This window comes from Tachypleus tridentatus, chromosome 13, assembly GCF_004210375.1.
Source record: "Tachypleus tridentatus isolate NWPU-2018 chromosome 13, ASM421037v1, whole genome shotgun sequence".
NCBI classification, from domain to species: Eukaryota; Metazoa; Arthropoda; class Merostomata; order Xiphosura; family Limulidae; genus Tachypleus; species Tachypleus tridentatus.
This window is the reverse complement of record NC_134837.1, coordinates 94,994,105-95,066,193: the sequence shown is the minus strand read 5'-3', so window position 1 is coordinate 95,066,193 and position 72,089 is coordinate 94,994,105. Positions and strand designations below refer to the sequence as shown.

The window sequence follows — 72,089 nt, the reverse complement described above, 5'->3', positions numbered from 1 at the left end:
TTACATTGAAATTCTTGCCCGGCATGGCCACGTGATCAGGGCACTCAACTCCTAATATGAGAGTCGTGAGCTCGAAAACCCGTTACACCAAACATCCTCGCTGTTTCAGCTGTAAGAACATTATAATGTGATGGTCAATTCCACTGTTTCTTTTAAAAGAGTAGTCCAAAAGTTGGTGGTGGGTGATGATGACTAGCTGCCTTTCATCTAGTCTTACACTTCTAAATTAGGGACGGCTAGTGCAAATAACACTCGAGTAGCTTTGCGTGAAATTCACAAAACAAACAAACAATACATTGAAATACAGACTTACAAGTTGTTTAGATGGTGATATAGATAAAAAGTATTCAACATACTCATGTAGATATAAAGTTATTTTACAATGTAAATAGAATTAAAGATATTTTACGTATAGATATGTATATTTCAGTATATTATAAATAGAGCATGAAAACTTTCTATTCATGTTTTATTTAAAAGGACGTATTACATTGGGTAAAAACATGGCAAAAAGGTGACAGAGTTTGAACGTGGCAGAATTGTCGAGCTGCAAAAGCAAGGTCTCTCTCAACGTGCCATTGCTGGTGAGAACAGGCGTAGTAAAACTGCTGTTACAAATTTCTTAAAAGGCCCTCAAGTAGTCGCCCCAAGAAAATTTCGCCGGATTTAAGCAGGAGGTTTAGACGGGTAGTCCGGCAAGACACCAGCCGACCGTCGAACCAGATCAAGACCATTACAGATGCAGAATGCAGCTCAAGAACAATAAAGTGACATCTACGAGAGAAAGGCTTTAAAAACCGTAAACTTCTTCAAAGGCCTGTGGGTGCTTTCTTCTTACATGGAACAATGGAGCTTCAGGTTACATAGGGAGGTCAAACAGCAGCTGGCTACATTGACATATTGGAGAAAGCATCTTGAAGACCCTCGCTTGTGTGGAAATGACTGTATCTTTCAGCAGGACAACGCTGCAACCACAATGCCAGCAGGACAAAGGACTTTTTCATGGCGAATAACGTGATTTTTTTTGGACCTTCAAGTGTGTTCGCCCGAAATGAACCCCATTGAAAATATTTAGGAGTGGATAGAAAGGGAAGTCTATAGAAATGGACGTCAATTCCAAACAGTGCATGATCTTCGTGAAGCCATCTTCACCACTTGTAATAACATTCTAGCCAGCCTTCTGCAAACGCTTATATCGACCATGCCAAAGCAAATGTTTGAAGTTATTCGCAATGACGGCCGTGCAACTCACTACTGAGACCTCTTGTTGGGCATTTCTTACCCTGTTTAGGATTTCTTTTGGTATGGTCTTAAACTTTGACCAGCTAGTATTTATGCTAGTTTCATAGTGTTCACATTTTCCTATTAAATGCTAAAAGTTTTTAGTTTTATTTTCCCTTTTCTTATTTTCATCTTTCGAAGCTCTACTCAAATAAATGGGTTGAGTCTAACAACGCAAAATCCATATTTTTTCTTTATGTTCATTGGCCTTACGATTTTGGCCAGCAGTGTATAACACGACTTTCCGATGCAAAATATTGATACACTAAGATCAAAGAGATTGGCATTTTGAAACGTAGATTTAAACATGTATTCATACTATTCTGTAAGCAGACAAACTAGTTAAGCGTCTATAGATTTTTATGTGATCGGACTGATGAAACAAGCGCTAGGAACTATCGTCTTCGCACACTAAATGAATTATGGAAAGTGATGTACGCTCGATAAGACATCTTCGCAATAGAGCTTTTTGCAATGGTTTTGGTTAGGTATGTTTTGAATTTCCCGCAAAAGTATAAGAGGGCTATCTGCGCTGGCCTTTCCTAATTTAGTAGTAAAATACTAGAGGTAAAGCAGCTAGTCATCACCACCCTCATCTATCTCTTGGGGTACTCTTCTACCAACATATAGTGGGATTGACAGTCGCATTATAACACTCTACTGCTGAAAGGGCAAGTGTATTTGGTAGGAGAGGGATTCGAACCTTCGAAAATCAGATTGCGAGTTAAGCACCCTAACCACTTGACCATATTTGGTCATTTTGTAATGGAAACTGCGCTGCTGGACTGTTAACAGAATGCACACTCTAGATAGAGCATGATTAGACGTGGCGACATAGACTGTAACAAAGTAGTGAGGCTCAAAAATATTTTAAGTATAAAACAGTAGACTTCTGTAGCAGCTGATATAAAGCTCCATGTATCAGTTAGCGTGTAGTTTTACCGAGAGTTATAAATTTAAATATAGTTCTACATAGTTTTACCATGATATAGATTTGAAAGTATTTAAAAGAGTAACATAGACTGAGATATATTTTATCAATAGATATAGATTGCATGCCTTTTACCTAGTGTCATATTTATTTTACTGAGTGACACAGAACCACGTACATTTTATTCAATAGTATAAAGATAAATGCAATTATCTGAGTAATGTATATATATATACAAATATTTTATTGTGTGATGTAAAATTATGTGTAATTTAAAGGAAAGCATAACTCGACAAGTATTTCAGTGAGTGCTATAAAGAAACGTTTACACATTTTCCTTTTGATAAAAGGGCGCACTATTTTTTCAGTGAATACAGATATACCAGTAATTTACAGAGCTATATAGTATAATAGCACTTCACGAGGTGTTATAAATATGAGTAAATTGTAGAGTTGTATGGAGCAAGATGTATTTTATCATGTAAAAGTCATCCATGTTTATTTTATAAGGTCATATAGATCTACAAATATGTACTTTATCGAGTAACACAGATGAAAAAGGGAAGCTAAACAGCTACCGTATTTTGTTAGAGATATAAACTGAAAGGTATGAACAGGCAATACAAAGGTAGATATATTTCTAAGTGGTACAAATTATCCAATATTTTACCGAGTTGTTTAGCCTCACAATCGTTCTATGAAATAAAACAATAACACATATTTTATGATATGATAATAATATAAAAGCATTGTAATGTGTGGTTACACATCTTTATATTTTAACTAAATTTATGCATATGTATCTTAAGTAATTTAATCCGATTAATTAGAACGCAAAAGAATGTTCACAAGTTACAATAATTTTTATTATAAATGATATAGTTGCATTGGTATTTTGGCAAGTGATATCGTTAAGTGTGTTTTGTTGTGTGATATATTTACATTAGCAAGTAATATTCTTGTACAAATGATTGTATTTTACGGAAATGGATCTAACTGTATTTTACCAAGTGATGTAGTTCTACAATAGATTTTTACCTTTAAAGATGAGTTTTAATCACTCAGTGTGTTCTTGCTTCAGATCTTCTGTTAATATCTAGAGAACTGGCAATTACACTATAAATTTAATAACTAATTCTCAACTGACCTTCAGAATGGACAATGATGAAACACTGTCTCACAACTATGCCAGAGGCATGGGAAAACTAGTGTTATCCTAGCGTGTTAGGTGGTATACTTTGCGTGGTAGAAACTAAAATAGATGATCTTGCTATGAAATTAGTCGATTCTATTGCTTAAAATATTTCTTTCCTCTCCTTTAATGGCTTAAGTAAGTTTACATACATTTTGTAGAATTGATCCTATTGGCTCGTGTCATCTTGCGTCACACTCTAATCAACAAGTATTGGTCCAAAATATATTTACATGTGAAAGCCCACGTGAAATTAATGACTGGATAAAAGAAGACAATGGCATTAGAGTTTTCGTTATAACCGCTTCTTTTATAAAAGAAATCATGTTTCAACTGTTATTCATTTCGTAAGTCCCAGATAAACTCCAGCTAGTAGCTTAGCGGTTCGTCTACGAACGTTTTATCACACACACACAAAAAACGAGTTTCGATATCCATGATAGATATAGCAATGTGCGGCTTTGTAGCTTAGCTATAAACAAATAAATATAGCTATTTGTTGCTCAATGCTCTAGCACAGATAAAACTTGAATGTCTCTTCTGATTCTAAAGCACGACACAGTTTCATGCAAAGAACACTACTGGCCAAAATCGTAAGGCCAATGAACATAAAGAAAAAATATGCTTGTTTGTTTTTTGAATTTCGCATAAAGCTACTCGAGGGCTATCTGTACTAGCCGTCCCTAATTTAGCAGCGTAAGGCTAGAGGGAAGGCAGCTAGTCATCACCACCCACCGCCAACTCTTGGGCTACTCTTTTACCAACGAATAGTGGGATTGACCGTCACATTATAACGTCCCCATGGCTGAAAGTGCGAGCATGTTTGGCGCGACGGGGATTCGAACCCGTAACCCTCGGATGAAAAAAAATATGCATGTTGGGTTGTTAGACTCAACCACTTATCTGAGTAGAGCTTCGAAAGATGAAAATAAGAAAAGGAAAAATAAAAACCTTTTTTTTAGCATTTAATAGGAAAAATGTAAACACTATGAAATTAACCTAAATACCAGCTGGTCAAAAGTTTAAGACCACACTGAAACGAAGCGTTAATCGGTAAACACGTAACGAAATTTAGTCATTTGTGTTCAAGCACTAGCGTTATCAACACCTCCCACTGGCATCTCCTGTGTTACATTGGGTATTAACATGGCAAAGGCTAAAAAGTTGACAGAGTTTGAACGGGGCAGAATTGTCGAGCTTCAAAAGCAAGGTCTCTTTCAACGTGCCATCGCTGGTGAGATTGGGCATAGTAAAACTGCTGTTGCAAATTTCTTAAAAGACCCTGAAGGATACGGAACGAAAATTTCAAGTGATCGGCCCAAGAAAATTTTGCCGGCATTGAGCAGGAGGATTTGATGGATTGTTCGGCAAGACACCAGCCGATCGTCGAACCAGATTAAGACCCTTATGGCACTTACGGGAGAAAGACTTTAAAAACCGTTAACGTCTTCAAAGGCCACGCCTCCTTCCACACCACGAAACAGCTCGGTTAAGCTTTGCTGAGAAGCACCAAACATGGGACGCAGAAAAGTGGAAGAAGGTTTTGTTCTCTGATGAGAAAAAATTTTACCTGGATGGTCCAGATGGTTTTCAACGTTACTGGCACGATAAGTATATCCCACCAGAGACATTTTCTACACGACACAGTGAAGGAGGTTCCATCATGATCTGGGGTGCTTTCTTCTTACATGGAACAATGGAGCTTCAGATTACACAGGGAGGTCAAACAGCAGCTGGCTACATTGACATATTGGAGAAAGCATCTTGAAGACCCTCGCTTGTGTGGAAATGACTGTATCTTTCAGCAGGACAACGCTGCAATCCACAATGCCAGCAGGACAAAGGACTTTTTTCATGGCGAATAACGTGATTTTTTTTGGACCTTCAAGTGTGTTCGCCCGAAATGAACCCCATTGAAAATATTTAGGAGTGGATGGAAAGGGAAGTCTATAGAAATGGACGTCAATTCCAAACAGTGAATGATCTTCGTGAAGCCATTTTCACCACTTGTAATAACATTCTAGCCAGCCTTCTGCAAACGCTTATGTCGACCATGCCAAAGCAAATGTTTGAAGTTATTCGCAATGACGGCCGTGCAACTCACTACTGAGACCTCTTGTTGGGCATTTCTTACCCTGTTTAGGATTTCTTTTTGGTATGGTCTTAAACTTTTGACCAGCTATTATTCAGGCTCATTTCAAATTGTGTTCACATTTTCCCTATTAAATGCTGATAAAGGTTTTTATTTTTATTTTCCCTTTTCTTATTTTCATCTTTCGAAGCTCTACTTAAAGAAGTGGCTGAGTCTAACAGCGCAAAATGCATATTTTTTTCGTTATGCTCATTGGCTTTAAGATTTTGGCCAGCAGTGTATATATATATATATATTTAAATCACCCAACATTTAGTTTTTGTAAATCCTACACTTACGCTGTTATTTCTACAGCAGGCACTCCATTAACGTTTAAGTTGTAATTTATTCAACTAACTTTTTTATCCAAAGGTACATTAAATTGTTATATGTCATTACAGGATCTACAAATGTGTAAAACTACATGTTTATATATTGTTTTAGTAACAACAAAAATATCTATTCCGTTTCCTTTATCTGGTGAAAAGAAATCCAGGACTTTCTAATAATAATTCTCACACATATCAAAATATAACACCATTTTTACACGATGCAATGAAACATTCACAATGTTTTATATACAAACTGACATTATTTTTGATTCCAAGACAAGTGTAGTCCACTTATTATAAACATGATAATTCGTATTATAACATTTATGTAAGATATATAATTCATAAACAACGACAGGTTACCGTTAGTTAGAAAACTAATATGATTGGTTCATTAACATGTATTCTGCTGAACAAATTGTGTTTGGTATATACCCCTAAAGATTGTAATTCATCACAAAAATATTAATTTTGGGTACATATTCAATGGTTTAGTTTAGTATCTAGCAAATAAATCAATTCTTTGTATTTCAAATAGCGTAAAATAAAACTATACGACATCGATTCTCATAGTTTAGTAACCCGAGGACCTCTTTTAATTTAAAAATTTTTCGCGGACCCCGAAACTTTTCGATGGTTTTTGATTTGAAAAAAAAAAAAAGATTCCTTGTACACCAAAACCGTATTCAAAAATTGAATGATTTATTTGTACAAATTTAATTTTACGAACAAATACTAGTTTTTATTCCATAAATCATACTTAGTAAATATTTTTATGAGATTTGGGATATAACTCGCTCACCTCCTGGGGTGCCATATCGTGTCTTGCCGTACAAGATTCACCACAATGTAATTATTACTACTCTTTAAATGATAACTACATAAATGTAATGAAATTGATTTACATCGCTTACATTTCCTTGATTTTTCTATTGAGAATTAAAATATGTGATAAGATATGTTTTTCTGTTGAAGATATCACGAGGAAGAGATATAACAATTATATCTAAGAAAGTATTCAAAAATTGAAAAAAAATTATCTTGAGATACAAGGTAATAGGTTACAACTTGAGCTTTTCAGTGAACGTTAGAAATTGAAATCAACGCTACAAAGGTATATTTGATAACCATTATTCACCTTGTTAGCCTGATATGACCTAATAGTCAGCGTATTCGGGTTGTAGGTTCATGGCTTACAACTTTTGTCGTAAAAGTCTGCTCTACACTTTGACTCCGTATAAGCACTGTAACAGTTTAGGCCAGTTGCCATTAATTGATCGTACAAGAGTTATCCAAAAGTTGATGGCGAGTGATGTTGACTAGCCTGTAACTAAGAATGACAGCCTTCGTGTAGCTTTACGAGTGATATTGACTAGCCTGTGACTAAAAACAACTGCCCTTGTGTAGTTTTGCGCGAAATCTATATAAAAAAAATAAAATTCTTAAAATCTTGCTATTTGGATACACTGGCTTTTAAGATATTGTACCAAATATACCGGTTAATTGAAATGAAGCTCTAGCTATAGTGTTTGAACAGAGCAAGATTGGCTAAAATATTTAAACTCTTGTTATTTCTACTTCCAATTATTTTAAGGCATTTAATTGGATGTATAACAAAATATTTTGCTGGACTGATTTTCCACTTTATCTAATTATTACTGACTTCAACGCCTAGTATTCCTTAAATTTTCAGAATGTAACCAACCTGTTCTTTGTTTTTTGTTTGTTTTCTCACGGAAGGTGGTATATATTTTATACCGCCTTATATAGTTTCATATAAAATGGCCATAATGGATAACGTTTTGTTAGTTGATCAGCGTAAAAAAATACATAGGCTTAATCCTAGTAAGGTAATTTACATGCAACTAAAACTGGCAGCATATTTGGACACGTGTATCCGAGTGAGAAAAAACAGGTAGAAACGTGAGTATGGGTGAGAAAATTAGGATATATATGGGTAAGAAAATCTGGGCAGAAAATATTTCTTGTACAAACAATATTTTAACAATAAGATTTTATTCATGGAAACACCTTGTCAGTTAGAGCCAGAAAACCTTGCAGAAAAAATAAAATAATATAAACAATGCTAATATAAGAACATTTAATAAATCCAGCTGTTAAAATAAGACAGAGCAACAATCCTAAAGATATTTGAACAATACTTAAAATAAATTTTACTTCTAAAACAATCAGAATTAGAAATCAATGCCTATAGTAACTGCATCTAAACATTTTACCAGGCACGGCATGGTCACGTGGTGAAGGCACTCGACTAGTAATCCCATGGTCGCGCGTTCGAATCTCCGTCGCAGCAAACATACTCGCCCTTTCAGCCATGGGGGCGTTATAATGGTACTGTCAGCCCCATTATTCGTTGGTAAAAGAATAGCCCAAGTGTTGACGATGGATGGTGATGACTAGTTCCTTTCCCTCTAGTCTTACACTGCTAAATTAGTGATGGCTAGCGTAGATTGCCATCGAGTAGCTTTGTGCGAAATTCAAAATAAAAACATTTTACCAAACATTTAAGTGCTTGAAGTGACGGGCGATCTCTCGTGCTCTGCGTTAAATTTTCTCTTCAAATGGAAATATCACTATTTACCACCACCAAACAACTCAAAACCTCAGCTACGACCTGAAGGACTGCGTTGGTATACACGTATTCACCGGTTCTATTACTGCACAGCTCTACATGGTTCAGATGATTTAAGCGATGTCAAAAAAGCGACACACGGTTGGTTCTTTTTTCAGAAGAATGAGTGTTGTGTCTGAGATACCACTGTTTTTACCTCCTCCCCAGTGGCTCAACCACAAGAGTGTCGGCTGATGGTTCTAAAATTTGAGTCTCGATATACCTGTGAGCAGAACACAAACAGCTATTGTATAGGTATGAGCTCAGCAACAATCAAACAAACAAACCTTATTTTTGAAAATCCATTAGCGCAAAGCTACACAGAGGGCTATCTTTGCTCTGCCCACCAGAGGGTATCGAAACTTGGTTTGATGAATGCCCCCCGCTAGCACAGCGGTATGTCACTGGATTTACAACGCTAAAATCAGGGGTTCGATTTCTCTCGTCGGGCTGAGCAGATAGCCCAATGTGGCTTTGCTATAAGAAAAACACACTGGTCTGATGAAGTGTCCAGCATTCTTACTTCTAAGCCACACCTGGCCATATTATGAAATGAAATTTTATATTTATATAAAAATATTCACCAAATATTTATTTGCATTTGTGATATGAATAAGTGTTTCAAAATTATTATTTCAGTCAATTTTGTGCGAGTTGTTTTTCTAACCAGGTTAGAAAAATTTTTTTTATATCGCATGTTTATAACATACAAAAAGGAATCTAAACAATACAAATCTTTTGCCAATTTAAACATGTAATTGAAAATAATATTCTTTGATTATTTTATTATAAAATATCCAACAGACAATACTTTAATCATCAGTGACCACAATCATCAATAATACATCACTTTTTTATTATAAACATTAATACATTAGCTCTTTATACCTCACACGAGTTAAAATAAATACTAATTAACATCTTACTATATTCTGACAATTAACTGAAATTAAAGAGGAAAATTTGCATTAAAGTAAATTCTTAACTGAGTCAAATTATTCATCTTGTTTATTAAAATTTTAAGAAAAAAACACGCAATACATTCTTAACGTATTGTGCAGTACGTAGCTGCAGTATTCAGCTATGAACACTTTATATTATTAGTGAGAACAAGTTTCAAAAATGCAATTCCAACCTTATTGACCACCTTCCAACAGTTTTATTATTTTGGAATGATAAATTTTGCCATATTTACATTTTGAAAAAACCTCCTCTCCATCGTCAAATTCCTAAAAAAATATATTTTTTGTCTATAGGGGTCATATGATGTAATATATCACCAGATTAGCATATTGAAAGTTGAATTGACATATAAACATATAAACATTGTGAGACAATAAAATCAGGTTCTTTGAAAAAAACTTAAAATATTATGATGTTAATTTTACAGGACACATGTAAACTTTAGCTGAAGCAGCTTAACTCATATTAAACTCTTGTGCAGATTAAAATACTTGCAAACATTCCATAATAGAATTCTCAAGCACCATTTAATGAAAAAGTAATAATTCTGCTATATAAATTTTATCTTCAAAAATAATTCAAAAACATACACAACTCATAAAGTTTTTTAGCACTTGTACCATCCTTGCAGCACCAAAAACCATCAGCAGAGACAACCTTGTAAACTAGACTTTTTTTCATTTCATACAACACAACAAAAAATGTTTTTCTTTTGTAATTCATGTGCACATGACTATATTTTTCATTCTTTGAAAACATGTTTAGATTTTCAATGGTTTGTTGTTGTTTTCACTAAAACCATAATTCTGTAGCCTTTTATTAAACGTTTTTGAGAAATTACTCATCGAGCACATTTTTCATTAGTTGGTAACTGAGCATTTTTTTAAAACTAATGCTTGGAAACACTATTACTTCAGTTATAATACTTCTAATAAAAATCACGCCCGATAGCATATTTTTTTCCTATTAATTTGTTCATTATGGAAGTCGGATCAGAACTTAGTAAAAATAATGCTTCAGAATGACCCCCGCTAGTACAGCGATATGTCTCCGGATTTACAACGCTAAAATCAGGGGTCGATTCACCTCGGTGGGCTCAGCAGATAGCCTGATGTGGCTTTGCTCTAAAAAAAGATAATACATGCTTCAGAACGATCTTTTGTCTACCATATATCACTGTTGAGAAGTCCCTTCGTTAAATACCAAAAGTCGTGAGCTAGATTGTGTTGTGATGGACAAAAGTACATCTGAAATGCTATGTTTATATACCCAGTACTAAAATTTTAATATAATGCTGCTGAACGCCGTGAGTCGGAAAAACGTTTAGCTTCAGTATATTTTATATATTTTTTTTATATTTCTCTGAATTTGTTTTCTACAGTAGAATTTTTTATTAATATTTGTTCTCTTCTACTTAATTTATGTTGTTACTTACTGACTTTAAGTATTTTATAATAAAAGAAACGCGTGCAGTATGAGGAGTAAGTATGGTGAAAATCTGATAAAGTCTGAAAATAAATGCACATAAAAACTGTACTGTATTATTAGCAATGTCTCCTAATATGACAGTTCATCTAATGTAATGGTGGACTCAGCAGATAGCCCGATGTGGCTTTGCTATATGAAAACACACACACACACATCTAATGTAAAAAAACAAACAAACGAAAAATATAACCAATTTCGACATAGAGTGCTCTCATGGGATCACACGTACAACGAGATTTGAAAAAAAATCATTCCACCACACTAACAATTGAATGAGTTAATGTAGACCAGAATGTACATGATTGTTTAAGATACTAAAACCAGTGTTAGATTCTTATTTGTAATGTAATTTGTAATAAAAAATTGGATATACAATTATGAATGTAGTGTAACTATAACTACTGACAATCCTTGCATGTTCTTCAAATTCAATAATTTCACTAGTATGGATGTCTTTTACCTAGTGTTAACCATGCACGTACAGTAGCCTGAAAGTCAAACACCTGTTAACGCTGTATCAGTTCGTAGTTTTAAAATGTCATAGTATTCAGGCGAGCACTCGTTCTCAATTTATATTATGTTTCATAAACTTTGAATACTAAATGTCTCTATAAAGCAATAGACTTTTTTCGTGTTGTATGATTAAGAGACGTAACAAGCGACATCGTGAAACCAAACGTAACATTGTTTGTTTGTTTTTTTTGGAATTTTGCGCAAAGCTACACGAGGGCTATCTGTGCTAGCCGTCCCTAATTTAATAGTGTAAGGCTAGAGGGAAGGCAGAGAGTCACCATCGCCAACTCTTGGGCTACTCTTACACCAACGAATAGTGGGATTGAATGCGATATAATAACGCCCCCACGGCTGAAAGGGCGAGCATGCTTGGTGCCTTGGGGATACGAACCCGCGATTCTCAGATTACGAGTCGAACGCCTTAACCCACCTTGCCCTGCCAGGCCACGTTACATGGTTGATTCGTATCTGCGAACACGTTTAAAGTAGGAGGATTGAAAGCGTTTGTTTCTTGACGTTTTGCAGTTTTTTCAAACACGTATGTATATACAATGCTAAAACTATTTCTTTTGTTTAGTAAACAGAAGAAAAACTATTACAAATATTTCTTTTCATTTCTCTAAATTTTAATTTATATTTCTGAAAAAAAGCATGAAAAAGTACATTGAAGAAAATATTTTTTGCTATTTGAACGAAGTGTATGAAACAGATAAGACCTGTCCATGTTGAAAGGTAGTTCAGAATTATGTTGTTTTTTTGTTTTGCTTCGGCTTATGCAAAAAAATACCGTGCATCTGTCTAACAAACTCATAAGACTTCAGGCCTGGCATGGCCAGATCGTTAAAGCACTCGACTCGTAATCTGTGGGTAACATGCTCACCCCTTCAGCCGTGGGGACGTTATAACGTTACAGTCAATCCTACTATTTGTTGATAAAAGAATAGCCTAAGAGTTGACAGTGAGTGATGATGACTAACTGCCTTCCCTCTAATCTTACACTGCTAAATTAGGGACGGCTAGCACAGATAGCCTTTGAGTAGCTTTGCGCGAAATTCAAAACATCAACTAAACCAAAAGACTTTTACCCGCCTCCCCACAAGAACTGAATAACACAATCAGAAGAGAAACCTGATCTCGCGCTGTATACAAGACACGAATAAAGCTTATAGGTATTTTCGGTCATCTTATGTCCTGTGATTCTGCGTGAAATAGCGATGACTACTTTTTAAAATATTACATCCCTTCACGTGGAAGTTTAAAATATTACATCTGTTAATGTGGAAATTAAAAGTGTTATATCTATTCAAGTGAAAATTAACGTACAACGAGCGCTGCTGACAGATTAGTCATCACTGCTTCCCTTTTGTTTGTGCTACTCCCCACTCCAAGAATATTTTTTACAAATATTAAAATAAAAACGCATTTCGATCGGTATAAATAAGGCTAAATATTCATATCGACTAATATTTTTTTTATGTAGTTGTGTATTAACTTTTCTTTACGAATTACGTTAAGCAATAGGGACCATATAAGTCTACGATTTATTATATTACATATTACGATTTCTAATAGTCGGGGACCCGGCGTGGCCAAGCGCGTTGAGGCGTTCGACTCGTAATTCGAGGGTCACGGGTTCGAATCCCGGTCGCACCACACATGCTCGCCATTTCAGCCGTGGGGGCGTTATAATGTGACGGCCAATCCCACTATTTGTTGATAAAAGAATAGCTCAAGAGTTGGCGGTGGATGGTGATGACTAGCTGTCTTCCCTCTAGTCTTACACTGCTAAATTAGGGACGGCTAGCGCAGATAGAACCTCGAGGAGCTTTGCGCGAAATTCAAAACAAACCTATCTAATAGTCGGAAAATTTTATTTGGAAGTTAATTAAGTCTTGGTATGTATTAAATTTATACTTTCTAACAAGATTGATACATATAATTTTCTTTATTAACATAAATATATTTTAATATACAAAAAACAATACAATTTATAATAACGGTTATTACAAATAATGGTTTATATACAAAAAATGTACAAATTCACAAATGATATTCAGTCTTCTACCTGGTCTAGAATTGAATATTTTATCGACGGTCTAGATCCACGACGAGAGAATTCATTCTGGGTTGATATTGTTACACTTCTCTTGACGGGAAAGCTATCTAGCTCTATTATTGCTTGGCTTCGCGCGGTGTATAAGCTCACTTTTTACCGAGGAAGATATTTGATGTCCTCTTAGAAATGCTAATGTTCGAAGTTAGTTCTCTGAAGTTGAACGATTTATACTGTTCGAAATCTACAAACGTTCCTAGTTAAATATCTTTAGTTTTAAGATCAATAAGCATTAATCACTGTTATAGTTTCCGAGGCTTATAGTATACTGACTGTAGCTGACCAACAGTATTGTAGTATCTCCCAGCTTTTATACTCATTAGGCGAGATTTCGAAAATTCAGCTGGAAATAATATCGGCAATCACTTGTATTTTACATATACCCATCTTACATTGTTGGTTCTTGCGCTCGAAAATCTACAAATTTATCGAACAGGCGGGACTTGTATAATACACTTTTAACACTATTTTATAATCTCACTAAGAAAATTAACTTGATTTTTGACAAAGAAATGGAATAAGAATAAATAGTAATAACAATCACTAACCTTTGATGTTTATTCACACCCAGAAATAACTTAGAAAAAACATTATTTGCTTACACGAAGTAGTTGTATTTATGGATTTTGTAAGTGCTGTTTCTGAAAATTCCAACAAGAACTGATTGAAATGTAAATAAATTAGAAGCATAAAATAACAAGCATATGACAGTTGTGAAGTACTAGAACAACTGATGTATAGGCCATGTGGTTAGAACACTTGACTTCTAATCTGAGGGTCGCGGGTTTGAATCCATATTTAACCAAACATGATTGTTTTTTCAGCTGTGGGAGTATTATAATGTTACAATCAATCCCGCTATTTGTTGGTAAAAGAGTAGCCAAGAGGAAGGTTCTCAGAGAAATTAGTAGGAACCCTTGTTTAACACGTAATGACATGCAGAAACTGGTAAGGGAAACTGGGGTTGAAGTTGCACCTCTACAGTTACGAACATGTTACGCTCTTCTGGGTTCAAAGCGTGCCGTTCTCGTAGAACTCCATATTTAAAGCCTGTTAATTTAGAAGCACGATTGAGGTATGCAAGAAAGCATGTAGATAAACCCTTTACCTATTGGAAGAGAATTCTTTGGTCAGACGAGACTAAAATCGAGCTTTTCGGCCACAATGATGTTCGCTATATTTTCCGTAAGAAGGGGGAACGAAATCTTCCAAAGAACACCGTCCCTACAGTTAAACACGGAGGTAGTTCGATCATGCTATGGAATTCCTTCAGCTCTTCTGGTGTAGGCAGCCTTCACCGCGTCAACGGAATCATGAAAAAAGAAGAGTATGTTGATAAATTAGGCACTTATATCAAGAATAATGCTCGGAACTTGCGGCTTGTGTGTTGTTGGATCTTCCAGCACGACAATGACCCTAAGCACACATCAAAATATGTACAACCCTGGTTGCAGAGGAACCATATAAGCGTTCTGGAGTGTCCATCGCAGTCACCCGATCTCAACCGAATTGAAAACGTTTGGTATGAGTTGAAGACCAGGGTTTATCAGCGTCATCCGAAAAATTTGCAAGAGTTGAAGGCCTTCTGTAAAGAAGAATGGAAGAAAATACCAATCAAGTACTGTCAAATGATCATGGAGGGCTATGAGGAGAGATTGTGCCAAGTAATTCACCTGAAAGGCTGCACAACTGACCATTAAATTACACGCATGAACACTTTTGCCCCTCCTATGTTTGGTTATTTGTTTATAAACAGTATATTTGTCGTTTAATTTACATAACAATGTATGTAGATCTGTGTTAGTATAATATTTATAATATACTTTACTTTCATTATCTTAATGATGATACTTTTAAGTTATGAGGTAAAATGACTCACGATGCAGGCGTACGAACACTTTCTGTCGTAACTGTATATGGGCAGAACACTGTGTGTTTAAAGCAGTGGTTTTACCTGTAAGTAAGCAGGTGTATTACTTAAGTCTGAGTTCATATTATTCCACGAGTAAATACTTGTGCTTTCCAAGAGGTTAATATAACAGTCCGCTATCTCTGGACTTCACTTAGCCAAATTTCAAGGATATTCCTGAAGAGCTGAGGTTACCTGTACCAGAAATCATTCTTCTGGAAGCCCATGCAACACATTTATACTTATGATCCCAATAATAGAAACATTTTTTTCCTTTTATCCTGATGAACACAAACACAGCTGTTGAAAGTGTTAGGTCTTTATTGTTTTTATGTGCTCAGCCAGAATATTGTATGAGTACTTTTATTCCATGTGACATCGACAGTAATAAATGGTCGACAGTCTTCAGTCCTTTATAAACTATCTCTATTGGTGAAAATAAAGTCGAAAATTTCTGAAAGTGCCTGATAATGTTACTTGGTCTTTCATCAGTTCTTGTATCCAGACTCGTGTGTGTGAGTATTGTTACTAGCATATGCCAAACTGAATTGTAAACATTATAATTTATTTGTTATCGATAGATTTGTACTATTTGTCTGGACATAAACCTGTACTATGATGTCATTAGGTTGTATAACGATGACTTTGTAGTGTAGTGACTTAAAGTTAAAACATTTTCATAACATGTTCGTTATCTACAGTCGACTTATAGCGATGCACAATCTCAGACAATTATTTGACAAGAAAAGAACGTTTCGTGTGTGTTTTCTTATAGCAAAGCCACATCGGGTTATCTGCTGAGCCCACTGATGGGAATCGAACCTCTGATTTTAGCGTTGTAAATCCGTAGACTTACCGCTGTACTAGCGGGAGGAAACGATTCGTCTAAAACCCAGTAACTAATATTCCAAATAAACGCAATGCACTCAAGCCATGTATTATTACGAAAATGAAACCAAGTTAATTTTGGGTTGCTTTGAAGAACGATACAGTAAATTTATTGAAACTAGTACGTGCCGTACATGAAATGTCCCATGTAAACTATTTTGTAACTTGTCAAAAACACGTTATACTTTGTTTAATTTTAAACAATCCCCCAAAATACTGTCCTTACGTATCTTATATTATAATAATTCAATTGCAACCCAATTCACCTTCCATGAATGTAGTCATAAACTTCTGTATACATTAGTTTACTTGTTTGGAAGTGAATTTACCACTTTTGACCGCACTTGTATGAGAGGGGAATATATTTTAGAATGATAAATTTCCAAGTATATAACACCTACGCTCAAAATTCAGAACAGGTATTTTTTAACAAGAACAAATTTCGCTACTTGGTCAGTTAAACACTGTAATGTGGACAATTTGAGATATTTTGGTATGTACTCTTTAATCTAATATAAACAAATTCTTATACCTTTGTAACATCAATTTAAATATATTAAAAGCACAGCGTGTTTATACATAAAATAATTTTAACCATCAAGAACAAGTTAAGCAATTGAATGCAATAAAACTAATATTTTCCATGCCATTTACAATGTTGTTACAGTATATCTTGTTACAAATGCAATTATCAAGAACACGTCTTAATAACTGCCGTCAGTATATAGGTCTGCATTCAATTCAACACAAACTATCAGCCGTTAAAACTATCTAAATACATCAACAAATCTTTTGACTAGATCATATTATGATAACAAGTCATATAAACAGAGTTACAACCAATTAATACATGTCACTTACTACAAATAGATCATTATTATGTAAACCGTATACCATAAGTTATATATCTCAAGTTAAAAACAAACTGTAAGAGTACCCTAACTATGATCGTAAACGACATCAAGCCGTACAATATGATTTCTAGTGTGTACTCTCGTAACCAGATTTTAAAGAATTATCTTACTTTGTCTTATGAATAAAAAATGTCAAAAATTAAAATTATCAGCTTCATTCGATACTATTAAAGTTACAGAAACAGTGACTACCATACTAGTTTTATTACAAAAAATAAACTAAGACCTATTAAATGACAAAAAATTGCAATAACACTTTGACCTAGACAAACCAAAGATGTACCCGTGGTCGATGGTTACATCTAAGTTCAAAGTTGGTTTTATAGGACCAATTTATTTTAAGTGATTGGCAAGGTTCTTACAAACACACTGCACATTTATTACACTAGTAAAGCATGAACATGTGCTGATTTTCACTCATATAATGCTGCAGAACAGTTTACAACTGAAACGTCAGGAAGTGAACGAATAGTATACAATAGTGATAAAGCAGTGGAGATTGTTGTTACCGCGCAAACAGTGACACATTTTAAAGTTGAAACTGTTAATAAAAGATATTATCGAGTGAAAGAACTGAAATAACCAATCAGCTGATTATACACTAAATTTTCGACATGGTTAGTTTACTTTAGGCTTCTTTCCCATAGCTAACTTAATTGATCACGAATGTGCAGAACCAACAGTAATAACAACTTAACCTTAAAAGTTTCGAATAAATGTAAAGGCTCGAGTTCACTGATAAGATTTTGCATATAATGACTACAAAACAATATCTTAATATGAAAATAATTGAAAATTAAAAATAACTAACAATAATACATTAAAAATGAATGGTACAAATACTGTTTATAAAAAATGAAATGGAACATCTTGTGTTAAAAGTATGAAAAAAATAATTTGTTTTTATCCATTTTTATATCCCATTTTGCCATTTTCACTGCGTATAAACGATTTTTGTGATACTTTTAAGATGTCTCTGTTCACGAAAATTTCGCAAAAGTATTATTAATTACGAAAAGGATTTCCCTGTTTATTTCTTTATTGCCAATTAAATGTATTTGAGATTTCTCAACTGAAAATTTTCATGTAATATTCCATCTTTGTATTTTTAAGTTACGTTCTGAGATTGTTAGTTCTAAGAGAACATGATTTACTTTTGATGCCGTGTGTCATTCTCAGTGTATATACCCCTGTTAAAATGTGGGTTTCGATGTCGTGTAGTATACTTTATTTGTATACCCTTGTTAACATGAGAGTTTCGATGTTGTATATCTCGCTTTATCAGTACACCCTTGTGGACATCAGAGTTCGTTTTGATGGCGTTGATGTCACCCCTATTGACGTGTAAGTTAGTTTCCATGTCGTGTATGACGGTGCATCTGTCTATTTCTGTTAATATGTAAGTTAGTTTCCATGTCGTGTATGACGCTACATTTGTCTACTCCTGTTAACATGTAAGTTAGTTTCCATGTCGTGTATGACGGTGTATTTGTCTACTCCTGTTAACATGTAAGTTAGTTTCCATGTCGTGTATGACGGTGCATCTGTCTAATCCTGTTGACATGTGAGTTAGTTTCCATATCATGCATTATGTTTTATATGTCCAACCTATGAATAGTTTTGTCGTGTGCAGAGAACAATAGAAGTAATATATAGACGTATAGTCAGCCTCATTTTCAAGCCTGTTAGGAACATTCTGAAAGCTTGAGTTAAAGATTCAATAAACATATATTTTTATTCTTCTGGTAACTATTAAAAGCAGCATCGAATGTATAGTAAAAAAGCACCACAAGAACAGATACAGACGGAAGCTGAAAGCTAGAAAGGTTTGTTTATGACACCTTTGGGCTTTTAAAATAATGGTTTTCTAGCTTATTGCAATTCTGAATGATTTGCACTGTGCCATAAACATATTTTTAGAAGAGTACGCTATTTTGGTTGATCATCTTGGACTGAAATAGGTTAGCTGCGAGCTTTGTATAAAGTTACTTACTCGGCATAAAAGCATTTCCACCGCTTCCTGAGGGTCAAGAGTGACCGTATTCGACACCTAGAATGTATACAGAACATGATCCAACAGAAAACACTCTAATAAACCATTGAAGAGCAAGTATGTTGTTCACAAGTTCTCTAAAAACAGAGGGTTTAGCGTTAAACAGTATATAAAGCAGTCAACGTAGAAAAACGTTGAATTTGAATCTGTAATTGTAAATCTTCATAAGAAATTTATTCCGTGTACGAATCTTATACGTGGTTAAAGTGTTTGGTTTTTATATTGAAGTTCTGTGAATAAACCAGGAAAACATTTTTAGAAGATAACTTTTAAACAAAACACCCAGTTTGCCATGAAATACTTGAGTTGTAAGGATCTTCTACAAGGAAAATACGCTGAAAAGAATGAAGTCTGTACACAGTTGAAACAGGAAAAAGCACTATGTAAAAAATTACTAAGCACCTCAGAACTATGCATACACTTAACATCAAACAACTGCTGTAGTTAAACATCATTTTGATAAACACGACACTCTTAAAATTCTATGACCTTTAAATGTAAACATTCTCGATAATTACCATACTTTCATACATAGAAATTTAAGATATTATTATTTCAATGGAGAAAACTATCAAACAAAAATATTTATCGTATTTTCAATCCTTACTTGGTTCTGTATTTGAATAATATAACGTATTTTGCCGATTTAAAAAAAAATTCCGATGATTTCTTATGTTTATATAAATTATTAATACAGAATTTGTTTGATTTTCCCCATTTTTATCTACTTAAGTACTTTATTTAGACATTATTTTTATTGTGCTTTTAAACTTCATGTGAACAACTAATATATTAATTAAAGCTTTTATTTGGCTAAAACTGGAATAGTTAAAAACATAAATGAAGTTAAAAAACAAAATTTAATAGGTGTTCACGTGGTATTGGTGTGTTTTGAATTACTCGCAAAGCTACACGAGGACTATCTGCGCTACCAGTCCCTAATTTAGTAGTGCAAGACTAGAGAGAAGACAGCTAGTCATCACCACTCACCACTAACTCTTGGGCTACTCTTTTACCAACGAATAGTGGGGTTGACCGTCACATTATAACGCCCTCACGGCTGAAATAGCGAGCATGCTTGATGTGACGTGGATTCGAACCCACGAATTATGAGTCGAGTGTCTTAACCACCTGGTTATACCGGGCCTTCACGTAGTATCACCCGACATATAGTCAAACGTTGTTTTTCCTTGGTTCATTTCCATTCGTCGATTCTATTTTAAATTTACCCAAATATGAAGAACTTAAACTCTCAAAAGATTTACGTTATAGCTGTAACTGACAATTTTTGAACACCAATGCGTTGCAAAAGTTATATGGAAACTGTTGCCTTTGTAACTCGTCAGTGTTGGATGGCATGGCATAGCACGTCAAAAAATGTTGTAGAGTGGAAAAATAAATGTACGAAAATTATGCGTTACATCGAATAACAAGATAAACAAATATTAAAATGACTCATTTTTTGTGCTTAATTAATTGTTCCTCGCGGTTTTATTTCCTGTGTTTGTTTGTTTGTTTTGGAATTTCGCACAAAGCTATTCGAGGGCTATCTGTGCTAGCCGTCCCTAATTTAGCAGTGTAAGACTAGAGGGAAGGCAGCTAGTCATCACCACCCACCGCCAACTCTTGGGCTACTCTTTACCAACGAATAGTGGGATTGATCGTAACATTATAACGCCCCCACGGCTGGGAGGGCGAGCATATTTGGCGCGACTCGGGCGCGAACCTGCGACCCTCAGATTACGAAGCGCACGCCTTAGGCCATGCCGGGCCCTTTATTTCCTGTGATGAATAGAGTAGACAGTCAAAGATGGGCTTTGGTCTACAACAAAGAACAAATTTCATAATTTCACACCTACAAATTTTAATAAGAAATATATGAATTCAGAAGTTACAAGAAACAAGGTTCCAAACCACAATGAGCAATTCATAGAATAACCTCACTATTTAAACTTGACAGTTTAGATGTGTTTGTTTTCTTATAGCAAAGACACATCGCCCTAACCGCTGAGTCCACCGAGGGGAATCGAACCCCTGATTTTAGATGTGACAGTTATTCTTATATCTCACAAAGTGGACCGTGATTTTAGCTTTGTAAATCCGAAGACTTAGCGATGTTCCAGCGGGGGACAACAGTTTAGATGGTGAAGAAAAGAAATCGATGGTCCTGTAGTGTAAACATGAGTTGAAATATTATCAGAGGTTTATTTATTTATTTATTCTTAAGAACAGAACTACAGAATGAACTATATGTTTTAAAATAATATATTGAAACAAGTCAAACATAGATACAAATGTTCGTTACAATTTCGGTTATCTCAGTCGTATCCAGAGCTTTAAATAATCGTCTCTTTTAGTCAGACCATATAGGTTAGTTCAGTTGCTTTAGGACACAAATGTCAACATAAATTATTTCTTCTCTATTCTGTTATTTTAGTATAATAGTTGATAATTTCAAAACCACAGTTATAAGCCTTTATCGTTAAATTCACAATCACGTAACTTAAGTTTAACTATCTAACTGCATTTTATAAATGAAATTGAACTGCATTTTAGACACGCATTTATAGCCCTACTGAACCGTAGAACGTTCCACACATTACTAGATATTGTGATGCAGTAGTACTAAATTAAAACAACGAGAAAAATCCAGATAGTTCTTGTAACATGATGAAATCAATCGCCAGTTCACGATAACTGAACATGATTCGAAAGCAGTTACGTAACAAACCTGTAATAAACCATTGTTTCTAAAAAATATGTGAAAACTCACAAAGAAACCATGTGGTCAATGTTTTCTGTTTGTTTTTTTTACTGTTGATTTATCATAATTTTCACTATGATTTTGTGTTTAGGGCTCTATAGATATACTTTAAAAATTATAATGCATTATGTTTATGTTTAAAGTTTAATTCATTAGGTAGGGGTTTGGCAAAGGTGCTATACTCGCGCTTTGATTACGCTATTTTTTCCCTGCGTTCTTAAAATCGCACAAGACTTTGTACCTACTTAAAGTTGCCCCTGAGTCTTGTGTTTAGTGTTGATCATCATAACCGGTGTTATATCATGTTCGTTAGTGAATATAGATGTCACTACCAGCCCTGCTGATCGTTTCACTGCTTGATATAATTGCCAAATTTAAAACTTCCAACTTTATAGACTCAGTCTTTTATAATCCATTTATAATCTGAGGGTTTAAAAGTGGTGGAGTTTGTATAATCAATGTATTGAACTTTTAAATAACTAAAAGTAAAGTTTCATATGGTTGTTTATTTTCGCACAAAACTACATAAGGGTGAACAGTAGTCTCTTATTTTGATCTGATATAACAAAGGGAAGGCAGCTAAGTGTGGACCATGATTTGCTGGAAATTTGACGCGAGACATGAACCACAAGATTCACAATATATGTGCATCCAGCCTGTAATATGTAAACACTTACGAGTGTGAGGTAATGAGTGTAGGTTCTTTATTTGTTTGCAGTTAAGCACAAAGCTACATAATGGGCTATCTGTGCTTTATACAACACGAGTATCAGAACCAGTTTTTTAGCGTTATAAGTACGTAGATATCCCGCTGTGTCACCGGGAGTGACTAAGTGTAAGCAGACGGCTATCTTGCATTTTGTACCTGAAAAATCACCTATATAGAAATTGTGTGAATTTTAAAGAAACACTGTACGTTAGACGACATATTTGCCCAAAATGTACAACAACGACAACTGTGGCAGGTATTTAGTTTTGAGGAAAGGTATTCCAATTTCCAAACTGGGGTGTTGAGGAATATAAATTATTCCCCTTAGCCCCGCTCGTGAAAAAATGTTTAAAAGGGTTAAGAAGTTTCGTTTTTCACGTTCTGTAAAAAGTTCTGTTACTATCTATCGCGGGATTTGATAATATTAAGTAAACGTCTGGAGGGCTTCGAAGCAAGAGAACGTTCAGACTTTCAGTGACGACTTCCAAGATATCGGTGGAGTTGAAAAGAAAGGAAGCAAGACGGGAAGGTCTTGTCCAACCATTAACTCAAACGATTGATGGACCTTTGTCAGGGCCACCTGGTGGAAGGGACCTAAAAATCCAATGCTTAGGCTAAAATGAACCAAACGAGCCAAGGAATTAGCTGTGGGGGAAAGCGGGAAATCCCCGAGAAAAACCCACTGTCATAGAACAGACACCAAATAATCTATTTGTTTTGTGCCCATGCCAAAATGTACTAAAATTGATTGTTAATTACATAAATATTCCAGATTTAAATTAATACCAGCTTCAAAATAATTGTAATTAATGGTGAATAAAGGCACCGATAATATATTTTTCAATTTTTTTTTTTCCAGATTGGACATTGAAAAGTATTAGGTAGAGCTAAGAGGAACGATATTCATCCGAATTTGTCTGGGATTGTTTGTGTAGCTTTAGGTCAGAGGTAGAAAGATTTGATAGTCTGGCTCTATTCCAGAAGCAGCCCTGTGGTCAACGTGACGGACTGTAGAACTGGGATGCCACAGTTCATCTCCCATTATCGAATTAAAAAAAACAGTGTTGCATGTGTTGGAGCCGTGGGTGTGTTATAAGAGTGACTCAAATATCACTATTCATTCTGACCACTAACTTAAGAATTAACGAACAATAATGTTGACATTAAACTTAGGAACGGTGGTGTAAATAACAACTCTTCGGTGGCCTAGTGTTTCTGAAATGTTTTTTTATTTTGTTTTGTTTTGTTGAATTCCGCGCAAAGCGGATATATTCTCTTAACGTCCTATAACAAATTTAATTTGAACTTGTTGTTGTTTGTTATTAAGCACAAAGCTACAGAAATATTATCTGTGTTTTGCCTCTTACGGATATCAAAACCTGGTTTCTACTGATTTTCGTCTTCACACATACTACTGTGCCATTGGAGAGCTTTTGATTTGAAAACACACTGTGAAGCATATCAACCTACATAACGACATTGGATAGGAATTTTTTTTTACTAACGTTTATCAAAATTAGGGCCTGAAAATATTAATTTTATTACCAAGTAAATGCTCAATATGGCATTACAAAAGATCGTTCAGTGTAAATGCTAAAAAGTAAATAGAAATTTGTCATTCAAATGAGACAATGAAAAATATAATTAAAAGTTGTATTGCATTAAGCAAAATTGCTATTGTCATTCAAGTATCTTCGCAATTAGCTACAAATATGGAGGAAACATTTAATTAAAGTTTGTTTATTTCTGAATTTTGCGCAAAGCTACATGAGAGCTATCTGCGCTAACCGTCCCTACTTTAGCAGTGTATGACTAGAGGGAAGGAAGCTAGTCATCACCACCCACCGCCAACTCTTGGGCTAATCTTTTACCAACGAATAGTGGGATTGACCGTCACATTATAATACCCTCACGACTGAAAGGGCAAGCATGATTGGTACGGCGGGGATTGGAACCCACGATCCTCAGATTATGAGCTGAGTGCCTTAACCACCTGATCATGCCGAACCATTTAATTAAAGGCCATAGAAAAGTACCACTCGCTTTCTACAATAGCTTTTGTGGCAATTAATCAAAATTCAACGTGTTTTCCAGAAATATAACATAATAGAAAAAAAACGAAAGATAGAATAATATGTTAAGACGAATATAATAGCAGTCACAGACCTTTCTCCACATTTGTTTTTAGAAATGTGGCTTGAAAAAAAAGAACACCAACAGTGGTTTGAAAATTACAGCAATCTCATTAACAATGTGGTAAGAAAGGAACTGAAGAGAGTTTCATTCCGCATTTCAAAATTCATCCATGTGAGCTAATATTTGATATCTGATGATCCTTGTAGTTGTATTTTTGGAACACTTAACAAAACCTATTTATCCAAAGCTACAATCCTTTGTTAGATACGATAGTTTCTCCAATAAAAAAAACCAATTAATTTAGTTTAATAACTATGCAAGCGTCATTGAGCTAAAATATATAAATAAAGTGTTGGTCCTAAAATGCATATGATATTTTAGTGCACTGTTAGACAAGCACAAGTTTGCTTAAGCCATTATACGATCTAGTGAAAAGTAAAAAAAACAAATTATTTTCATATTTTTCGTAAAGCGAAACTTTGATACAATTTTGAACATCTTCAATCCGAAGACATATCATTAAACATTTTTCACCAAATTATCAATAAGTAAAAACTATACAATTTTTCAGGATGCACTCTTATTATAGTGTAGAAGCTTATTCGTGAGAAAAAAAACGATTAAAATACTCTTCCATGGCTTATTTCACATGTTTAATGCATAAAACACATATATTTTTTATCATAAGGCACGTGCTGTATTTCTTTTACACGTCAGTATTTTACCAAACTGTGGATCATATTCAGATTCACTTCAGCTGATAATCGCGTGTACGTGCTAATAATCTCAGCTTTGTACAATATGACGTAGACAAGGACAGAGAAATTGTTTCGTTTGTTTTGAATTTCGCGCAAAGCTACACGAGGGCTATCTGCGTTAGCCGTCCCTAATTTAGCAGTGTAAGACAAGAGGGAAGGCAGCTAGTCATCACTACCCACCGCCAACTTTTGAACTACTCTTTTACAAACGAATAGTGGGATTGACTGTAATGTTACAAAACCCCCACAACCGCAAGGTTGAGCATGTTTGGTGTGACAGGGATTCGAACCCGCGACCCTCGGATTACAAGTCAAGTGTATTTAACCACCTGGTTATGCAGGACCAACACAGAAAAAACAAAAATATTTTGAATCATATAGAGTACCCAAGAGTACATCAATTATATTTATATATAAACCAAATTTCGTAAAACATTTTGCCATCTTAAAGATTGAATGTACCCAAAAATCCTAGCATTTAAAGTGTTATCATGCTCTCGATAATTATTTTGTACTATTCTATATTTATCTGTGTAAAAAATAAAAACATTGTTGATTCCTAGTTCTGAACTTCCCAAAGCTATTAAAAGATTACCTGTACTAGCCGTCCTTAACTTAAAAGCAATGTATAATAGGTAAGGCAGCAAATTAAAATCGCCCTCTTCCAACTCACGGGCTATTCTAATTGTCTTGCGCATTGTAAATCCTCCACGAATAAAAGCATCTTAAATAACAGGATTAGAACCACTGCGAGTTGATCGCCCTAAGAACCAGGCCATACGAAACATTATTTGTAATTAATTCCGATGATTTTAGATTTTAACTGAAAAATATTTTTACTGAACAATATTAAATCAATATTAAGTTCGATCTTAAGTTTTACTGAAAGGTTTTTAATCTAGGACTTCTCATGCAGGATAATACGTACGACGACATACAAACATTTACTATATATTTATTTGAAAAATAATAAACACGTTTTGCGTTTACTTTTATAGTTTGTGATACACTGAGATATGGCCTGGCATGGCCAAGCGTGTTAAGGCGTGCGACTCTTAATTTGAGGGTCGCGGGTTCGCATCCCCGTCGCGCCAAACATGCTCTCCCTTTCAGCCGTGAGGACGTTATAATGTGACGGTCAATCCCACTATTCGTTGGTAAAAGAGTAGCCCAAGAGTTGGCGGTGGCTGGTAATGACTGGCTGCCTTCCTTCTAGTCTTACACTGCAAAATTAGGGACGGCTAGCACAGATAGCCCTCGAGTAGCTTTGTGCGAAATTCAAAAACAAACAAACAAACACTGAGATATATATATCTACACGTAAAATATTTTTATTCTATTTTACATTGTAAAATAACTTTATATCTACATGAGTCTGTTGAATACTTTTTGATCTATATCACTATCTAAAAAAACTTGTAAGTCTGTATTTCAATGCATCGTTTGTTTGTTTTGTAAATTTATACCCTAATTTAGTATTTAAGACGAGAGGAAAAGCAGCTAGTTATCGTCAACTACTGCCAACTCTTGGGATACTCTTTCACAATGAATAGTAGGCTTGACGGTTACATTATAATGCTCTAGTGGTTGATAGGGCAAGTATGTTTGGTGTGTCGGGGATTCCAACCCGCGACTCTCAAATTACGAATTGAGCGCCCGAACCATCTGGCGATACCGGGTCTTTTTGTGATTTAGCCTACTGTCTTTTAGTATGCAGTTCAGGAAATTATTTGTTCTTACGAGACATTACTTATTTCCAGAAATTAATCGAAGAAAATTGACGTACCAAAAGTATAGCAAAAAACAGTGTACAATCTCTCATCTCTAGTAAATTGCTTTATGATTGGTCAGCATGTTTTCCTATCCACCTTCACTGAGCCAATGGATTTGTCACTATAAAAAAATATGATAATTTCTCTTGCATTTTATATCTAATGTTCTTATTCATCAGTCAGGTTACTCAAAACATATCACAGTGATATAAGTAGTACAAAAATCTGAAATTCCCGGTACTTCTTCGACTATCATGTAACATATTTTAATATATGTTAGCTCTTCCTTTCACAGTTATACGGTATCATTGTACAAGAATCACGCATTGTTGGAGATGGATGGTAAGTAAATTTACCTGACCTGAATAGATTGCGGCAAACGCTATAATGTAAGGTATGGTCACGTTACCTTGTAAGTTAGTTTTGTTAGTCTTAGATAATAGTACTGGTAATAGTATAGCAGCACGAATACGGAGTTTCGAACTCTTTAAGTTTCTGATTATTTGATAAACTAAAACAAAAACTCATTTCACGACAATGTGGCACGTGGTATGTCTTCCACGCTAAAAATCGAGTTTCGATACCCGTGTTTGGCAGAGCACAGATGTCGCTTTGTGTCTAATTTTAATAAAAAAAAACAGGACAATACTGGGTTGAGGCTGAATGGTGACTTAAAAAAATAACAATAGTTGAAAATTTAATTTCTTTATTATATCCAAAACATACACGTGCCAGTAAATTAGCCACCAGATGTAGTTTCGAAGTCGCATCTGTTGAGAAAGTTACTATTACAGTTTCTTTATCATTGTTAGAACAAAAACAGCTAAGTGATATGTGTTTTATATATGACAACTACTGTATATTCTTTTCTTATGTTCTAGAGTTATTATGCACTGAATACTTAACTTTTATCTTTATTTTCTAGAAACGTTTTCCGTTTAAGAGTAAATACAGCTGTAACAGGAAAGGTCTAAGAAACAGGAAGACATTAAGGTTAAATATTTGGTATTTTATGAATTATATTATTGCTTCGTTCGCGCACTTAGTGACTTGTATCAAACAACGAAATTACTAGGCACGACGAATATAAAAGTGCAGTGTCGTAATTACATGAAAATAATCTTTTAATGGATAAAATATATATTAATTTTTATCACACTGATCGTAATAATTCTGAACAAATATAAATATATGACCTTAGTGTAGAATAATTATCCTCAGCTTAGATACTAGAAACTAACTGTTGATCATATGTTTGTTTAATGTTTAACTAATATCATAATTGTCACATAATTTAAAAGCAGAACGTGTTTTCTTTAATTTTAAAGTCATATTTAGCTTTTGAATTTTATATATTTTTATATTTTTGGCTTTGTACATGAAAATGTCGAACTTTCTTTGTGATAAAATAATTCGTCTGCTAAAGAAACATTTTTTGTTTGTTTGTTTGTTTTTTTCTAAATTTCGCGCAAAGGTACTCTAAGACTATCTGCGATAGCCGTCTCTAATTTAGTAGTGTAAGACTAGAGGGAAGGCAGCTAGTTATCATCACTCACCGCCAACTGTTAGGATACTCTTTTATCAAATAATAGTGGCAATGATCGTCACATTATAACGCCCCACAGCTGAAAGGGCGAGCATGTTTTGTGTGACGGGAATTCGAACCCACGACCCTCAGATTACTAGTCGAGTTCCTTAACCACCTGGTCATGTCGGGCCTTCACTTTTATAAGATGCTGACTTCTGAAAATGTGGAATGCAGCATATCATTTCCATTAAAATCTTCACGTTGAAGTAACGCTCAGAAGACTCGTGCATCATATATTACCTGTTTAGGAAGAAACCTTTTTAATGTAATGTGAAAAAGGAGAAATGAAATTTATGTATATTACAAATATCATGCATTAAAATACAGTCTTTAGAGTTTATTTGTGATTGAAACCTTCTGTGAGAGTTTGTTGAAATTAACTTCAAATTAAAATCATATATCTTAGCTTGCCACTTAAATTTTGGCATTTAATTTTAGAATTAAAGTTTAAAGCCGTTATAATTCATATCAATCTGATTGGCTTACTTTTATTTGTTGTGAGATAGCCTATAAAAATAAAGATGTCTCAGTGTATGACACGAAATATAAAGTTTTCACTCAGTAGTAAATAAATTAATAGTTGTGGGCCCCGGCATTGTCAGATGATAAGGACGCTTGACTCGAAATTTGAAGATCGCGGGCTCGAATCCCTATCACACCAAACATGCCCGCCCTTTCGGCCGTGAGGGTGTTATAATGGGACAGTCAATCTCACAATTCGTTAGTAAAAGAGTAGCCCAAGAGTTAGCGGTGAGTGATGATGACTAACTGCCTTCCCTCTAGTCTTGCACTGCTAAATTAGGGATGGGTAGCGGAGATAGCCCTCCTGTAGGTTTGTGCAAAATTCAACATCAAACAAGTAATTGATAGTTGCATGTTTTAATGTTGTAGCTCAATCAAAACCAAAACAATCAGGATATTTTAGTTAAGAAACTTTCTTCGTTTACTACTTTTGTTTTAAATTTGGTTTGACTACAATGAACAAAACGGAGTGAAGAAAAGCACCAGTTATTTCAAAAAGTCACTTCTCTATTTAGACGACAACTTTTGGAAAATGGTATAGACGATGTCGATAAATAGATCAATTTCACTATATGGAAGACAAAGTAAATTGTCATTGGTTTGCTTGTTGTTAAGCGCAAAATTATACAATGGGCTATTTGTACAGTGCTAATCACGGGTATCGAATCCCGGGTTTAATAGCGTTATAAGGCTTCAGAACTTACCATTGTGCCACTGGTAAGCAAACTACCATTACAGATGTGACTATCGCCAGTTGCAAATAACATGGAAGAGTAATTACAAAAATGTGCCCTATTTGTGAGCTATTGATACAATACATAGTTTCATAACACTGTGACCATCGGTTTTCTAAAGAGAAGAAGTTGCTTTTAAAATGCTCGATATATTCAGGTGACGAATGTCATGCTACTTACTGAGCTACTGAGGTTGTCAATGCTGTTTGTTTGTTTTTGAATTTCGCACAAAGCTACTCGAGGGCTATCTGTGCTAGCCGTTCCCTAATTTAGCAGTGTAAGACTAGAGGGAAGGCAGCTAGTCATCACCACTCACTGCCAACTCTTGAGATACTCTTTTACCAACGAATAGTGGGATTGACCGACACATTATAATGCCCCCACGTCTGAAACGTCGAGCATGTTTGGTGCGACGGGGATTCGAACCCGCGACCCTCGGATTAGGAGTCGAACGCCTTAATCCACCTGGCCATGCCGGGCCTTGGTTGTCAATGAACCTTCCGGAACATAAAGCATGCCACTGAAACTAACTTTTCTACCTCATCATTTAATATAACGCTATTAAAATCAAGAAGTAGCTTAAATGAGTTTTTGAACACTGAAATTTGAATCATAAACGAGCCTTACAAGTTAAAGATTAAAACAGAATAAATCAGTTGTTAGCATGTATTATTAGTCAACTTTTAATTGGTTATAAAGGTGCTTATTACAATTGAATAATAATTAATTATTCTAATGCCCCCAGTGGTTCAGCGGTATGTCTGCGGACTTACAACTCTAAAATCCAGGTTTCGATATCCGTCGTAGGCAAACCACAGATAGCTCATTATGTATCTTCGTGCTTAATTTAAAACAACAACTCTTCTAATAGTTTAGTTGTGATAAATTCTTACAGAAGAAAGATGAACTGTAGACAATTATATTATAGACTTCTGTAACATTTTTATTTCACAAGCATAAGTTTGTTGATAGGTACAAACCCAAGATTAAAAAACTAACATATTGAGAAAACTTAATTCGATACCGAGTAACTTTCTCCCAAGTACTAAAAAGTCAGTGTTATTATTTGTCTATTTCAGTCTGGATGTTTAAGTGTTGTACAGCGGGATAAAATACTAACTGAAATCATGTCTGTAAAATACTAACAGTGTAGAAAATTTAAAACTTCCACCAAAAAACAACAAATAAATGTATTTTTATGTGTAGTGTACATACAACTTTTTGAAACTACTTTTTTTCTTACATAAACTTCACACCAAGTAAGTATTGCATTATAAATGATGAAATTGTGGCTTATAAAAGAAACGGAAATACTAAAATGGGTTATTTGGAAAGTAAACAGGCGTATTTTTAACTGGTAAATGAGGTAAAATAACTTCACACATTTCCTCTAATTTTGAACTTCTGATTGATCTGCGAAATATATACCTGAATAGGTACTGTTATCTCTTCTATTATGTTTTTTCTTTCTTTGGTTAAGAATTTTTCGGAAAGCTACACAAGAGCTATCTTTTTTGTTTGTTGTAATTCACGAGCAAAATTACACAGGGCCTAGCTACTTTTTCGTCCCTAATTCAATAGTGATAGACTATTCTTGAGATGAAATAATGGAATTTAATAGACATTCTTAAAATACACTCAAAGTCTTAGAATGCGGGTTTTTGTTGTGAAGGGTTGCAAATCAAGAGACCTTACTCAGTTCAACAGGCTTATTATTGGGTTGCGCTTGGCTCAGAGCTATTTGCGTACAGCTATGACTAATATTGTACTAATAGTCCAAACGGGAGGTAGCTAGCCAATAGCACCCACTTACAACTTTTGATATGTTCTTAGTCTGATTAAAAAATAAGAACTTTCAGTCACTTCTATAATGCACACTCTGCGCTGCACTAGCCGTCCCTAATCCTGAAGTGTTAGGCTGGAGGAAAAGTAGCTAGTCGAATACCACTCATAGGATAGTATATGAATAAGAGTTCAACAACAGAACATTTTAATCTAATCAATACCATAAATATCTATATGTAAAGAGCGAATGTTATTTTCTCTCTCTGTGAGTCTGTTCATTATGCACGACCACATCGTTAAAGCTATTAACTCCAAATTCTGGATACAAATATAGCATTGTGTGGGAAGTAACATTGGCTATATCGCCAGGGCCTTAGAGGCCGTTTTGAGGCCACCAATTGTGGCTAATGTGACCAATATAGCAATTTTTGGCAAATAGTACGACCAATTGGTCTCAAATTCAAAACACTGGATTTTTTAAATGTGTGATCAAAAGATCTGTTATTTACATTTCTCTCCTGCGTGAAAGCTTCTCCTAATCTTTCTATTTATGATTAGTTATATATTAAAATAATTTAAAAACTTCTTGGAGCCTTTACTTGTGATATTTCCATCTCCACTCTCTTTCTTCTACACTTAGGTGCCTACTCTTCCTAACTCCTCTTAACTGAAAAGGCTGACGTTTTCTATCGAACAAGCGTGTACACTCCCTCTAATAAGTAGGCTTGTTTCAACCATATTTTTTTGCTTTGCTTACGTGTACTCACAGGAATCAGCTATACGATGACTTTACAAAAACGTCTGGTATCTGCAAGTTTTTACTTACTTTATGCTGCAACGAGAAGAGAATAAACCAATTCTTCATTAAATGAAACGATAGTAAAATTAGAATACACTGAAAACAAAACTTGACCACACAACGGAAATCAGGACACCGAGACGAAGGGAATTGTATTTTAGAAACTTGAAATGTCATGCAAAGCGCATGCAAGAAGCAGGAGTAAAGTACTCGGTTTTACTTTGATTAATATAGCTCAAGCAAACTTTAAGTTTTCTTCACACATTGTTCTTTTTTTATTTCAATCAACATATTTAATTAAGTAAATAAATAATTTTATCTTGTTTTTGTTTTTTTGCAGTTGATGGTTTGTTTAATCCGAACAACTCAACATATTTAAAGCATTTTCATCCAAGCAACATTTAATAGTCTGCTAGTGGCTCATAAAACAGGTATTTAAAACAACTTCCACAAATATACCTCAACCGATTAAAGTATCTCACCAAGCTCACTGCTATTTGTACTGACGTTCACTTTAAATACAAGAAGATTGACAGAAAAGAAAAATCAAAGTGTGTTTCATATTTGAAAATACATTTAAATCATGAATCATGGTAGTGGTCCATAATAGGGATCGCACTTTTATTTTTCGTTATTATTATTAAATATTGCTCCACTAACCTGCTGCAGAAATGTCTCTGAGTATTGCAATAAAACCTGGCCAGTATTACTAGACACATCGTTGCGCGTTGTGCAATGTAGTTTGTACGTCTATTTGACTTTGAAGCAAATAACAGTGTCTGTATAACCGTTGATACCCATTTGTTTTAATGTAGCCTGTTGTTAATATGGAGTCTCATAACCTATACATGTATACGTATATACCTGCATGCAGGTCGTGGATGCAATTAATGTTTATACAGCAGGCATGACAAATGTACTATAGCGATTATTAACTTATTATTTCAACTGTATTAATGCCGCGTATTAAATATTTAAGAATAGGGTTTCTGCCCTTTGAGACACAATGCTGCCTATAGGATCACTGTTTTCATCACAGCTTGATCAATTTCGGTTATGTTAAACAAGCAAATAGTGATATACAAAGGGTGGATTTGATTCCAGGTGGTAGAAGAAAAAAAAACACGAGCCATTTCCATCATGGTTACATTGATATTTAGCAGAATGAGCCAACTTCACTCTCAAAAATCATAATGGTAAAAGTATATTTCAATGATACATATGGCATAGCCTTGTAACACTGAAAACAATACAGACAAACCGCAAACGTGTGCAAACATATTTTACTCATTCATGAATGACCAAGAAGAAAATTTGACTAGAAATATTTGGCTAAAATCATGTCTACGGAGAAAGAAAATCATTATTTTCTCTACAGATTGTGATGATTCAGAATGTCTCAATGAGCGTCTAATCTCCGGAATTGCCAATGTGGAAACCTGGATAAATTCTTTTTTTGTAGCTCGGTTACAATATTGTTTGGAAAAGAACGGACAAAATATTTTGCCGCTTGGCTGATTCATTGACATGAAACAGATGACAATTTGAAGTGGGAATCCATATTTGGTTCCAACATCCTCAGATTCAACAAAATGTTATTTCAATGCAGTGACAAGTTGGCCGACGACAACGCAAAATATTTCAGTGGTGAATTTATGTTTGGGTGACAGTATGATATTCTGTGCATCTCTATTATCATGGCGACGGCTGCACATCTAATCCAGGTGCGCTTCTGAATTAAGCTATACTCGCTGTGACCACATAGTTCAGCACCTCAGTCTTCGATTGTTGTTGTTGTTTTTGGATTTCGCGCTGAGGTACACGAGGGTTATCTGCGCTAGCCGTCTCTAATTTTGCAGTGTAAGACTAGAAAGAAAGCAGCTAGTCATCACCACTCACCGCCAACTCTTGGGCTACTCTTTTACCAAAGAACAGTGGGATTGATCGTCATTTTATACCATGGCTGAAAGGACGAGCATATTTGGTGTGACGGGGATTCGAACCCGTGACTCTTACATTATGAGTCAAGTGCTCTAATCACCTGGCCATGCCGCGCCTTCGGTCTACGAATATATCAAACTGTGTTTTCTGATCTTCAACAAATTTGGTAAGAGCAACCAATAAGAACGCAGCAACATTGAGATCTAAACTGGTTTATTGGAGTGGGAGACTTGTGTGGTGGAATTGTTCCAAGAAAGGATAAAAATACTCCAGTCTAGTTCTCCAAGTATATCAACGGTTGATGGAACTTTATTTCTGTATATAGCTGTTTGGTTAACATCATTTACCAGGAATATTATTACTTCGCTGTAGCCTTTCAAAAGGGCTGAAGAGCTTCATATCTTGTTGACCACCGAGTTTCTGTATAACACATAGTCCTAAATTGCCGCATAACATTTGCCACTGATGTGTTGGTACAAATAGAAATGTGTATAACATTTGTATCACACTTATAAACTTTATATCGAAGAATCTTACAACACTTGGCATTGCTTTTTTCCAATCAAGTTTAATAAGTAAGCTGCAGAGATATATATAATATTTAAGGGTTTCTTTCAGAGTTGATAACTTGTTCACGAATATATTTTCCACTACTAATGAAAGCGTTATAGTAATAATGGTCGTGACGATTTTTTATATCAATACCATTTTCATCCAAAATGGCCAGTAGCAACTTAGACTTATAACTAACGTTATTGAAAATTTAATACATACTATTAATACTTTCATTTAATATTTTTATTTACGCCAATTTAATATTCATTGATTCTCTTATACTTATACTCTGAAAATTAAAAGACAAAATATTCAGTTCCATCTCAACCACAGACTGTTAACGAAAAGTTGATACAGTCACCACAATGTAATGTGACCCTCATTACAGGGTCATCACTTATCAGTAAGTGGCAAATCTAAATCTGAAATACCATCAGTAGTGACTATAGTTACCTCTTCATACAGATATTAATATCTACCCCTAGCCAATCAGAAAGAAAATAATAATAATGTGGGAAACACTCGTGATTTATATTCAGCCAGTAGGACTATAATAACTTTTTCAAAATCCCAAATTCAGCATTACAAAAACTTTAATCAGACTGTTAGTTACAGCATTTAGTAAAAATATGTAATAGTTAACTCGGGGACATCAAACAAATAGCCACGTAATATTGTCTCTAATCATTTAAGCGATTTGAGAAGAAATGGGTTAACATCAGACTACAACACGATATTTAACACAAGGGAGAACGGTACAATAATTCAGCTTACTCTATGGGGAGCACTGTAAGCACCCCCTGAAGATTCTGGAGAATATATAAGATATTCAGTGTTGTAGAAGTTTTGAAAAGTATTATAAAACTCCTGGTTCACAGGTAGAACAGCGGCAAGTCTTTTGATTTACAATGCTAGAATTATGGACTCGATTTCCATCGGTAGACACAGCAGATAGCCCGATGTGACTTTGTTATAAGAAAACATACATATAAAAGACTTATAATGGAGTTCTACAAATCAAGGTGAAGCACAGGAGCTTGAGTACCGTGACGTGTTGGTCAGTATTAGATACTTTCAACTAACATAGGTGTTCAAGCCACCAACTGACTTAATACATTTAAAATTCGTAAAGTAGTTTAAAAACACAATAAATAATATTTTATTTACACATGTAACAGCTCATTATAACTGAAATCTTCGTGAGACTTAAACGTTGTGAGTGTTATAACACATCAGGCATTGAGAAAATTGTCTTGTGTTATTTATTTATACTTTTATTTGCTTCAACAATGTATAACATTTTTCTTCATAATGATAATATGTTACCGTTTTACTCTTATAGCTAAGATGTTGATACTAAAGTCATAAACACTTTTCAAATTATTAGGCTTGAAATAAATTAGTGCAGTTAGAAATTACCGAAATCGATACAACTAAAGCTACATGGTTGGTAGGGAAGTAAGAGAAACATCACCATTTGAGTTAAAAACTTAGTTAAAGACAGTTAGGTTCCTGGTAGTATTCTTCTGATTTTAATAGTCCTCTGACATGTGATAGACGGAAAGCAATAATTTGTACAGAGTAGCTAATGAAAAACCGAAAGAAACGCTGACTGTTTCAATTTTTAAGATAATGATAGAAAACTATTCCTGGTGGAAAACGTACAGTTATTCATTACGCTATAAAGGCACATGTGCACATATACGTTTATTATATTTAAAAGATAAAACGCTAAAAACCGGTTTATGGGAAACAGGGTCAGTCCTAGTGACACAATGATAACATACGCCCCACATCACTGGCTCGATAAGTCGTTAAAAGTAAGTAGGTACTGAACTTTTACTTTTATTTGGAGTCAACGACCACTGTTAAAATTTAATAGATTTGTGAAAACCTGTGCTAGAAAACGAGTCCACAGAAAAGGAAAATAAAGGGATGAATATACGTGCATTTCTGTTCAGTCAAGTCTCAGGCTTTGTGTAATTGAAAGACTTGTACAAATCTCGCTTTTCTGGTACCTAATAAAAAACACAAAATAATATTTATACCTTTGTAAAATGTAATGATATTGATCATAAACACAATGATAGCCGTCCTATTTAATATACATTAAATTGTATCTACAAACTGTTTATAATATATTTCAGATTTTAAGCTCACTGTGCTACTGACATGAGTGAAAACACCATGAACAAAAGAAAAGAAACCAAAACTCAAAAGGAATCCAACAATGACGAAACATTGGTTCACGAAGACGAAAAGATGGCAGAAAGTATGGTGATAGAACTTCGAGAATGGGTAACTGCTCAGCCACACCTAATTAATCCAAGGATAGGTAAGATATGATGAAATGTTTTTAACATGACTGTGTTCATTTTTAATGTTCTTCGTTACGTTATTAATTGATAATGCAAGTTTGTTAGGTATAATTGTGAATATTGTTTGTTTGATTTAAAGTAAAGCTTTATTAGGCTGTTTACTGTATGTACAACGAGAAATCGAACCGGGATTGTTGTATTGTAAGTCCTGAAACTCGCAGCTGTCTCGCCGGGGTAAAATTATCATTAGTATCCATAAACTTCTGGTATGATCAGTAATTTTTAAACGACGATACACAAATAAAAAACAGTATTACAAGTCTAATAATAACTTATTGGCCCGGCATGGTTAGGTAATTAGGGCGCTCGGCTCATAATCTGAGGGTTGTGGGATTGAATCCCATACTCACGAAACGTTTTCGCCCTTCCAGCCGTGGCAATATTATAATGTTACGGTCAATCCCACTATTCGTTGGAAAAAGAGTAATCCAAGAGTTAACGGCCGGTGATGATAACTAGTTGCTTTCCCTCTCGTTTTACATTGCTACATTAGGGACAAGTAGCGCAGATAACCCTCGTGTAGCTTTTCGCGAATTTCAGAAATAAATAATAACGCATTAATTTACCGTCCTTAATCATACACAATATTGTTATGATTAAATATTAATTTGTATTTCAATATTATTTTTATTTTCAAATTACTACGATATTCAAAATTATGTTAGCAATTAATCGAAAGTAACAAGAAAATGCAAAATACATTTTATCGTATCATAACATTTTGTCAAAGGTTATAAGATAGTGATTCATTACCCGACATGTATAATATTGATTTACACTATATGTAGGTAACAAGACAGCCTAATGATTTTCTTCACTTCCTAGAACATGTCCTATACGTCTACTTAACACACGCTAGCTCATGTGGTGACTCTAACAATAACTACTCTCAAAATATCACAAGAACTTTTTATCACCACTCGATGTCAGAACTCAGAGATTTATTAAAGGTTTAAAATTGCTGTGGTTACGAAAAATATACAAGATACGGCTTAGAAAGACGAAAACAAGGCCAACATTCACTTTTAGAGACTCAAGTAAGCTTCACTATTTACTTCCAAATCCTAAAGGATCATTCAAATTGTCTAATCACCTGGGTCAGAGTGACCCTAAGGTCTTAATATCGTATTCACAAGAATACTATTCCATACACAACGGATAAGTAACCATCGCTTGCAAACAGAAGTTAGGGTAGACAAAGGAATATCCGCCATCACTTTAAATATTAGAATCTACCAGGCACATCTAAAGAAGGCTACTTATTTTAGTTCAGTAGTTATTCATAGTTCCAGAAAAGTATTAAAAAAAAACTCGAATCTAGATCACAAGAATAGTTTTACCGATAATGAACAATGTGTTTAGTTGTTTGATCCCTGCTAATAACTACTTAACTATGTAAATAACTTTTCCATTTTCATTATTCTAATGACTTAAGATTAATGTTTTTGGTTGTTTTTTGTATTTCTTTTGGTTTATATTAATATCAAAATAGTTAAACTAGGCAGCTACTTTTCAAAAGGAATTAAGTTTCTTTTGGTTTATATTAATATCAAAATAGTTAAACTAGGCAGCTACTTTTCAAAAGGAATTAAGTTTTGTAACAGAGAAATAAAATATTGTTTCATCCAGTTTTAGAACAATCCCAACAAGAATGTGGAATCTTTATAGTTTTAGTTTATAAAATCACAGAAAGAGAGAAAACCACTTTTATTTATTAACAAATAAGGTGTTCAAAAGCAAGCTTATAGAAAGGCTCAAGGACGTGGCTTAAATATTGAGGCAGTAAAATGCTATCAGTGTAGTGCTTTATGAAACATGTTTATGTTGTTGTTGCTTTTAATTAAGTGGAAAGATCAAATATTTATTAGAAACCAGGTATATTTATATAAATAAACTACTAAACCTTCTTTAAAAACATTAATTTAAAAATTAGAATTTTCAACGTGAATGGCACAGCAATACCTAGGCTAAACATCCAGGTTAAATAATCAATAAATTCAAATATACACATCCCTATTATGATCTGTTGACAAAAGTCAGAGAAGATAGTCAGCCAGCAGTACCCACCGTCACAAGGATTTTTTTGCAGCTACTAGAACCGAATAACAGAATTGACTGTTATTGCAATCTGAGAAATTCGCCTTATTTGTGTCATGTTTGTCAGGATTCTACGATTACGTTTTTTTTATGTTATTTATGTGTGTGTCTGCAACATTTATTCGAATTGATAAACCTATTATCACACTATATGATTTGATAACTAAGTTGTTTGTTGATACTGCTATTTTTTCTCAGTGCAAAGAAATACAATGGACTATATGCAATCTGTCCATCGTGGATTTTAACGTTGTAAATCGTAAACTTCCCTCTGCCCCTCGCAATTCCTTTACAAGTAATAAAGTACCCTACTAAGAATCACAACACACCTAGTTAACAAGACTTGTTGTAGCAACTGACGTTTCGTCCAAATATAAGCTATGTCTTAAACCTATGGGAGAGGCAATGATTTCATATGTTGGTTTTTATAAACGCACACAATACTCTGTGCAAATTAATTGAGAACTTTTTGAGGTTTTCTCTATCATATGTTTTATGTACCACACCATATACTATTGATACAAAATTCCATGTATATATTACCCACTACGAAATTTGTACATTAGAGATTAATGTTGAAATACTCTCAGGAATATTTGAAAAAAAATCAGTATGTGCTTTAACCACACAGGATATACGTTACAGATATATATACAACAGTTGAAATGTAATCTCCTTAGATACAGAACTTTCCATAATAAACGCTTACCATACATGTAAGTTTGAGACTGTAATGATGTGATAGACGTATACGAAAAACAGTGTACCTGTGAGATTTCATGAGTAAGTTTGAACTTTATGTGTTTTTGTTTGGTTGTTTGGAATTTTCCATAAAGCTACATGGCGCCTATCTGCGCCAGTCGTCCCAAATTTATCAATGTGAGACTAGAGGGAAGGCAGCTAGTCATCACCACCCATCGCCAGCACTTGGGCTACTGTTTTACCAACGAATAATGGGATTGATGGTGACATCATAATGTCCTTACGGCTGAAAGGGCAAGCATGATTTTATATGATGGAGATTCAAACTCGCGATTCTCAAATTACGAGTCGCGGGTCCTAACTATCTGGCCATGTTGGACCTTGAGCTTTCTGTATAAAATCTGAAATGGCAGCATTTGTAAGTATAAAATACTGTATTAATACTAATTTTTTTATTCTTACCTCCAGAAAAATACCATCTGATTACAGTCTATTGATCAGTATTTTATCATGTCTTCTTCTCTCTGATTTTTACAGATGATTGTTTTCTGCTCCGATTCCTAAGACACCAAAAGTACAACCTAGCCAAATCACAGTGTCTTCTGGAGAAGTACATGAAAGCACGCACCAAACTTCCCCAGTGCTTTCAGCAGCTGGACATAGAAGATCCTGGAGTCGTTGATCTACTCTCAAACGGGTAAGTAAAAACTCAAAATATATTCCATGTTGACGAATGCCGAATAATAAAGCTACTTGGAATAAAAATTAAATTATGCTTCCACAAATCAAAATTAAAACGATTTATTCCATAACTTGCATCGCTGTATAAAATTTGTGAATATTGATAAGAAATGAACCGCAGCATTATTTTAAGAGCTTGATACAATTAACATTTATCTCAGTTGAAAACCATTCCAAGTTTTCTCTGAGATCTAACCAGTTTCTAATATCCATTCTTCTACTTGGTTCTTTTGTCCAAAAGCGCCAACTTGTAAAACTTCTGTCAGTTAGGGCTAGCTTTTACTTTGTGAGACAGCTCTGTAGTTAGGCATAGCTGTATAGCAGCTGCAATATTTATCAGTGGTATTTGTTTTATACATTCGATCTTAATTCTATCTAGTTTGGAGTCGACCGCTATTTTTCCAAGCCAAGAATTTTTTTTTACGCTTGGGTAACTGACCTAGTCAGCAACCACATTGGACGAGCATGTTCGGTGACCGGGATTGGAGCTCATGGTTCTCAGATTGCGAGTCAAGCGTCCTAATAAATAGGTCATGTTGGGTCAGCAGTGACATACAATGTTAGAAATGTCAGATACCATCACTGTTTTATCTTGTTTTTGTTTTAAAACGAGCTTACACTCGCTGCAAGGAGGGCAATATATACACAAAACACTGAGAGGAAAACAAAATGGAGAATTTATTTCGGTTTCTAAAATCGGTACACGTATTTTCTAGCTTGTCATTAATCATTTATTTGTTTACGATATCTAAATTGGAAGTATGATTACGCTTTCCTTAGAAATCAGGGAAACGTTTCCTTCAGTATTTTGGTATTCACAACCAACCCTGTACATGATGACAGAATGTTCCTGATTGAAGTCCAAGAGACGTGCTAAAAATATAGAAAAAAATATCTCATTTGAGTGCTCAATGCTGAAAACCCGAGTAAATTATCAAAATTATATGTTTGTGTAAATGGCAATGTTTTAGAAGAAATGTGTTAAAATTTTGTTGTTAAAAGGAAAAATCTCAGTAAATGTTCATAAATGTGAAAATATCTTATTGTTAGGGCACCAGACTCGCAATCTGCATGTTGGGAGTTTGTTACTGAACATGCTCGCCTTTTCAGTCATTTTGGCACTATTATCCAACTATTCGTTGATAAAGAGTAGCTCAAGAGTTTACAGCAGGTGGTGTTGTCTAGCTTCTTTCCTTTAGTCTGCAACTGTCTCTTTCTGATTAGGAACGTCTCACATAGGTATTCCTTGAACAGCTTTTTCAAAATTTCAAAAATAAACACGACTTTACGATGCATTATAGCACTTTAAAACAAATGAAAAATTAATAATCCAAACTTTTGTTATCTGATAAATTAAACGTACTTTTACTGTACAAAATAAGTCAGGTTTTAAATATTTCTGCAAACATGTCTGAAAACGTGTAGCGTACGTCTGTCAGTAATGCATGAATTAAAACCATTGGTAAATGGTTTTTTTGCCATTTTAGTTAGCTATGCATATCTCTGTGCGGTAGCAATACAAAGCGTGGAGCGCGCATATACTCGATTTGGTTTTATTGCTCACCAAGACCTCTATTAGTCTACTCTCAAATTGAAATTCTTTTAGGCAAGATTAGAGTAAATTAATCAATGACCTTGAACGTGGTCAAGTACATCAGTCTAAAGCGTTTGACATCCTGAGTCCAATACTGTAATTAGGTCTAAAGTTGGTCAACAGATTACGAGCCTGTGAGCTAAAAACTTCTACTTGTAAAAGTCCAAGCCATTCTATGAGCTGCTGTTCCGCGGCTTAAAATAATAACTTTCATTTTGAATAAACATTATAAACGTTCAGTTATAGTATAGCTATTTTGACAACTAACTTAAAAAACAAAGATCTTTACACTTCATCTAATAATATTTCTTTTAATTTCGCGGAAAGCTACACGAGGGCTATCTGTGCTAACTGTCTCTAATTTAGCAGTACAAGACTAGAGTGAAGGCAGCTAGTCATCACCACCCACCGCCAATTCTTGGGCCACTCTTTTACCAACGTACAGTGGGATATACCGTACATAATAACACCCCCACGGTTGAAACAGCGAGCATGTTTGGTGTAACGGGGATTCAAACCCGTAACCATCGAGTGCCTTAACCACCTGGCCATGCCGGATCTTATTTTAGCTAACGTTTCGATATTGCGGTTTCATCAAAGTTATTACTACAAGAACTGTTTAACTAATAACAAAACATAGGCCAATGATTTGCTCATTTTCAATTTATTTTCCCCACATAAGTCAATATTAAACATGAATAACAAAAGCCGGTTAAAGTTGAAGTTGATCACAGGATAGGGTAACCTCGAAATTTCTCTGCTAAGCAATTAAAATCAGCATTTCGAAAACAAAAAATGCCATAAACGTATTTTGAACTTTACAGGCCGAAAAGCATAGCAAGAGTGCTGCACAATTTCATCTTTAATTTTCAGTTAAGTAGATTGATTGACATCAAGTGAAAATTCAGGTTGTAGATGGTACTCAAGAAGCAGTAGATTAGTTGGCATTTCTCCGTTTAATAACATACGTTGAATGAGCTATTGCTGATATGATTATAAGAAGAGTTTTTCTCAGATCATTTTCTTCTTTATTGTTTCTTCATTTTTACTAAGCGTTAAGTGCGGTGCACCTTTTTATAAGTAATTTCTTTTTACCGTCGAAATCTTGAATAATCTTCATTCATTCAGTGTAGTGACACACAGTTTTTGATTAAACCAGCGATGTATTTTAATACATTGGTATTTGTGTTTTGTAGGATTTTAACAGTATTACTAAGGATTTTTGTTTTGTTTTGAATTTCGCGCAAAGCTAAACGAGGGCTATCTGCGCTAGCCGTCCCTAATTTAGCAGTGTAATACTAGAGGGAAGGCAGCTAGTCATCACCACCCACCGCCAACTCTTGGGCTACTCTTTCACCAACGAATAGTGGGATTGGCCGTCACATTATAACGCCTTCACGGCTGAAAGAGCAAGCATGTTCGGTGCGAGAGGGATTCGAACCTACAACCCTCAGATTCCGAGTCAAACGCCTTAACCCACCTGGCCATGCCGGGCCACATTATTGACGAAAATTTTAATAGATTTTCCAGTGTTTATCTCAGATTGCTTTCTGTTGTGCTTCGCTTTTATGTAATTCAGTTTCCGTTTTATTTTTATTCCCATAAAAAAATATAAAATTGGTAAAATATCTCGTTCTTACCTTATGATATTTCATATTTTACAGCTTCATCATATCAAATATCCTCTTTATAGTTTGTTTTTTTAAATTTAATTACGGTGTTTACAGTCCGGCGCTTTTTAATAACAGATAATTTCACCATAAATTATTAATACCATTAATTCTGTACTAAAATTAAGGTTGGAAAATTTAGAGGTCAGATTTCATTGAGTACTATACATAAAAGTGAAGGAAGATATAATGCAAAGAATAGTTTCAATGAAGTACATGAATCTAAAGGAAACTTTAAAAATAACTAAAAGAAACAATTATCAAGTTTCATGATCGATCAAAACAAAACCACATGATCTTCAATGAAATTTTGACAAGCTGCTGGCCCGGCATGGCCAAGCGCGTAAGGCGTGCGACTCGTAATCCGAGGGTCGCGGGTTCGCGCCCGCGTCGCGCTAAACATGCTCTCCCTCCCAGCCGTGGGAGCGTATAATGTGACGGTCAATCCCACTTTTCGTTGGTAAAAGAGTAGCCCAAGAGTTGGCGGTGAGTGGTGATGACTAGCTGCCTTCCCTCTATCTAGTCTTACACTGCTAAATTAGGGACGGCTAGCACAGATAGCCCTCGAGTAGCTTTGTGCGAAATTCCAAACAAACAGACAAGCTGCAACGTCACAGAATTGAAGTGTAGAGACATGTCGATCTGAAAAGTTCAGCGTCAGCTCAAGAATACTGAAGTTTTATTGATGAACAAGGACGGAAAGTGTTTGTACAAGGGCAAACAAGAGGATATTAATGGCAGTTCTATTAGGTTATTTGGACCTGAATGTGTTTATATAGTGAAACACAAATTATGACTGATTCCTATACAAACGTTAAACGTCATGTATAATTGCTTTGTGTTAAAGGTTTATAAAAGAATATTTACCAATATATATTCGTGAACTCTGATCTGCCGAATATTATTCAACGATCAGATAATTCACTGGGCCATTAATAGCTAACGTTATCTTATTATAAGAACAAGATATTGATTATTTATTGGCGCTTAGTAATTATATTAGATACTGCTTATAAAATGTTGGCTTAAATTCTGGAAAATATATTGTCAGAGTTTATAAGGATTTTTAATGTCTTTGGCTCAAACAGAATGCTTATCGAGAGTGGATGTCACATCTTTTTGTATTTTGTTCAAGCTCAACCAACAGGCAGATTTTAGTAGAAAGGGTCATTATCATATTTCGGCCATGTTAAAAAAAAACCTAGGTTTTGGTAAGGGTTTTTATTAATTGGATTAATATTGGATAGATACAACTTACGGTTTACACTAAAAAACTTTCGATATGAACATTGCGGAAATTGTATATGGGATCATATATTAGAACTGAGCTGTCAAAAGGTGACCTACCAACGTAGTTGAGTTATAGAAAGTAATACAAGACATCTGTGATAATATCCTTACACTGCTAGTGTGTGGCATCATTAGAATAAGGTGTAATGTTACATGCAAGGAAAAAAGAACACGTGTAAAGCATTAGTACATTGTACAATGTATTATATTTTCCTTCGTATTATCTGCGACAATGTTGCATATACCATTAATAAATTCACCATCTCATTGTTAGAGATTTATGGCTGCGTCTCACTTGCTTGTTTTCATAACTATTTGTATTACTTCATACCCATCATTTTAATTGTACATCATGTTTTACAAATGATGTAAAACTCGAACACGTAATTTATGTAATACAATAATAAAAGGGATTGCGCCCTTATGTTTCGAGTGTATTCATTAAAAAAATATGTGGCTTGTGACTTTTAACAGTTTCATCTTATACCAAAGTAACTGAAAGTAAGTTCCAATTATGGATGTTTTATTTTAATTTTTCCGAGCGAAATTGGTGACCAATACAACAACGAATATTTTCTAATAATAATACAACAGGGAATATTTTCTAATAATAATACAACAGGGAATATTTTCTAATAATAATACAACAAAGAATATTTTCTAATAGTAATACAACAGGGAATATTTTCTAATAATAATAAAATAAGGAATATTTTCTAATAATAATACAACAGGGAATATTTTCTAATAATGATACAACAAAGAATATTTTCTGATAATAATACAACAGGGAATATTTTCTAATAATAATAAAATAAGGAATATTTTTTAATAATAATACAACAGGGAATATTTTCTAATAATAATACAACAAGGAATATTTTCTAATAATAATACAACAGGGAATATTTTCTAATAATGATACAACAAAGAATATTTTCTAATAATAATACAACAAAGAATATTTTCTAATAATAATAAAACAAGGAATATTTTGTAATAGTAATACAACAGGGAATATTTTTTGTCAAAATGTGTTAGATTCCTTCTAGTTAATTTATACACAAACAAAGATTAAACAGTCGGATTAGAAGTAAAGGTTAAACACGGGTTATGTTTCAGTTTTCGGAGATTAAGTGTGTGTAATCTCAATGATAACTTTTTTGGATGTAGCTGATGTAAACCTTTGGACACAGAACGTAATAAGGATAATATAACATTTAGGTTATTGAAGTTGTTTTATAAGGCTCATCTGAATTTGTTCTAATGTTTGTATTAAGTAATTTTATGCACTCTTCGGAAGATAAAATATCTAAGAAATACATCTTTCTAACTAGTGTGCTAAAATACTTGCTTTTGATTTTTCCTTTTTACTTTTTGAAGAAAAGAGAAAAGTATAATTTACTTCAAGCAGTTCAAGTTATTATAAAATAAGTCAGTACATATAGTAACTAGATTGCTGGCTGTTTTATCTTAAAGATATGAGAATAAGTAACCAAAACTGAAGTTTTGATGATAGCCCTGTGACAATCACAACAGTATATTTTCACAAACGTGTCCGACACTATAGCAGTTGGCCCGACATGGCCAGGTAGGTTAAGGCTTTCGACTCGTAATCTGAGGGTCGTGGGTTCGAATCACCGTCACACCAAATATGCTCGCCCTTTCAGCCATGGGGGAATTATAATGTGACGGTCAATCCCACTATTCGTTGGTAAAAGAGTAGCTCAAGAGATGGCAGTGGGTGGTGATGACTAGCTGCCTTCCCTCTAGTCTTACACTGCTAATTTAGAGACGGCTAATACAGATAGCTCTCGTGTAGCTTTGCGTGAAATTTAAAAAACAAACACAAATATTTGTGTTTGTCGACAGTGTAGAACATAATCAAATAAAGATTATTCCAGAGTTGTTCCATTGTTATAACAAATCATATGATATAATTAGATCTTTTTGTGACGTATAGCAGTTATTATTGTTCAATATACAAGGTGGAACAAAAGGTACTCTACAGCTGATATTAGACGATTGGTACGGTTAGTATATTTGTTATTTCACATCTGGTTCGAAAAGAAATATTACGTAGACAACCGGAATCAATTTAATTATTATTCATTACAGAATAATGAATGTACGTTATTAAACTATCTTAGAAGTGTTTGCTTATTTTCAATCAGAGTTACATTGGGCTGTCTGCTGTGCCTACTGGAACCCCGAACTTGTAAGTTCGTAAACTTACCAATCTTCCATCTCGGGACATATTCCAAACAAAATAGCACTATAGTCCCTTTTGTTCCATTCTGTATTCGGTATTTTATTTCTAAAGAACAAAAAATGATAGTGGCTTTATTCACTATAATTTAATTATTTGTTTTAAAAACTATCTAACGTTTGTATTTTAAGCTATGTCTTCCCACTTCCTGAGAAGGATCGGGATGGCCGTGTCACTGTTTTTGGAATAGCAGGTGAGGAGCTACAGTGTAATTAGAATGCCAATAATATAGCTTTTAAATGAAACGTAAGAAGGTGAGAAACATAGTTTATGATAGCTTTATTATAGTAACATTGTACAGGCTTGATACAATGGTATAAGTGGATTAATACTTAGCATGCAAGTAATGTATTTTACGTTTCTTATTAAACAACCACGTCAAGCACATAAGAATCTGCTATAAGATCCAACGTATAGTACAAGTATTCGAAAATGTAAGAGATACTACAGTTAAGGAAAGCAATGTCTGAACTATGGGGTCTAAATATTAAACTCACATGTTGTTAAAATATCAAACATATTTATGCAAGCTATATATTGAAACATTTTCTAACAGGTATTATGGATCCCAGACGTCACAAACCCAGGGATTCCTACAGAGCATATGTGGCGACATTTGAAGCTCTGTTGGATGATGAAGTTGTCCAGAGGAAAGGCTTGTCTTATATTTTTGATCAGGCAGACTTCCAACTCTCCCACTTCACTATTGTTGGACCTAAAGAACTTCAACTACTGATGTCCACAGGACAGGTAAAAAGTGTAATTTCTATCTGACGAGAAATATTGTTAATTGCACAAAAAAGTCACACAGTAACTGTTGTGAAAATCCTACGCTACACTTTTTTTTTTAGATTTTCGCAAAAAAAAAAAGAATATTGCATTTAGTTACGACTTAGTTTCTGTTGTTTAAGTAGTTTCCTTTATCTGAAAGGAAACTCTATTTATACAGAAGTTCAAATTTCTGCTATGTGGGCAGTGCTTGTATTGTATATTCCAATACAGCTTCGTTCACAATAAGGACATAAGCAACGGTAAATCACTTTGTAATATTTGTCTTGCCATTTAACAAGACGTCTAAATCTTAATTTAGACTTAACAATACGTCTTATGTTAAATTTATTATATTCTTTCTTGCTCGGTAAGGAAGAACGAAACTTGAAATATAGCAGTGAAAAGTATTGCTTTTGTTTGTTTTTGAATTTCGCACAAAGCTACTCGAGGGCTATCTGTGCTAGCCGTCCCTAATTTAGCAGTGTAAGACTAGAGGTAAAGCAGCTAGTCATCACCACCCACCGCCAACTCTTGGGCTACTCTTTTACCAACGAATAGTGGGATTGACCGTCATATTATAACGCCTCCATGGCTTAAATGGCGAGCATGTTTGGCGCGATGGGGATGCAAACCCACGACCCTCAGATTACGAGTCGCACGTCTTAACACGCTTGGCCATGTCACAGAAAACTTGTTTCTGAAGAAATTGTTTCCATTACAAGTTAGTTTAAGATTAAGCTGCATGTTGTGGAAAGAGCGTGTGTGTGTCTTCTTATAGCAAAGCCACATCGGGCTATCTCGTGAGTCTACGGATGGAAATCGAGCTCCTGATTTTATCGTCTTAAATTCGTAGACATACCTCTGTATTAGCGAGGGACTGCAAAGAGTAGAGTAATTACCTCTACCATATTATAATATCTTGATCTTACATTTTTCTTATCAATCATTCAATGGTATAAAGAAGAAACTGATTGAATGATTGAATTGTTTTTACCATAAAATGGAATTAATACATAATTAACTCGACTAGATGTAGCCCAATTGTTAGTATGTCAAATTATGGATCTGCTGGTCCAGCATTAGCGATTCATTAGCTCAGAATATGAAATCAAGCTCGCGCTCTGTACTTTAGGATCGTGCGTGTGTTATAGAGTGATGGGAAAACCCCACTAGTTGAAAAGCTGGCAATGCGTACTGTTGGCTATGGTTACCTTCTCTGTAATATAACATTTCAAATGGCCTGGTGTAGCCTTGTAGCTAGGACACCAAACTTGCAATCTGCGAGTCCTGGGATTGAATCTCGTCTCTAAACATGCTTCACTTTCAGCTGTGTGGACAATATAATGCGACGTTCAATCTCACTTTTCGTTGGTAAAAGAGTAGCCCAAGAGTTGGCGGTGGCTGGTACTGACTATCTGTCTTCTGTCTAGTCTATCACGTCTAAATTAGGAACGACACGCTCGAGTAGCTTTGAACAAAATTAAAAAAACAAATGCACTATCAGTTTAAAATAGGGGCCACTAACGCAGATAGCCATTGAATGAAACAAACAAGCTTATATTAATCCTCACTTAAGAGTGTATTGTTGTTGTTTTATTGTCGTAAGGATAAACGTACTGTTTTGAACTTTCTAATATTTACCAGTAGTCTCGTCCTCATTGTGAACGAAGGTATGTTAATCTGTATTGTTAAAATATTGCCTACGGACATTATAGTGTTAAACAACATAGCGATGTGGAAATAATGCATTGTACACCATATGTTAAAATGTGACACTCCACTACTACCAGGACTTTCTGTAGGTCATAAATGGACATCAAGGAGAAAGTTTGTTTATTTGTTTTGAAGTTCCCCCAAATCTACACTAAGGCTATCTGTACTAGCCGTCCCTAATTTAGCAGTGTAATACTAGAGAGAAGGCAGCTAGTCATCACCACCCAGTGTCAACTCTTTGGCTACTCTTGTACCAATGAATAGTGGGATTCACCGTAACAATATAACGCCCCCATGGCTAAAAGGACGAGCATTTTGCCCTAAATAGAAGCGCAAGTCAAATGTATTGTTCAACCACTGATATCTACCAGAAGAGTTTAAAACTGTATTTTATTTCTATAGATGAACCAACAAAGTTTATAGGTTTCAGTAAAGATAGTAGAGTATTGCTGTGTAAAATTTTAATTTCACTTTTAATGTCCACGGTGAGTGAGGAGTGTAGTTCACTTTTAATATACTGAGAAGCAGGTACATACCATTAATTACAAAAAATATGCCAAAAAATAGTTACCGTTATCTATTAAAATATAACAAAACCCTAACTGTATTACATTGAAAGGGTGACAGGGTATTATGTTGATTACGTTCTAAGAGAGAACTAGAACCTGATATCTCTCACATTTCATGCGAGTGTTTTATTAACTTATCCAAAGTGTTAAATCTGTAAGTACATCTTTCTAAAGTACCTTTTAACAGCTTCAACTACCATAGCAGTTATTTTCAAGAAAAATAACTAATTCAGTAAGGGTTTTGGCAGATAACTCTTGCATTGGTGATTTTCCACAGAATAAGTAGCCAGACAATTAACACAATGATCAGCAAAGAGAGCACTTAAACAATGATAATTATTTAACAAACTGTTAACACTTGCCGATAAACAAACAAAACTATGACAACTGAATATAGAAAAGGAAATTATATTATAGTTATATAGAAGAGAGATAAAACAATTTAATGATATTGTTGTCCGCAGAGAACTGATACATGATACATGTAACAGTTAAATTAATATTATATGTTTATAAGATATTTGGGATAACAATTTTGTTGATTGAAATACAATATCACTTGTGTACAGAATAACTGTTGCAATATTACTTCGTTATGATACAATCAATCATAATAATATACTTTCCTAAAGAGAGAGAGAGAGTTAACATAACAACAGTTGTATACGAAAAAGTCCATTTTATATTAACTGTAACACCTTCAAGTAACTGCAATTTTTACAGTAAACATGTTCTGATTTTTAACGACTATAACGATTCGACCAATTTGACTCGTCACAAGATACATTCAAAGTTCCTACTATTCTTCACTTTAGTAAATTATTCACTTAAACGTTAGTCTTATATTAACTGTCAACAGAAAAATTAGCTTAATGAACTGTATATCAGAAAATAAACGCAAAAAGTAGCCATATTTTGGTAAATATGTATTGTAATTTCAGATAATTTATAAAATTTACTAAATCGTAAGTGATTATTTTCAGAAAGTTATGCCAATATGTCACAGAAGAATCCACTGGTTGAACATGCCCAAACATCTCCTGTTTATCTACGAACTGTTTAAAAAACTACTAAGCAAGAAGATCCAAGAACGGGTACGTGTATTAACACGATATTAGATGAAATATCTTATCCACAACAGAACCAATGGGCGTCAGTAAGGTTTTGGAAAAGCTTAAAATGCTCGAAAGCCTGAAAATACTTAGTTTTACAGTTTGTTTACTGTTGTTTTTTTATAATGAATTCAATAACTGAACTAAGAAACAATTCGGAATTTTAACATTCATGGTTTTTTCTTTAAACTTATAAAAAATTCAAATGAAGGAGAATGTACAGAGTTTGACTTAAAAAAATTGAAATGTTCTTTATGAGAAAAAAGTCTCCAAGTTCAGGTACTCACCTTTCTAGCCTATCCTCAGATGGTGCCATTCCCCCTATGTAAAACACTATTTGGCCACTATTTATTTGTTTTCTTTTCTGTTGTCAAATACATTAGCTCATACCAGTTACTAGGCCTAATAAACTTTCTTTGTCTTGCCAACTTTTGGTTTTAATTCCACAAAGTTATTTCGTGCTCTAAAAACAGTTTGAGTGCTGTTTGTAACCTAAATTAAAGTTTAAATTATACAATAGGAAGTTTTTCAAGTAAAACGTAACTAAACTGTTTTATATTGTCACTTCCATCATACTTGGTGTGCTAACACAACCAGCACTTATGTGCTATTTATGACTAGAGGTTTGTTTTAATAAAAAGTTTGCCCAACATAACCTATGCTAATATTTACATGACGTCGTTGTGTGATTCGTGTCTAAATGCAATTGTAAAAATAGTAAATATATTTATTTGTCACGTAATCTAACTCTTACATTTTTTGAGCAGAACATGATTATTCTCCTAAACCCAACAAGTGCTCTTCCGGCTGAACTAAAGGGTCATCCTCAATATAATCTTCGTAAAATATTTCCTAGAGGTTCAGTTTACTGTATATGAATACTTTTGTAAGGAAAGAACCCATTCACACTAAGAACGTTCTTACATAAAACTATTTTTTTTTTACACATAATATAAAGTCACAAAAGTTAACTATTGTATAAATATTTGTCTGGTTAATGCGAACACTTTACTTCTTCTGTTTGTTAAGTGAAATGCGACGTTAATAATTTATATAAAGCATCAGTTACTTCAACATTTGCTATCAGGGGGAGCTAAGTTTCTTAGTTGATTTATTATTTTTAGGTGTGTTTTGTTTTCAAAGTACGTTTGAACAGAAATACTTCCTAATTTCTCTATTTATTTGATTTTTCAGATGGTTGTTCACTGGAACCTTGAGACCCTTCACTCTCATTTTCCACGTAATATGTTACCGAAGGAATATGGTGGAGAACACAGTGTGAAAGAACTTGCAGGTGTGTAAATGCTACGTTTTGATGACTAAAAATAACAAGCTTGCAACGGTTCATTTTTATCTTGTTTTATTAGTTAAGATTAAATGCATTTAGTTCTGGTAAAACACCACACCTCTGACAGCTTTTAAATTGGACAGATTGTTGCATTTCAGATCACTGATACAAGTTTAAGACATTCAGAGAGTTGAAATTTGATTAGCTTCATTAAGCCTACTTTGTGAACAATGCCTATTTTCATGTTAGATCCTGTAAAAAACTGGTGAGAATTTACTTATAAAAGATACGGAATAACCTACACAGAATTCCTAACATATTTTAAATAATATCTGCAGAAGTTTTCAGTTCTTTGAAGGTTCCATTGGATGTTTCTAGCCTTTAGCTTTTCCTTGTCCAAAATGTTTTAAGCTCATTTTAAAATTCCTTGACAGAATACTCAGTGTCTGTGTAATGAAAGCAAAGAACGATGACATTACTAATTAAATAGAAAATACAAAAACATGTTAAAAAGAGTTTGTAATGTTATGAAATATTACTGTCTTAATAAAAAACACATCAACTGAGACCGGAATTTTCGTTCTGAATTCTGTTTCTGATAGATATTAAGATGTTTTTCTTTTTCAACTGAAGTGGATCAAATAATATTTAAGTTAGAAACTTCAGTTCTCGACCAAGCAAACACATATTCTGTATGTGAAGGCGTCCCAATGCATAACCCAAACGAAATACTGTCTTGGCTCGGCATACCCAAGTGGTTAAGGTACCCGACTCTTAATCTGAGGGTCGTGAGCTCGAATCCCCGTCGCACAAAATATACTCGCCCCTTCAGCCGTAGGGGCATTATTATGTGTGGTTAATCCTACTATTCGTTGGTAAAAGAGTAGCCCAGGAGTTAGCGGTGGGTGGTAATGAGTAGCTGCCTTCCCTCTAGTCTTACACTGCTAAATTAGGGATGGCTAGTGCAGATAGCCCTCATGTAGCTTTGCGCGAAATTGAAAAACAAACAAACAGACTCAGTACTAAAATGATTTTCATTACTCAATGAGATAATTTGGTTTAACAGCTATCGTCCAAGGTTTAATACTTTACAAATCCCACCCAATAAACACTGAAGTCAGTCACCTAACTATATCAAGTTATATCAATAAAATGATTATTCTGTGGCTAAATGACATAATTTGATTAAATGAAATGTGATGTCAGTAATTGGTACAAATAGGCAGTAATTTAAATAACTGCTATTAGAGGGAGCTTAGATTTCTTACTGTCGTCAAAGCAATAATTACCTAAGTATATTTCAATAAAAATACCTTTTAACATTTATTTATTTGATTTCTCAGACGGTTGTTCACTGGAACTTTGAAAGCCTTCACTCCAAATTTCTTCGTAAGATTTCGGCAAAGAGCACACTGGGAAAGAATTTGCAAGAAGCTAAGTCTTACATAATGTTTGTTTAAAATTTATCATTATATTAACAAACAAAATCAAAAGAAAACTGGCTTGTGTTTTCCAGCGATTGTCAGAATAAATGCTTTCTGGGGTAACATAAGGACATATTTGACTTATGTGGAAAACGAAAACATGACTATTCTTAACCGAGGGACAAAACATTCATTTATTAGTTTTTATGTTTGACTTATTAAGTAACCACGTCACCAACGTTTCCATGCATAGCAGAAACTAGCAGCGACATATCATACAACCAAACGCTTCAATCAGTGCAAAGTGGCACAGCGGATTGTTTGTGGACTCACACCGCTAGAATCCGTGTTTCGATACCCGTGGTGGGCAGAGCACAGATAGTCCATTGTGTAATTTTATACTTAATTTCAAACAAACAAACAAATACACACGTGTGTTGCAATCGTATCGTGTGTATAATTCAAACCAGTTAAACGAGCTTGTTTGATCAATTTTCCTTTTCATGTGTAAAGAGTTGTAATAGAAGCTCGTTTTACACTGCATGACCTAATTCAAAAGCTACGGATTTTTATTAACCTAAGTTGTCAGAGTAGTTCTAATCTTCTAACAAACCTCTTTCTTGGGCATATTTCAGGTCGATGGGTGGAAACATTACGGAAAAAGAGAGACTACTTATTGTCATTAGATCAAATGCAATATGACGAAAGCAAGAGACCCAGCCAGTGGCCTAACAACAATGATTCTTAATCTATGGAATAATTATGTTTATATATAAAATTACACAAACAGAATTATATAGTGAGAAAGTCTATTTATATTCTTCTGGTAATATGGTTCTAAAATCAAATGTTATTGCAGGGAAGATGAAAAGACATAGTACTTCTTGGGATAACAGTTTAAACATTTCAACTGCATAATGAGGCTTAGCTAGAAACAAAAGTGTTATTTCACACAAAATATAAGATACAATTATCACTCATGATAACACGTGTTATAATAGTTGCTGTAGTATTAGTAACAAGCTAGAAAAAATCCTTACCCTAAGACCGTTGTAATTAATAAAAGTAATAATTCTGTAACTACACATACTAAGATATAGAAAACAAAGAGAATGCGAATCCTTAAAATGGCGATTTGTACATATCATGGTAACTATAAAATTTCTAATTATAGTTCAACAATCAGCTTACATTACTTAGATATATTTGCAAATTCAAAATTATAAAAATATTGGCCAAGCATGTTAAGGCACTTGACTCGCAATCTGATGGTCGCGGGTTCGAATCCTCGTCACACCAAACATGTTCACCATTTCAGCCATGGGGCGTTATAATGTGACGGTTAATCGTGTTATTTGTTGGTAAAAGAGTAATTCAAGAGTTGGCGGTGGGTGGTGATGACTAGCTTCCTTCCCTGCAAAACTAGGGATGGCTAGCACAGATAGCTCTCGAGTAACTTTGCGTGAAATTAAAAAAAAACACCAAATCAATTCATGCGTACAGTGTACGCTTGATTTAATCAATGTATGGTTAACGTGATGTTTTTATTGTTTACTTAGTGTGCGTGGGTTTTCATTCAGCAAAGCCACCTCGAGCTATCTGCTGAGTCCACTTGCTCCCATAGAAAATTTACTTTAATTTGTATTATAAAATAAATGATTTCAGTAAGTACGTGATTTTTTTTACCGGTAATTGTATCACAAAGCTTTGACACAAATTTCGCCTAAAATTACCATAAACTTTTAAATGGCAGTCAAATATACTAAATAAAAGTTTCGTTAAAATTACAAGAAAGACAACATTCTGAAGCTTCGTCTTCATAGCCGTTATCATTCATCCGTTTATATCACGAAAAGAAGTTTTTGTATCAATGCTGCCACCTGTGGTTCAGTTTACACAAATATACATGAAATTAAGCATCATTATCAAAATATATTAAAAAGAATGTGTTGATCTGTTTTTTTCAACAATTAAGTTATACAATGCTCAAGAAAAATTTCTAGTTTTAATTCACAAGCATTTCAAAGCCTAACGATATACTAATGTACGTCTTTATTTCAAATCTTTGAAACAATTATTTTATAAATTTGCATGATTAATATTAATATGAAAAATCATATAACTAGTTAAAAAATAAAGCAATTTGACAGAAGAAAACTATGAAATGGGACCTACGAAAACAAATTTTTTACCATTCTTGCCTAGTTAGCTTCTATCACCACAATAATTAACACTTCTTCATAATAAACCCAATATCAACGTCTCGTCTCATAATCAGGGAAATTTAGGTCAAGAGAGAGAAGGGGTATATAGTTAACGCATGGACGAAACATACAATAATTTTCTCTGTTTTTGTTATTTATTTGCTTTCATTATAATTAAAGTTGAAGCTTTTAGTTTTCTTTCTCTTAATTAATGTTCTTAACATCTTTTTAGAGTAATTAATTACAGAAATATTAATACTGAAATTGTTATTAATATAAACAGATTTGTGCCAAAATACTGAAATAGTAAGTATATGAGTTTTATTTTAATAAATTAATTGTTTGTTGAAATTGTCAGATCCAAACAGGGGTAACATAATGTGTGCCGCTGCGCTCATGCGCAATTGTGCTGTCTTGTTCTGCTATGGTATGCCTAACTTAGCAACGGTTTCATCATGTCTGTCTGTACGTGGCTTATCACACGGGTAACCGGTCTTTTCAACTCTACTTTTTTTTTATGAACCTGTGAACGTCAGTAGCGGACCAAGGCCCTCTCTGAATGTTACTCATTCTGTGATATTCCCTGAAAATCACCAACCTATTACATCCTTTGATGGGATAACATTTCACTTCTCTAAACGGTTCTCAGTTTCATGTTACTTGTGATCGACAAGCCCACTTATACGTGTGTGAAATATGCGAAAGAAACCAGAGTGGTAACAAATATGAAAATCCTCTAACAACCCTGACCAACTTCACTTTTCTAAGTCATACTGCTTGTGAGATTTGAACTGAGAAACTCCTTATCACCACTATGTGTCTTTTGATAATCAACAAATATGTGTTACATATCTTTAGTCTAACTCAGCCCTCGCTTAACTTCACGTCATACGTTTTCCTTGCTAGACTATGAGATTTTATGTCATATGACCAATAATTTATTATTTGCTTAACATAATCATACATAAGCTTAGTATTTATATGTTACCGTAAGAGGAACCTAGTGTCAGTTTCGTAATATAAAAATAATCCATTTAATATATACTACAAGGGAAGTGAACTAACGTTTTTAAGACAAATAAAAGTTTAGCTGAAATGAAATAGAAACCGTATAACCCGAGTGCTTTCGAAAGGTGGACCTTTATTCTTCAGGGACAAACACAAATACTCGGGTTATAGTTTCTATTTCATTTCTATCAACACTTTTTGAACATATGTGCTTTTATAACGTCATGAGTTTAGCCGAAATGGTAGAAGTAAAAAATGCACAAACCCTTTCATAAGGATAAAATGAAAATCGCTGCTTCACAATTACAATTATAACATATTACAATTTTTCAACGATTTCGCTTTTATTAATTGCATTGAGCAACTTTATTTCTGTTTCTTGTTAGGTTTATCATTATGCATATTATTCGCACTACTTAGTAACAGAAAAATAATAATGGAATTTAAGGTACTATTGTCCCTCAGTGAGACACTGGGAAGTCCATGGAATCCCAAATCTAAAATCCATGTTCAACTGCCCTTAGTGGAAACAGCAGATAGCTTAGCATAGTTTTGTTACAAATAAACACACTTAAGCACCAAAGTATTCTTAATGCAACATTTGGATGAAATATCAAACATTTTATCATTCCCTTTCAGTATCGTTAGGGTTTCATAACTTACATAATTTAAGAGTTTTGTCAAAATGTACTTTCGAGTGAACAGTCTTTGAGCCAGCTCAGTTTTACCTAACACATAAATATATAAGTTAAGTATGCTATTCTTAAATTCATCGCAGATTTCGAAAGCCATTTCAGTGATTTCTGTAACTAAAAAATCAAATAAGGCTACCAACAGGCAGTACCGACTGTCGTATCATTAAGGACGATACAGGGAATAACTGCAAGGCCTTAGAAACATAAGGCTATCAACAGGCAGTACCGACTGTCGTATCATTAAGGACGATACAGGGAAATACAGGCCTTAGTGACGAAATAAATGTGAACGTATCTCTCGTAGAATTGTTTAGGAGAGATAGTAAAACAGAATTGAATAGACTACTAAAAGTTTTTTAGACAGTTAGTTCTACCCTACGAGATGGGAGGGTAGATCGTATCGGCTAAAACAAGACGATAACTGGAGACATTCAGAATATGGTATTATAAACGAATGATGAAGTTAGCTACATAGAAAAAAAATCTAATGAGAAAAGGTTTAATGTGCAAAGACAAAAAGCAAATATCTAGACATGTGCAGGAAATGTCAGAAGTACTGGTTTGAGCATATATTACATGTAAGAGAAGGTTGGCAGAGCCTCTGATGAGTGAATTCAAAAGATGAAAAGCTGGACGCAAGGCAAAACTACCCTGGTTTGATTACCTAACGAAATCATCAATTGTGGGTTTTTAAAGCTCATATGCCGTTTCAGTGACAAATATTTCACATAAATGGTGAACTTTCTTCTATATAAATAGCGTCATTAACGCTTAACGAATATCATAACTTTAAAAGGTTTTTTTTTTGTAATTCGTAATATACGTTCAGGACCCACCAATGTATAAGTGCCGTATATGATCGCACATTACACTCTATACTACAACTGCGACATTAACATTTTAACTCTATTGTTCCTAGTATCAGTATATAACGGAAAACTGTCAACATTGTATCAAGTAAAGCACATTTTAGTGACTGAAACGTTCAAAGTATTCAATCCATGTTGAGATGCAAATCAGTTTTAATAAAAGCAAATAACTATGTGGCAATTGTGGGAGAACTGGTTATAAAACTAAGAAACCTTCGGATCTCTCTCTCGACAACGGGTTGACATTAGCCTCCCACTTTATAAATGCACAAATGCACCACAATTAGGGTCTGGGTAACAGGTTTGAAAGTATGGTAAACACCAATATATCATCAACATAAATCTGGCACCTCTTCTATTGTAGCTCTTCTACTGTGAGCTATTTGCTCCTTATTAGTAACAGGTATATTACAGAGGCCGAATGGTATTACAAGTAACTCGTGCAAAGTACTAAAAACAGTTATAAATGAAGTAAGGAAACGTTTTCCTAATATATATTCTCATTTCAAATTAGCTTTTTCTTCTAAAGAACATTTTAAATGCAAAATATTTTTCTCAGTTGCTTGGTTCAGCTAACATATCTCATTACTTCCCTAAGAAATGTATTCCTAAATATACACATGTTTTACCATCAGTTCATTCTTAATCAATACTCACTGAAATTGTTGTTTACATGGGCCGTATGCATTTATTAATATAGGTTTGTCCAAATCCACTTGTACAAAACGTTTTAAGCACTCAACGTCTCTTACAAGAAAACAAATTATTTGATTTGTTTGTTTGCTTTGAATTTCGCGCAAAGCTACTCGAAGACTATCTGTGCTAGTCGCCCCTAATTTAGTAGTGTAAGACTGGAGAGAAGGCAGGTAGTCATCACCACCCACTGCCAACTCTTGGGCTGCTCTTTTACCAATGAATAGTGGAATTGACCGTCACATTAGAACGCCTCCACAGCTGAAAGAGCGAGCATATTTGGTGCGACAGGTATTCGGACCCGATACCCTCAGATTACGAGTCGAACGCCTTAACCCACCTGGCCAGAAGTATTTGAAGTTTTATACAAGAAAGAATATTTTAATTTAACTTAATTATACAATAGTAGCAAGTTATTTGTTAGGAAAGAAAGATAAATGACACCGTTTGGGCTTAAGTACAAGTATACCAAAATCATTAAATTTACTGTAATTAGAAATAAAACAATATTAAAGTAATTATTATGCACACTATAATATACCATACTAGGTTAAATTTGCTTACACGCAAAGGTAAATCATATTAAAATAATATTGTCTTCACCTGATAGTAAACCATAGAATTTTATCTTACTACTTACAAAATATTGCACATTAAATTGGGTTGCTGGCGCTATAATATTACAAGTCGTCTCTAAGAATTCGATTTCTTTTGCATAAAATTTTAAGTTCACTTAGTGTATACTGATTGATGTTTGTAAATGCTTAACCAGATTCGTTAATGATTATACATGAGAAACTGGAAAACTCTGAGTTTATTTAACATCATTCATTGTTAATTTTACCTAATGCATCGTCGTATCTAGAAACCATCAGCTGCACAAAGCTAATGAATGAACTAATCATATACAATTGTTTACTTCACAGAAGTTTCTTGCACGTGGAGACGACATATAAACTTACATCCAAATAAGTGAGTAATAAATCCTAAATAATAAACTATTAGCCTAAATAATAATAAATAAATATTAAACTGTTTTAAAAAATGTTTTATGTGAGGCACTTGCAGTTTGTTTTCTTAAGTGACAGCATTCAGTAACTGGTTAAGCTATTGCCATATTTTATGTACTGTAGTTTAAAGAAGTAGACCCTCCATCAGTGGCACAGCAGTACGTCTGCGGATTCACACCACTAGAAACCAGGTTTTGATACCGGTAGTGGCCAGAGCACCGATAGCCCATTGTGGAGCGTTGTACTTAATTCTGAACAAACAAACATTAAACAAGTAAACTAGAGCCTGTTGTGGCATTGGCCCATTGATTATGAAGATGTCTTTATTAATTACACTATTACAACTCAAATGTTAAAGTGAAACCAAGGAAAAAAAATTGTTTGTGTTATTGACTTTAAACGTGGTTTTGTCAATACAAAGTACAGTGTTTGAGATTAGTACCTCTTTGTCACCATAGCTACGAAAGTAACAAATGGTGTTATTGTACTGCTCACAGTGTTTGGAACAAAAGGCTAGATCTTTGAAAATTAAAATCCAAACTTAACAATAAAATAGATTGTATTGTTATGAGATTTAGGTTAATAACTTAACTTGAAATCTTCACTAAAGTTATTAAGTTACTTTATAAAATATATTGGCCCGGCATGGCCAAGTGCGTTAAGGCGTGCGACTCGCAATCGGAGGGTCGCGGGTTCGCGCCCGCGTCGCGCCAAACATGCTCGCCCTCCCAGCCGTGGGGGCGTTATAATGTAACGATCAATCCCACTATTCGTTGGTACAAGAGTAGTCCAAGAGTTGGCGGTGGGTGGTGATGACTAGCTGCCTTCCTTCTAGTCTTACACTGCTAAATTAAGGACGGCTAGGTGCAGTGGGCTAACAACCTACTCACTTAAATACCTGTTGAAGAATCCGCAAGTGATTGTGGCCTTATGTTCCTTGATGGAATCGAGTGGCAGATGATGATAAAATATATTAGTGCTCTAAACCATTTGAAAAGTCAAATGTAGAAATGAATATTTTGCGACTGAAGTCTTAATTAGTAACCGTTATATCACATATATGTTTATTCGATTTAAACACATATAAATTTATTCTTTCTCATATAAACCAAACTTGCATTAGCGCATGAGAATCTCCCTAAGTATCTGAAACTAAACTCATTTTTCTACAATATCTTGAGTTTTGTATTGGTTTCCTTTAAATAAAATAATAATTATTTTTATCATTTTCAACTTGAGAGTCATCTTTTTTGATCAGGACTTAACGGTCAGCTCAGCAGCCCTCTAAGATTCATGTATAACCACCCCTAATTTAGAACTAATGATAGGGTAAACAATTGGCAGCACTTATTGCCTAATATAGAACTTCAGTAAATAGAAGCAACTGTAAAAGTTGCCTTCCCAGCTGAAAACATGGAATATCATGAATCAAAACTTTGGACCTTCCAATCTGCACTCTGACACAACAACAACTAGATGGAGCTTAGTTCTCTATGAAATCTTGGTTGCTGAAGACTAAAGTTGTATTAAGCAATTTAATTAAACAGCTTCTGTGTGCAACATAATGTGGGTTCCTACACCCGTTCAAGCGAAGAGAAACTTAATACAATAAAACGTAAGTGGAGGTATGTTGTTCTTTCATTAACAGAATTATATTGAAAAAAAAAACCCAACGAAAACGTAAGATTAGAATAGAGAGAAATTTCTCAACATATTAAAAACTATCTTTCACTGATGACCGACGTGAATTTAATAGAAGGGAATTTACAGAGATCACAATATCTTCTTGTGATCATTTTGTCTTTAGTTTTAACTTATTTATTAAATATACAATAAAGAAACCCAAAATAATGTAGGCTTAACTCATAAGATAGCAGACAATTTAAAGTAACAATAACAATGCTTCTTCAGCCAGCGTATAGCTTAACGTTAATGTTATGTATTGTTACATTTATGCCTGGGATTGCAAGTCTAAATAACGTTTGTAGTAGCACTGCTTGTAATTTGACTTAATGCATAAACTCAGGAAAATGCTAACCTTTCACATTCCTAATATTTTTGTGAGTCATTCATGAGCATTTGTATTTGAAACATGTAAATTTTTCGAAACGTCGTACACTCCACTTGTGCTATATCTACAGCACTTTTGTCCTCCACGGTCTACAATTGTCAACCTGATCCAGTCAGTTGCCATCCATTTCATCTTCGTTTCACCCGAGCTTACTGTAATTAACGATCAAACAGATACTGTTTACACTGTTACCACAAAGTAGTACATACCGTGATTACACCTCAGTTGAGTGTTGTTAGTTATTTTTACTTCCGCAATGTTTAACTGTTTAGTGTCTAAACAAACTTTATTGTCATTCAGAGTTATAGTTTGGAGCTTTAATGTCGTGACTATTCGACAACATGACTTGTATTACTACAGCTAATACTAATGTAAATACATCGAACTTATTGTTATGCAAGTGAATACAAAAATAGAATAATATTTGGTTATTAAAATCTAGAAATTAATAGGAAAGACATGTGGTTGCTTAGTTGTTAATAAATGATAAAAAAAAACACATCCGTAAGGGAAAATGCCTCACGTGCACTTCTTGCACATTTCTATTATTGTTTGTACACATATACACTGCCGGCCTAAATCTTAAGACCAACGAACATAAAGAAAAAATTTGCATTGTTAGACTCAACCACTTATTGGAGTAGAGCTTCAAAAGATGAAAATAAGAATGGGAAAATATGAACACTATGAAATTAGCCTACACACTTGTGCAAAGTAATTGAAACAAGACGGAAAATTACGATTTTTTCAGTTTTTTGCGTTTTATTTGTAAGAATCAAAAAATTACCCACAAATTAAAACATGATATGACCACCTTTATTTTTCAGGAGATCATTAATCCGCTTTGGCATCGAGTCCACGAGTTGAATGCAATCTTTACTAATTTTTGGATCGCGGTACCACACCTCAATTATGGCCTCAATTAGCTTATCTTTCGTAGTACAGTCTTTTCCCCGAAGTCTTTCTTTACAAATCGCCCAAAGATTTTCAATAGGATATAAGTCCGGAGAGTTTCCAGACTAGTCCAGCACCTTTATTCGCGTTGTAGTCATAAAATTCTTCACAAGTTTCGATGTGTGGCACGGAGCCAGATCTCTTGCTGAAAAATGCCAGATCCATCTGGAAATCTCTTTTTCAATTCTGAAACGACTCTTCCCTGCAAAACTTCGATGTACTGTGGTCCTCGCACCATACCTTCTATGATGTGTAAGCCTCCGACGCCATAGTAGCTGAAACAGCCCCAAAACATCTTCTTCAAGGGATGTTTTACGAACTGATTGATGTGAGATTCTCGTAGTTTCTCACCTGGAAATCTGCGAATATGCAGACTTCTTTGACCCTAAAAGAAGAAATGAGTCTTGTCACTGAATAACACCTTCCTCCATTGTTCTTGCATCCAGTTCTTGTATTTCAGAACCCATTGATACCATTTTTTCTTCATTGAGTTGGTAAGACGTTGTTTTTTGACTGGTCTTCTTGCCCTTTGACCGACATCAAGAAGCTTACGACGAACCGTTGAAGAGCTGACTTTTATTCCTTTGACTCCCAAATCTCTTTTTATGGCGTCACTTGCTTTCCGTGGATCTTTCACACCCTCTCTAACCACGTACGCGTCGTTTCTTGGCGTTGTTTTCATTTTTCAGCCACATCTTCCTTTACGTTTCGGACTGACAGATCCGGTACTTACCTTGGCCTTGATCACACGGCTGACGGTCGATAGGCTAACACCAACAACGTCCACGATTTCCCTGTAAGTCATGCCGGTGTGCTCGTGCAGTGTCACAATCTTTGTACGCTTTTTGTGTATGACGGCTGAAAGACGGCTAATTAGCAATAAAACAAATAGCCTCATTTTTGAGAAAAGTCTAACGCAATTTCAAATGACGTAATATTCCTCAAAATTTCGTCATATATCCCAAAAATAGATCGACCGTACTGCAAAACACAGCTAATAACGCCGTCTGTGTGAAAACATGACGATTGAAGGAAATCATTGGGTCCAGCGAGCCTACACCGACCGCCATGCTAAAAATATTGTAAAATGACCGTTTGTTTCAATTAATTTGCACAAGGGTGTAAATACTAGCAGGTCAAAAGTTTAAGACCATACCAAAACGAAGTCTTGAACAGGGTAGGAAATGCCCAACAAGAGGTCTCAGTAATGAGTTGCACGGCCGTCATTGCGAATAACTTCAAACATTTGCTTTGGCATGGTCGATATAAGCGTTTACAAAAGGCTGGCTAGAATAATATTCCAAGTGGTGAAGATGGCTTCATGTAGATCATGCACTGTTTGAAATTGACGTCCATTTTATATACTTCCCTTGTCATCCACCCTCAAAACATTTTCATTGGGTTTCAGTTCGGGATAACACGCTGGATGGTCCAAGAGAATTACGTTATTCGCCATGAAAAAGTCCTTTGTCTTGCAGACATTGTGGATTGCAGCGCTGTCCTGCTAAAAGATCCAGTCATTTCAACACAAGCAAAGGCCTTCAGTCAATAAAGATGCTCTCTCCAACATGCCAATGTAACCAGCTGCTGCTTGACGCCCCTGTGTAACCTGAAGCTCCATTGTTCCATGGAAGGAGAAAGCACCCCAAATCATGATGAAACCTCTTCCACTGTGTGGTGTAGAAATTGTCTCCGGTGGGATATCCTTATCGTGCCAGTAACGTTGGAAGTAATCCGGACCATCCAGTTTAAATTTTTTCTCATCAGAGAACAAAATTTTTCTCCACTTTTCTACGTCCCATATTTGGTGCTTCTCAGCAAAGTTTAACTGAGATGTTTCGTGGTGTGGAAGGAGACGTGGCCTTTGAAGACGTTCACGGTTTTTAAAGCCTTTCTCTCGTAGATGCCATCTTTTGTTCTTAAGCTGCATTCTGCGTCCGTAAGGGCCTTAATCGGGTTTGACGATCGGCTGGTGTCTTGCCAAACAACCCGTCGAATCCTCCTGCTCAAAGGCGGAGAAATTTTTTAGGCCGACCTCTTGAAATTCTCGTTCCGTATCGCTCAGGGTCTTTTAAGAACTTTGCAATAACAGTTTTACTACGCCCATTCTCACCAGCGATGGCACATTGAGAGAGACCTTGCTTTTGTAGTTGGACAATTTTGCCACGTTCAAACTCTGTCGACCTTTCAGCCTTTGCCATGTTTTTACCCAATGTAATACAGGAGATGTCAGTGGGAGATGTTGACAACGCTAATGCTTGAACACAAATGACCAAATTTCGTTACGTGTTTACTGATTAACGCTTCGTTTCACTATGGTCTTAAACTTTGCCAGCTAGTATTTAGGCTAATTTCATTGTGTTAACATTTTTCCCTATTAAATGCTAAAAAAGTTTCTTATTTTTATTTTCCCTTTTCTTATTTTCATCTTTCGAAGCTCTACCAAACAAATGGTTGAGTCTAACAACGCAAAATGCATATTTTTTTTACGTTCATTGGCCTTAAGATTTTGGCCGGCAGTGTATGTATGTATATTTATGTCATCATCTTAACGTTTTTCCCATTTGATTGTCAACAGCTTTCAAGTTTTCTGCTTCTGCTTATTACAATCCATCATGATATCTTCCTTTTTTAGGGATTAGGGATGAGGAGACATGGAAGAAAACCATCTCTTTTTTTTGTCATTTTCCCTCGATTTCTGTTGATTGGACTACTTTAACAACGTATTCTTCTCGTCTTTGCACGATGCGTCCATAGCATCTGAAGCGACTTCCTTGGTTCATTTCTGCTATTGCTGTCATATCTACACTTTCTCGAATATACGGGTTGTAGACTCTGTCTTCAGGTAACCCTACACATCCATCACAATATTTCCTTTCTGTGGTATGCAATGTTTTCTCATGTAGGTTTTTGCATTGAACAACATTTACTCCCTTTAAATTTCACAGCATCTTTCGGTTGAATATAACTCTAGATACCACATGCCATCTTATCCATCCTATTACTGTCTTGGTTTCGTGTCCTCATCAACGTTTCTACCACCCAGAATTATCGATCCTACATATTGAAATATTTGTGCTATAAGTTCTTCAAGAATGTTAATAGTTCCACAGTTTTATGTTGTTCCTTCAATCGGCTTACTTTTTCCTCTAGGATATAGCAATACATCAATGGTAACTTGTAAGATATATATGAACGTGAAGACATGAAGACCACACTGAGGACATATTTATAAACACAATTTGACATACATTTTTGGGTCAGTTGGGAAGAACGTGTAAAATGTGTGCCTTACAAAAGTTTTATATTGTGATATTTAATTGCCACAGCATTTTAATATAAAATTATTTTAGTTTCTGCCTTTAAAATTAATAAGATTTGAAGAAATCTCAGGTGTACTTGGAGTGTTAATCGACTTCTATGTGTGATATTAAATGGTTAAATGTAATATACTAGATCTAGGGCATATAATACAAATGGAAAAAATATCTTACAAAATGAAAGTGTAGGAATAGGTACACCAAAAAATGACGAAAAAACGTAGGAATTACATTAGTGTAACAAACTGTCGTCTGTACAATCTTTCAATGTTGTTAAAATTATTTTTTGCATTTGTTTGTTTCTGAATTTTGCGCAAAGCTACCTGAGAGCTATCTGCGCGAGTCGAACCTAATTTTGCAGTGTAAGACTAGAGGTAAGGCAGTTAGTCATCACCACTCACCGCCAATTCTTGGATTACTCTTTTACCAACGAATAGTGGGATTGACTATCACATTATAACGCCCCCACGGATGAAAGGGTGAGCATGTGTGGTGTGACGGGGATTCGAACCCGCAACCCTCAGATTACAAGTCGATGGCATTAACTACCTGGCGTGCCGGGCCTTACACTTGTTTCTGCACGTTTTTCAAACAAGTTGATATGATCTTATGCATCATTCATTCACTTGTGTTAATATCTTGCGCGTATATCATCTGTGTGAGTGTGCACCATAATATTATGGTATGTGCTAATAATGATGTATGTGTGTGTGGTGTGCATTCTCTTCACTTATGGTGTGTGTAGACGTTGTGAGTGTGCACGTGTTCTGTGCATGTGATAGCACGCATTTTATATTGTGCAATATGATGTAGGTTGAGTCATATGCATATACTAAGGTTTAACAAATTATTTAATTAATTTTGGCTTTTATAGAAAAACTTTATCGCTTGCACGTGGTCTCTGTGCTATTGTTCTATTTAACGTTTTATAACTAATGTAAGTGTTTGTTACACAGCTAGTAGTGTTTAGTAATGTCATTAATATTGAGAAATTTGTGATTTGCTATGGTGGTTTTATCAAGTGGTCCCATGACTTACAATTTTGTGTGTGATTTGTTCATCACATAAGGGTGTTCTGAAATACTTTTGAACGTTTAGGTTGTTAAAGTAATGCGTGAATAAATAGTTTGTATTGCATGTATTGTGTATCTGACCCATTCCTACAATAAGTACTACGAATAAATAGTTTGTAATTGCATGTATTGTGTATCCGACCCATTCCTATAATAAGTACTACTGTACTAAGTATACGAATAAATAGTTTGAATTGCCACATGACAATGAAACTTATGATACTGAAATGAAAGACTGAAATGAAATTATGTGGATATGACAAAACTTATTACCAGGTGCAAAATATAAAACCAGCTGAGCATTATTTTCACCAACTTGCCTTCCATCCTATAAAGTTTACAAAGTTATTCAACTTATCAAAGTTTAATTGCATGGTTCCCACGATTGAAATATCTCACTACAAGCAGATACAAATAGAATTTTGCTGATCTTGAACATTCCATATCAAAGGTTCGTCAAGACTCTACGTTTCTGTAGGAATTGTATATAATACTGTGAAAATTGTACGTAATGCTGACACTATAACAGTGGTAAAAAACTGAATATCTTTTAACTTGTTACGAAAATCAGTTCTTTACGAGAAAGACAATGGTCAAATAGAAAACTTGCTAATAACCATGCTCTAAATACATGTGAGAATGCCACCTCTAGAACAGTAAGATACACATTACAATTCACGGGTCTCATTGGACGTGTAGCTGTTTTAAAGCTGCTAATGAGAATAGGTAACTAATACACAAAATATTGAAATAGACATTAGACCACAAACAGTGGAATGAACAAAGGTTGTTAAGGTCAAAACAGCACAAAACAATTGTAGGTAAGGCAAACACTTATTTAAAATCAATTTTTATAACAAGTGACACACGATGTTCGTTTGAACATTCGAAGACGGATCTTTCATTTCTTGCATACATTAAAATGGACAATCAAATATTATTATTTAAAGAGATTTTTACCTACTTTCTTGACATATATGCTAGCAAGACGCCTCAGACAAATACTGTTGCCCAGAAACGCCTTGAGTAATATCACTCGTAATGTTTTATAGTAATATACAGTAGAGCTACCACATATTTCATGTAATCAATCATTTTATTGTTGTTATACAATACGTGTCAAACTTTGCTCTGACAAAGAAAAAGAATAATGTTGTATATTAATATTTTTAGCACAAATAACCCACAAGGTCAGATGAAGCTATTTACCACAGAGTCGGTCAGAAGAATGTATTTATTACAAGACCAGATGAAATTACTTATCACAAGTTTAGTTGAAAACATCTATACTAAACAATTGTTTTCTCGTAAGTGCACTTTTGTTTAGTTTAAATATGAATGGTTTTAAAGAAATTAGCGCCTCATTTAACAGATCATTAACCTTAACGTGAGATTTGGGTGGTGTCTTTGTATTCACAGCGTATTTCGTAAACTATAATTGTGTTTCATGTTTTTTACGCATATATTTGCTTTGTTTAAATAGTATTTACGGTATATTTCACTAAAGTGCACTCACATTTTATGTGTATTCAGTACATATTGTTGTGATTTGTATATGTTTATGGTGTATTGTGCTAAACCATATTTACGTTATATGCTTATTCTGTACATATTAGTTTGTTTCATATATATTTATGGTGTAATTTGCTAAAATATACTTAGGTTTTATGTGAACCCTGTACAACCTGTTAAACATTGTATCGTATTTGGTGTATATCCTGTGTGCTTTGATACACTTTATTCCTGTTATCTGAACTTGGTACAGGTTTACTAGTTGACATGGACTTTGGAAATTAAATGTCACTCTAACATGTTTCACACGTAGTACCTTTAACGAGCAAACAAAACCACATTGTTTGTTAAAAAAAAAGACAATTCGAGGAGAATAGGTCAATACGTTCCTATAGCAACCACACACTACCTGCTACGATATGTGTATATGAGACATTGGTTTACTGTGACAACCAAAATATAATGACGATACAAAATATAGCTTTGGGCGTTCAATAAACTTAGTGTAGTTTTTAATGTCTTCTAAAGTTCCATATTGATTTTTATGATACATATAACTCGCCTCCTCAAGGAGCTGGAATAGATGTGACTATGAGCACATTTAAGTTTCGAGTGTTTAAAATCAGAGCCTACATGCTGGAAGGAGTCACGTGGTTAGGAGTGGTTGGGTAGAACAAACCCCCTACCTTCTCGTCCTTGCGCCACAAATGTCCCTTTTTTCTGTCATAAAAATTGTCAACAGCTATGAAAAACACATCTGATTCCACATTTTCTTTGCTGCGATTATGGGGGGATAAGTGTTCAAATTAAAGTCATATAGAGACTTGGATGTCTTTATGACGAAAATAAAATTGATATAATATTAAACGTTAATAAACAGTAACGCACTGTTTAGTATTAGATCATAAAGATATTTATAAGAGAAACTGAACAGGAATAAATAAGGATGTGTTTCCTTCCAATGGACTTTTATCATTTGTGTAACAGTAGAAACTTTCTTCTTGTCAATCAACGCCTGCACTTTCAAAGTTTTCTGCACATTACCGAATGGAAGAAATAATAAATTTGTTTGGATCTTAGTTTTGAAGTGAAAGATAGATGCAAACTTCTATTAAACAGAATTAAAATAACAACCCTTCTGATAAACACGAATGCACACTTATATACCATTGTTGAAGCGTGTTATAATATATAACATTATTTTTCTAGATTTCTAGCCCACTAATCACTTCATCTTTTTAACTTTATGTTATGTACCACTAATTTATTTAAAATATACTTCATCATACTTAAGTTTAATATTACTGTTTGTTTCGTGTCCATATTGAGAATTTTACTGATTCGGTTCCTTTGTAAGTTTGTTTCGAAGTGCTTTTCTTTTCAATGAACGATATTAACCTATTATATCCAGCGTTTAAAGTGGTTTGCAAATAGTGTCGGTACACCTACATTTGGTAGAGATGGGGGGAGAATGGAATGATGTTATTCTGATGAAAAGACTAAAGTCAAATGTGTTTTCATGCTAAATCAAATTGGTGAGAGTTAGGTGTTTTGTAAGAATATACTATTTTACTGTAATGTCATACCACCATTTGTTTTCGTACTTTAACCCCTGAGCATATTACTCAAATAACTTGTTAGTTATATATTAACGTGTAT

General features: G+C 34.5%; 1 protein-coding gene across 7 annotated transcripts; it reads left to right on the top strand.

The window, feature by feature from the left end:
• Window positions 1-27,395: 27,395 nt before the first annotated feature.
• On the top strand, window positions 27,396-56,692 carry LOC143239433 (alpha-tocopherol transfer protein-like). 7 transcript variants are annotated; one of them, XM_076480477.1, is made up of 9 exons: window positions 27,410-27,821; window positions 33,248-33,338; window positions 37,551-37,738; window positions 41,118-41,277; window positions 48,276-48,337; window positions 48,701-48,903; window positions 52,181-52,291; window positions 53,504-53,603; window positions 55,657-56,692. In XM_076480477.1, the coding sequence occupies exons 3-9, from the start codon at window positions 37,576-37,578 to the stop codon at window positions 55,767-55,769; spliced, it is 912 nt and encodes a 303-aa protein (XP_076336592.1). In that variant the 5' UTR covers window positions 27,410-27,821; window positions 33,248-33,338; window positions 37,551-37,575; the 3' UTR covers window positions 55,770-56,692. The 7 variants fall into 7 exon arrangements, with proteins under 7 accessions (XP_076336597.1, XP_076336592.1, XP_076336593.1 ...); XM_076480478.1 differs by having other exon boundaries at window positions 27,410-27,873; XM_076480484.1 differs by having other exon boundaries at window positions 27,428-27,821; window positions 48,701-48,894.
• The last annotated feature ends 15,397 nt before the right edge of the window (window positions 56,693-72,089 follow it).

Coding starts and splice junctions, on each gene's coding strand:
- LOC143239433 (XM_076480482.1), top strand. CDS start 37,576: ATGAGTGAAAACACCATGAACAAAAGAAAAGAAACCAAAACTCAAAAG. Junction 41,278..48,275: donor GTTGATCTACTCTCAAACGG/GTAAGTAAAAAC, acceptor TTGTATTTTAAG/CTATGTCTTCCCACTTCCTG. Junction 53,604..55,656: donor CAGTGTGAAAGAACTTGCAG/GTGTGTAAATGC, acceptor GGCATATTTCAG/GTCGATGGGTGGAAACATTA.